The sequence below is a fragment of the Botryllus schlosseri genome, chromosome 15 (genome assembly GCF_051294905.1).
Source record: "Botryllus schlosseri isolate E-star chromosome 15, Bs_hap1, whole genome shotgun sequence".
NCBI classification, from domain to species: domain Eukaryota; kingdom Metazoa; phylum Chordata; class Ascidiacea; order Stolidobranchia; family Styelidae; genus Botryllus; species Botryllus schlosseri.
In genome coordinates, this window is record NC_137250.1 from 17,650,870 (window position 1) to 17,722,958 (window position 72,089).

Genomic DNA, 72,089 nt, shown 5'->3' on the forward strand with positions numbered 1-72,089 from the left:
CGCTATGGCCATTTGCCATTGATTAAAGACAAGTGCGGATGTGCGCTATACGCCAACGGTGAACTACTCTGTATAATTGTCCATTCCTTTCACGGATTTGCGAAAGACTTGACGATTTAAAATTATTTATTCATGCGGTCAGCTACAGTTTCACGTGATCCGTGTACTGAATTCATTTAGAATAATCGATGACCCAATTTTCTCGCAACACGACACAAACATTAGGCTATGTCATAAAATCCTGGGATATTAATTTTGCAATGAACTATTGAGTTTCTGTAAACTAGCTCGGGCTATTAGGTACCATGACTCGCAGATTGCCTGGTATCTTATATTCATGACTGCCTTATGCGCCTACTGTTAGCCATATCAATGTGTGTGTCACAGCATCAATGTAAACACCACATTGGTTCAGTTTTTTGGCCTTCGCCCTACTACGGTATCTTGTTTTCGAGATTTTTCACCCTTACATGTTTTAGAATTATATTTTTAGGTGTGAAAACAAATTATCTATAATATAAACACTAAACAGCTCGATTCCTACGTAGAGACTAAGAATATAACGTTGATCCGTTATATTCGCAGGGAGGATGCTGGAGGGTTTTTACCCCTCCATTAAACCACAATCACTGGTATAAGTTGTTAGTCTTACACCCTGCCATTTTGGTTTCTGGGGGCATGACGCGATTTAATTAACGTAATTACAGTATATTTGCACACTATGGATATTATCGTCGGTAGCTCCGTAGTTAGAGTCCGTCATTCAGCCATAAAAAATTAGAACATGAACCCAAACACTAGTATGTTTTGATGTACGTACGCATGGCCGGCGTATTCAACATAGTACGGTTCTTTCGTCGGATTGAAAACCAGAAAACATAACTCGATAATATAGCAAAATCTAACATATTCCATATTTTTGTTTGTAGTAAAAATATCGCACATCTGGATGACGAGCTGTGTATTCTATTCTCGATAGAAAATTGTATATTCACGATAAGTAGCAGTGTCTCTTGGATGGTAACGCGCGTAAGCTTTTAAACTGGGTCTTTGATGCTCCGACTCCGCTGTTAGGAGAAATAGCATTACATTGCGTACAAAATGCTTAATATTGTTGTGTCTGGGTCGGGAAGTGAGGATAATTTCGCTGCAATGTGGTAAATGCTCTAATTGTCACTGTAAAGCTATAGATTTCGCTTTGTCTTGGTATTTAACTATTTTAGGCAAATCCAACTGATGCGGGTTTGAGGTTAACCAATTGCTGAAAATATTTCACTACTGCGCAGGGTTTTTCCACCAGCACCTTGTCGGCTGTGGTAGGGCCGTTTATTCACAAATTACAAATATGTATAATGCAAGGCCGGTTCATAACCATGGCGTCGTAAAACTGAAACTATAAATATAGTGTCAAAGCAATATTTACTGCATATATAACTATTAATTAGACGGCGACGTGCTTGCAATAGGATACCTCTTCGATTAATTGTTCATGAGTATTCGCGTGAATTATCGATTGGTATCGAATGAGTTGGTCTGACTATAGCTGCACGAACCAAGCAAAAAATCCGAGCGAAAATTGGATGGGAGACTTAACGCTCCAAACTTTACCCAGGCACTTTGAGCAAGCGTGTTGGACATAAAATAATGAATAGCAATCACTTTGATGCTATAATGTAGTTATCTATGTTTACGCTGCCTTGTATGCCTGCAGTAAGCACCATAATTTTGCAGCTTCCTGGCTGATTGAAGTGGATACGACGGTGTATCTCTTCCTTTGGCTTCGCCATCGAGCGTTGTATCAAAATCCAAGCCTGCGACTTCCGGTGAACACGCTAATCAAGATAGTGAGCTGGTTCGCCGTGACTCTTATTGCCCTACTCTGCGTGTCGATGAATGGTAGGTATTCGTAGAATTTTAGTCACAATGTATCATATGTCGGGATTAATGATCGCACGATCAATCGCGTTGACTCAATATGGATTATTAAAAAGGTTGGCACCAACTAACAGCCCAAAGATCTAACGGTACTGCAAAATGGTCTCGCTTCAGCTCGAAATTACTTGGCGATCTCTGTCTGCAATCAAATATCACACCAGCTAACTAATTGGACATATGCTTGAATATTACTGATATATGTGCCTGTGCGTCCATCACAATATGGCTGGTATATACATGCTTGCTCTTATCCAAGAAATATTCCCAAACCCATAGTAAAATATCGGTGTCGACCTTAACTCTCAAACTGTGATGGATGTTTGTTTGTTTTGGGGTATTCATGGTGTTTGTCGACAACTATGGTCATTTACACCAGGCCGATATTCTTCTTATTTTCCGTAACTGCCGACTTATAGCACGGCCCACCTCTAGACTTTTTGTAAGACACCGCTGACGCGGATGAGGTGGCGAGGAGGAGCCTAGGTAAACCTCCAACACTTAGGTGTCGGAATTCGGTAGTAGACCTCAATCGGACTCGAACCCGCACCCATTGGTGTTGCAGCCGCGGATTATACCACTGCGCTATCTCGCCACCCACTGTGATGGATGATTTGCATGCATGTGCACTATGCCAGTGGTTCTCAACCTTTTTGTGTTCGCGAACCCCCTTTGGGTCGTAACGGACCCCCCTCAAAGTTTTAGGTAAAATTTAGCTGAATTACCGTGCGAATATTACCTAGTAAAATTTCCTTTCTTGATGATAACATATAACTATTTGTCTAGAAATTGGGAATACTTTTAGTACTACAGAGCGCATTCTGTGTAGCTGCATTTCTGGAAACACGAGGCCGTGTCTTGCAAATCCGCGCCGTCGATCAACTATGAACCAATGCCGATAATCCATTTCCACGAAGCTGGTGGCGGTGAATGTAATAATAACGCATAACGCTTCCGCGCCCAAACCTTTGGGCATGATCGCAACATAACTGGCACCAATATAAGGTCGAGCGGTCGAGCCTAGTCATTTTTATCTAGCACAGGGGTTCTCGAAGGGTGGGCCACAAGAGTATTTGAGGTGGGCCACAGAGCAATTTGGAAAATTTTAGAAATATGTAAGTTTAGTAATATTTGTTGTGTTAATCGCTAAAAAATAAATTCATATTAGTTGATTATACGTAGGCTACATAAAGCTTTTCATCCGAATCTGATGAGACGTAGTGGTACGTATGGAGTCAGCATTTCAAGTCGAAAATGGGAGGCAGAAACGGCGGCTTTTCCCATTAGCTATGACTATACCTATGGCTAACAGCAACTAAAATAATTTCGCGTAATACCTGGAAGGTAATGCTGAAGTAACCAAGTAGCCTATTCCGGCAGGGTCATAATGTCGTATGCTGTTGAAAGGAGTGTGCAATAACCTCTGAATGAAGTGTAATTGATGTATAGATTTACTGTACTTCGGCGGGTCGTATTATTGTAAGTTAAAAATGGCCATAATTGCAAATTATTAGCAACTTCTGGTGGAGGTATACTGCACCAGCGCAACGAATAGTAATGGATTGAGGATTCAGCGGAGCGCATTAATATTTGGAGTCTGTTTAAAATGTCATGCCTGGAAATCAATGTACATAACGTAAGAGACACATGAATTGAGAGTATCGCTGGATTGAATATTCCGACATCGCAACTTCAGTTGGTTCAGTTCGTGACACACGATGTACATTGTACATTGTACAGCATGCATGATAAGAAAATCTTTCTTCACTCCTCTGCAGTAGGCTACCCCATTCACCAATGAATTGTTTGAAGCTGGCCCAGAATGTTTATATACTATTCCCCTCAATAGTGGAACTAAAATCCCAATCACACAGTGTATGCGGGAATTCGATCATTGTGTTTCGCGAAGCGAATGGAGCAGCGGACGATCATAAAATACTGAGAATTTGTAGCATATGATCTACCAGAGCCGTAACTGCCGCACCCAAACCCCTAATTGGGGGAGCTAGAAGGGGCCCAAGATTATTTCGTTGGTCGTTTGTTGGAAGATATTCATTCAACTTGAATATTTTCGTCGCGCTTCGCGCGACTACATACCTCGACCTGTTTAGAATTTAATTTCATCAGTAAATAAGGGAAAAAATGCGCGTATTTTAGAGAAATAGGCATATCGTCGCCGTCGATTACCACGCATTGAGCAGTATTATGACTTTAAGATTAGAGGTGGGCCACAGCACATTTTCAAACCGGAAAATGGGCCATGGCCAAGGAAGGGATGAGAACCCCTGATCTAGCAGCTCATCTTGAAGTTATTCTGGAATACCGGTTCTGCTAATTACAGGAGAGAATGGATTTTGCAAACATTTTTTCCCCAAAAACCCACCAAAACATCTCTAAGCATCATTATGTTTGTATAGGCTATGTTGGCAATTTGGCAATTAAGATGAGTTTGGACAGTAGAATATTTCATCTCAGACGACCATTTTGTTTATTTGAGTCCTGAAGTTTTAGCGGTTATGAAGCGAAAGTGCTTCGTGATTTCTCTTATAATTAAAAAAATAAAATTAGGTTATCAATCATTTGGCATATTTAGAGGTTACGCGGAGCAATGTACCCTCTAATTTTTAACGAGTCTGCACGCACTCACCCACTCACTGCGCGGTCCTTTGCACAACAGTGCGTAACGACTAAAAAAATATAATCACTTCGGATTTTTTGTGCGCAATTTGGATTTTCTGTGCGCAGAGACACTGACGGCACTGCGCAATTGCCCACGTGCGCAGCTTAGAGGGAACATTGATGCGGACCCCCTGAAAATGCTTCGCGGACCCCCGGTTGAGAACCACTGCACTATGCAGTATTCACATTTATATCTCATTTCGAATTGAAAGCACCGTATTATTGGCATTCGCTACTGACGAGAGTCTGTCGAATAGCTTGGACTGAATACATTACCAGTGAGAGGTTGTTGTATGCTACATTGGGTCGTTTATATAACAATGATTCAGAAATTTCGTTGGTATGAGCGACTAGATATATATCGTATTGAATAACATGCACCATGCGTATAGGCAAAAGTCATAACAGTCCAAGATCACCAATTCACCAGTTTCCTCACGCAGAGACCTTAATCATTGGGGCACGGTACATCTTATAACTAGGACTGGACGCAATGTTGTGAGTAATTTTGTCTGAATAGAGTATCAATTCGAATTAGGGCGATTTTTTTACCTACAAAAATAAGATTTTGACCTGAAAAATCAAAGTTTTTACATTTTTTTACCTTGCAAACTTAATTTTGACACAATTTTGCCCTCATGTATGTAAATTAGGTGTTTTCACACATAATGCTAGAATTCTACTACTTTTCTTAATTTCTGACTGAAAGTAGTTTGGCCTGAAAAACCTTTTGTCTTGAAAACTTTATTTTAATGAAATCTGGACCTATGAAGAATACCAGTAGTTATACATCACGTATTATGGTAGAAATAATTAAAATTTGTTGTAATACAATGGACAGATAGCTTCCTACCTTTTCGGTTAGAAAGTGTCTGTTTTTATTCAATAGCTTGCCAAGAATGGAGAAAGAACGGTCAAGAGCAGCAGTTCGCTGACAACACTGAAGTTGTGCGTACACTGCTGGTGACACACCGTGTTGCTTCATTCTGACAATGTTGTCTACATCACAATACTCAGTGCCCATGCAGGCTTGCTTCAGTTAAGTTATTGCGGTTCGTTGAGGATAACGCCATGTCAACCTAGTTGATTCATTTGACTGCTTATGATTCACAGTGGCCTATAAAGTAGGTTCCAAGATGTTAAATGTCCAATGATAAATTCACCGACAGTGCAAACATCTACGATATAAACGAAATGCAGGTTGCGGAAAAATTTTGAATTTGTAAACAATTTTGACCATTTTTTGACCCAAAATTTTGACTTTTTTGACTTGTCAAAAAAATTGCCCTAATCATTATGATTTGTAGTAAGAATATATGTCTTTTTGAGTACTGGAATTCTGAACTCTTTCTGTGGCACTTTAATTGTTATGAATGGATTAATAACTTGTTTTCCTTTACCTCCCGTGTACAGTCATCATTCTGGGGTGGCGGCGCTACATCTACAGCCCGACCAAGGCCAAATGCAGCTCCGTGAACAAACTGGCCGGCGAAATAAACGGGAAGCTGTTCGTAGCGGGGAGCACCACACTCCACATCATACTAGTGGGCCTGTACGTCTACCCTCTCATACGTCACGTGGTCAACACGAGACTATCCCAGCAGAAGCAGCAGACAAGTGCACAAGGCGGTGGCCCGGACGGCAAGCCGCCGCAGTCGAGCAAAGGGCAGAGCGGTCTCATGCGAGTAATCGTGAAGTGCGTTGTCCTGTCTTTACTATGTGTGCTAACTGACGGGTTAACGATTCTTCTCACCTCTTACGTCATCGACGCAACGAAAGCGCGCCATTTCAGCTACAACATCAACGTGATATTTAATACCGTAGCTATCGTTTTGAGTCTCAAGGATTGGCGGGATATGCTGTGTCCGTGCCGGGCCGTCTTCGTCAAAGGCGAACAACGAGATGGATCTCCTATCGCCAGCACCGAAACCAGCAACTTCAAGATGGTAAATCGATGTGACGTAGTGACGTAGTAAATGGATTTGTGACTAAAACCTAAGGAATCGTATATGTTGCTAACCCCTGTGTACCAATGTGCGAAACATCAAAATCACTGTGTATACGAGGCTGGCGTTGTTGGCCAATCCATCATGAGACTGCGCGCTGGAGTCTCGGCTGTAGCACGCAGTGTTGTAGGTTTATCTGGGCTCCTCATTCGGTGCATCGCCATTCTTATATATAACTATAGTGTATGAACAAAAGGGCCAGAGAACAATCCGGGAAGGGCGCACACGATGAAAGAGACAGCGAGGAAGCGCCTACTGGAAGAAAGAGATCAATCGTGAAGAATACCAGTAAAGCTTTTATATGTCTGCGGTTCATATTATGTAGCAGACGTTATGTTGATAGACCGCTCATAGTCGTCCCGATACCTTATCTTCTCATTCTATTGCATTGCGTCTTGCATATCGGATTGTACATTGTGTTGTATTACTGTATGGTGATTCAACCCGCACGCAATTTTCCATTCGGAAAAATGCATTTAATAGCATACCGACCAAATATTATTAACATGCCGATCAATATTTTTTTATAGATTTGATTCCTATCGCCGATTTCGTACTTCATTTCTACGCATGTTTTACTTGCCACATTATATTATTGTTGTGATATTGCTCGATTGCGAACGTTATAACCATTCTTGATATTTGCACACCGATACGTGTCCTGCAGAGGCTCTTATTGCGTCAGTCATTACATTTTATTCCTTACAACGGCTTTATTGAATTATAGTGCATGAGGTTTAACACCAATCATAGTGGAAATTTGGAAGGAGCATGCAAGTTTACAAGAATGAAGTGACGCGCACGAAAATCGATCGAACAAATATACGTTGCAACATATCGGAATAAATATTTTATTGGCATAACTACATAGAAAAATTTGCATTACCTCCGTGACAAATGCTTCTACCACCACACTGCTATGGTATGCTATAATTTTATCGATAGCTATATGTTGTATCAGGGTACATTAGACTGCCATTCAGTAAGCCCACCAAAACCGAAAGTTTCGTCAAGTTTGAAATGCGTCTTTCAGAGGTTTATATTATCCCGATAAATCTCCGAAACGCAAAAGATCAGCAAACGACTGTTCCAAATGCAATCCCGATTACACGACATATCTCCTCGTCACGTGACTATGGAAGTATGTTGTATTTTATCCGTGTCTTCAATTCATACCGGACATAGAGAGAGCGACAAGGAGGATCATAGTAAGGAGTATCGGTCTGGTGTAAAATGACCGAAAACCGAAACACTTTGAATACTACAAACAGCATCGATAACGGGGTATCTTTTCAGAATCATTTGCTTGGCATCGGTTGACTTGCAAAACGCATAGCAAAGTCATTGGGTGTCACTCATGTCACAGCCTCGTTTTCGTTGTGAATTGCAGTGTGCTATTGCGCATTGAGATATCCTGTATTTGAGCGGGACATGTCCCGACCCAACCATTATTCGCGAGGGGTATAAATTTGGGTTGCGGCCACACCACATTGTTTAATGTACGTGATATTTGCCGAATTTATCGTAAAAACAATGGAAGAAAATCTTCTCTGTTGGGTATGAGTCAATAAATGATTAGTTCATATAGGCAATATTTCCCGATCCTAAAAATTCTCCCGTCCCTGTGTTACGCAGGATATTTGGATGTCGTAAGTAAGATTTGTCTGATATGTGCTTAGTGTTTACTCGATCTTGCGCTGACGATAGGCAGACTTGCGCAGGCGAAACCACCAACATCGCCGACATGTCTGCGAACCAGCTTTCATCGATTGCTGCGGCATCGCGTAAAATGGGGCCGAAAGAACAAAACTTGTAGTTACAGAAATCCTGATTTAAGGCACAATAACTTTTAATTGTTGTTCAATGCGTATTTCGGAATATCATTGCTTAGCTCCTATTTCGATGATTCGGGAATCCGTGAGCTTGACAATTTCCTGCAGGAAGTTCATGACTAGATTAAGGTTCGGAATCCTTAATCTAATGTATAGCCTATGCTATTTTATGCACAGCGCAGAATACAATATGGTCGTACGCTGAAAATGCTACGAAGGAGATATTTTAGGGACATGAACCACACTCAATCAATTACGTTGTTTTGAAATCTTTCAACTTTCATACCTTAGCTTACTGCAATTATTGTCTGTATCTCATCTCTATCCCATACAGGACAGTACATGGGATGCTGACATTAGGTGTGCATTTTTTTCGGTCTGCGGGGTCGCGTGACGATAATAAAACTAAGAATTCGGGAACTACTGAAGTACATCATGACTATATCATTAACAAAAAACAACATCGTGTAATGTATTCGCACGACGGCATGTAACGCATCCAACGGAATTAATGCCAAGTCCATTTCGGACTGGATATCACATGACATATGTGGTGAATATGTATGACATCACACCACCAAAATAAAGAATCAAGAAAGGAATGGTCGATTCCATGGCTTAATTAAGCTGAGTACTCCGAATTGGGTTACCAGTAAGCCTTAACCTCGCAATGTATACATGACTAGACTATTGATAGAGCTTGATTGAAAGTTAAAGTTCCTGTCATTTTTGACGTATTGGGCCTGATGCATGCGTCTATGTTCGTGAGATTGTTCGCACTTGAAAAAACATCATCGGCATTCGCATTTTCGGAATATTTATAAATTTCAAACATTGTAAGGTGGTTAAAATGGTAATGCAATACACGTAGATTGTAGAGAGTTTATTGAATACCACCTATTGGTGCCGATAGCTAGTCACAATACACACTTAGGGTGGAGCCCAATTCTTCTCCTCAACTAAGTACTGCTTAAATGCGAATCTCCACTCAACTAAAAATCGATTGGTACACGGCTGTAGCACGCAGTGTTGTAGGTTTATCTGGGCTCCTCATTCGGTGCATCGCCATTCTTATATATAACTATAGTGTATGAACAAAAGGGCCAGAGAACAATCCGGGAAGGGCGCACACGATGAAAGAGACAGCGAGGAAGCGCCTACTGGAAGAAAGAGATCAATCGTGAAGAATACCAGTAAAGCTTTTATATGTCTGCGGTTCATATTATGTAGCAGACGTTATGTTGATAGACCGCTCATAGTCGTCCCGATACCTTATCTTCTCATTCTATTGCATTGCGTCTTGCATATCGGATTGTACATTGTGTTGTATTACTGTATGGTGATTCAACCCGCACGCAATTTTCCATTCGGAAAAATGCATTTAATAGCATACCGACCAAATATTATTAACATGCCGATCAATATTTTTTTATAGATTTGATTCCTATCGCCGATTTCGTACTTCATTTCTACGCATGTTTTACTTGCCACATTATATTATTGTTGTGATATTGCTCGATTGCGAACGTTATAACCATTCTTGATATTTGCACACCGATACGTGTCCTGCAGAGGCTCTTATTGCGTCAGTCATTACATTTTATTCCTTACAACGGCTTTATTGAATTATAGTGCATGAGGTTTAACACCAATCATAGTGGAAATTTGGAAGGAGCATGCAAGTTTACAAGAATGAAGTGACGCGCACGAAAATCGATCGAACAAATATACGTTGCAACATATCGGAATAAATATTTTATTGGCATAACTACATAGAAAAATTTGCATTACCTCCGTGACAAATGCTTCTACCACCACACTGCTATGGTATGCTATAATTTTATCGATAGCTATATGTTGTATCAGGGTACATTAGACTGCCATTCAGTAAGCCCACCAAAACCGAAAGTTTCGTCAAGTTTGAAATGCGTCTTTCAGAGGTTTATATTATCCCGATAAATCTCCGAAACGCAAAAGATCAGCAAACGACTGTTCCAAATGCAATCCCGATTACACGACATATCTCCTCGTCACGTGACTATGGAAGTATGTTGTATTTTATCCGTGTCTTCAATTCATACCGGACATAGAGAGAGCGACAAGGAGGATCATAGTAAGGAGTATCGGTCTGGTGTAAAATGACCGAAAACCGAAACACTTTGAATACTACAAACAGCATCGATAACGGGGTATCTTTGATATATATGCGCTCTTTCGCAACCACGTTCAAACGGAGGTGCGGGTGCTTCTAAAGCAGGGGTTCTCAACCCTGGGGGGCGCGGGAGGCTCTCAGAGGGGGCGCAAGAAAATTTTGTCAATGTCTGTATAAATTGTGACTAAACATGTGTTTCACAGCCATTCTGAAGATACGATTACTGCAGATTAAACTTAATTCGTATTCTAGAAAGCTTGACAAACTCAAACTCCAGCTGTCGCGCTCAACGGAGTATAGGCTGACTTCAACTTCATTTGAGCAAATTTTTGATATTCTTTGAAGATTTAGAGAAATTCCTACGTGCAAGTCATTCATTACTTTATAGCTTTGACAGTAGCCTAAATCTCTGTACGCTTGGTAGCTGTTGTTGATAGCTGGCGAACTTCACTGCCTAAGACAGACTTAGATGCAATATAGGTTGCCCGGTTTCGCCCTCAATTTGACTATAAATCAACACAATTTAATTCATTTCCAAAACTAATCAAATTTAGCATGGCAGGACAGAACGACGCCGTGCTATCTGTAGTCACTACCGGCATCAGGATTAGTCTCAGTGCAACCTACCTTGAAATTAATTGATGTCCTTTTCAATGTTTTTTTGTTATTTTCAAACAAGTTTGGGGAAGTTTGTCAGCAATGTAAAAGACTAAACAACTGAAATGCGGATTCAAAATTGGCGTAAGATATACCTTATGTATACTATTACATCAGGAGTGGGCAGACCGTACGGCCGCATGCGGCCGTAGAAGGGAATTTGTGCGGCCGTCGACGCCTAATTTAATTAGTATGTGTTGGCAGCCGTAGACATGCAAATTGCAATTACGAATTCACTCCCGAATTTTCGAGAGATTTTATTTAATCTTGAAATTTTCTTCGTGCTCCGCGCAATTCAACAAGACTTCATTTTTCGATTTTAATGCAGTAGCGCCCTTCTCAATTGGAGCAGGAATGGGAATCCTCAAGAAATAACCATTCATTCGCGGCTCTGAAAAATTTTCGCGCCCTGCGCGACAATATTCACGCCAAGCAACTATTCATAACATTGCCACTCGCGATTTCGGTGTGTACAATAGGCCGTTGTGAAAAGTAGAATAGTCCGGAGTTCACCGGGAATCAGTGGCGGCTCGTGACAATATCGGGTGGTGGGGCAAGGGCCGCAAGCGACTTGTTATCAATATGACGTCACAGTGGCGTTTTTCAACGTTCTAAAGTAACTTAATGATGGTCACATGCATTTTCCGTAAACAATGATTTTTAACGTAGGTGCCGCGAGAGGTTTGCCGGTGGCGTGACTTGAAGTGCGGTAGCTAACAAATGTTTTATTCATTGTTTTTTATTCAAATGATTATTTTACAAAATGTACGCGAACTAAGAATCGTTCCCATGCCACGAATCAATCATCAGGGTATCCTTAGTAGCATGCGTTATGATTTCGTGGTAGAGATTACGCTAGCGCCGAGTAAGACTATACCAAAACATACACAGACCAACTACCTACAAAGAGCATTCGCATGACACCTTTTGTGGTGTTTTAATCGTTCCATGCTCAGCAATTCTGTAAAGTGCTGCAGCGCCTCCGACCCGATTTGTATATGGTAGGATTCTCGTCGCGAAAGCGAGTCAAATCGATTTTCCCTCGTTTTTCTAAGCCCGTCCGAAAGTGTTTGGTACACGATCCTGATGCGTTACGACCAGGGGATAGGCAACCAAAGCGGTGGCACCCATAAACGTAAAACATTATAAAAAGTCAGCTGTTATCCATGGAAGATTAATTACGAGTCTGCCTGCCATCATTCAAGCAGGAATCCAAGCATTGTGTTAAATTGAAATGCGAGCACATATCGCATTAAACAATTTCATGAATAAATTATTTCATCTTGATGAATTTTTCACTTTTTTTCCATAGCCATAACAAAATATATCGGTAAATTAACTGTCAGTGTGCCTCGAGTAATAAGGATGAAAACCACTCACTTTTACTTAGCCATAGACATGGTTGAGTTACCTGGGCTCACTTGATTGAAATTATTCGGAAAGAACATGATGTGTACAGTCGTCCGCCCACCAGCATTAATTTATATCTTGTATAAGTATTGTGCGCGACGTGATTTCTTATTAGCAAAATGTTCAATAACGAGTTTATTGAAATCTGGAATTCCCAGAACCACGTCGTTGTGAACGAGAGAACAGCCAACGCATTAAGCCTATCTTGGCCCATCCTGTTTCTGAGAAAGGTCTTGATACGTTTCAATGTGCTGAAACTGCGCTCGGATTCCGCGGATGAAATCGGGGTGGTCAAAATGATATTCAGAAAGCTAGTTACTGTAGCAAAGTTGATCGAAAGCGAATTTTCAACTAGGAATTTTGAAAGTTCACTAGTGGTTTTAACTTCCGAAAAGGATGTATTAGAATACAAACCAGTGTTGGGATGACTCGAGTCATGACTTGACTCGAGCCAGACTCGAGTCACTTTTTCGTATGACTTGACTTGACTCGAGTCACTTTGCAAAAATGACTTGACTTGACTTGACTCGGCGCTTCAGAAATGTGGATTGACTCGTGACTCGGAGCAAAATTTACGAGTCAATTTCAAGTCATCAAGTAAACGGTTTCGATTAAATCACCCTGTGTTAAGTATGTTCGGATTGTTCGCGATACGCCGGCGTGACTTCTGAGAGCAAACAATCATTCACTGACTGTACGTTTCACTGATCCTCCATTGTTACATCACAAATAAATTGACCTCAAACGAGACGATCACAGCTTACGTCGTCGTTGTAGATTAATCTAATAGCGACATATCTTTGTTTCAAAGACGACTCAGTGCTTAGATTGCGCTTTACGCAGGGCTCACCTTTACCAATCCCCTTGATTAGTTTAAATCGAACGAACATACTCCATGCGTATATAATCACACTGATGTGTTATAGATGGACGTAGTGAATTGTACCATATCGATTTGTTTCAACTTTTCGAGGCTTGTATTCTATCTTCTATTTAGGCTGATAATACCAGACTGTAAAATGTTGCTATGCAATTACTCACGTATTTTATTGGCAGTTCTACGTGTGCGTGACCGATACAGCGCCTTTATGCAAGTATATTTAACTTCATATTCGTTATTTGATTCAAGACAAATGGCCAATTAATCTGTCTTTCACCCAGTTAGCAAAACGTTATGACTCTGCATCATCAATCCTACTTCGAAAATTCAATTTGACTTGAATTGTGACTTGACTCGTGACTTGACTTGACTTGACTCGACTTGACTCGAGTCACCTCCAAAAAACGAGTGACTTGACTTGACTCGAGTCACCTTGAAAAATCGATTGACTTGACTTGACTCGAGTCAAAATGTGCAATGACTCGAGATGACTCGTGACTCGAAGGTAGTGACTTGATCCCAACACTGATACAAACAAGTCAACCCGCTCTCCAACCGAGCAATGTCGATCATCGGGTAATAACGAGGCACGCTGCGCAGTAGTCCAGAAGGAAAATGAATTTTGTAGGCAGGGAAATTTCTCGGATTTAACAGGGCGAAAGTAACCAACTGGTCACTATTCAGACGATGTTGGATTTGGGACATCAGTATATCGCAACATTCGTAAGCCGCAACAAGCAGGTTTTGCACACTTATCCCACGACGTAAAAGCGTTGTGTCACCAGCGAAGTGTACATTCTCCCGGATATGCGAAATTGCCTCACAAAAATGTGCAATACACAATTGCGCAGTAGTACCATCGGCCATACGCGACTGAAAAGTGCTGTACAGTGTATCGACGTGCATGAAGATGTCACAAAAAACTTCAAAAAGAACAAAAATTCTTCGTCTTCCAGGAGTCGTTTAAGCCCCGCGCCGCTTCACGTATGGAAGTATCATCCCAGACAGGAGAGCTCTCAATCACTGAGAAGCATTCCAGAAGCTCCACCCTACTATCTGACACTCGTTGCACAACTCTGGATTGGAAGTTCCACCGTGTTGATACGCATCTAGGTAACCGGTGCTTGCATATGTCGCGCAATAGATCAGATCGCTTTGGCGAAACAGAGAAAAAGGAGGAGAACCCTGAAAGATTTGCAAAGAATATCTTGACAGAAGATATTCCTAAGCACATTTTTTTCACTACAAGATTGAGCTGATGCGCGTAGCAATGCAAAAAATGCGCATGCGGGTAAACTTCTTTCATTAAAACTTGTACGCTATGTCGCGACCCGCTCATGACAGCTGCGCCGTCGTAGGTTTGCGCAATAAGTTTCGACTCAACTGAATAGGGCTGTAATGTTTTTTTTTAATACGTAAGAAATTCCGACAGCAGTGCGATCGTCAACAGCCACAAAGCTGTGGAATCGTTCGACTGGCATACCAAATTTCGTGAACCGAAAAATCACGACTAGTTGTGACAAACACGTAATGTCAGTTGTTTCGTCAGACTGAATAGATAGAAATTCAGCGTCAATTGGAGGTAAGATTGGGATAACATCTCTACAAATGCGTGATCAAGCTTGATGAAGCCTTGGTTGGAAACTTGAATTTTTTTTGCAACAAGCCTCGGTAATGGTCAGAAATTAAAAAAAACTTTGACCGTGGTGTGGCAAATGGTTCGGCACAGGTTTCAGAAGAGTTTATCTGCTGTTCGTCCATTTTTGAAATATTAAGATTTAGTTTAGCCCACTGGTTCTCTAACTTTTTAGACACGTAACCTTTATGACAGTGAATATTTCGCGCCCCCCTTATCGTCATAGCACACAATGAAACCATAAAGTTAGCAATCCTTACATATAGTTTGATGGTATGCAAGGTTATGACTGTTGATGAGAGAATTCTCCAATACGAAATTCAGACGATACACCGAGCAATAACCATAAAACGGAGGTGAGGCGCGGAAAAGATTTCAGTTCGCTGGAGCGTCGCGCCCCGTTCAGATGCTTTCACCCCGCCCAAGGGGGCACGCCCCCAGTTTGAGAACGATTGATTTAGCCTATATTGTACTTCACAAAGTTTTATGTTGCTACTGAAGTATGGAAACAGTTTAGCGTGATTGAATTATCTAGTTATAACGCAGCACGCATAGAACACCGATGTAAATAGGCTAATTATTTCATGTGGTGACTGTTTACTAAGGCCTTAAGGCCCCTCGTCGTCATCCTGGTTCGTACCGGATTTTCACTGGTGCGACGAATAAATGAAAGTAATTGAGATTGTAATTGAGCAAAATTTTGATCAAATTACAATTACAATTACACAAAATAGAAATGCTTCAATTAGAATTACAATTACAATTACATGAAAAAATGTAATTAAATACATTCAGTCCATTTACAAATTACAATTGATCCAACTCTGGTGCTGTATATCATGACTCTTGTGCATCATACCGCCGCTACGCTATCGTTATGAAGAATAACGGCCCGCAGTGAAAATGATCAATGTGGTCGAGACTCAATCAATATCAGTCAAAACAAACATGTAAAACTATGTGTGTTTTACCCAGTAATACAGTATACAGAATTTGTTGAGTCGTGCGGCATCGAACTACTGAACGGTGTACTTCTGACGGGATAACTATGCCATCAGTGCCATTATTGTTACATATATTTTCCACAAAACAGTCTGTAGCAAAATGTAAATTTTAACAATCAATTGAGAATCACGAAAATCCATTATTATACCCATCCTTAGTTACTTATAAGCGATTAAGCTTTTTTTCTTCAATTTTTTTTATTTTATTTTATTTTGTGAAATTTTTCAAATGTAACAGCTTTTTTTTTCTGAGTTTCCCACAGCAGTTGAACTTCAACATTTTAACAGATGTTATAAGAGACCTTGACTGACATATTGGTGAAGAAATTGTTTGGTAACAATATAGTTCACAGATTTTTGATGTATTTCATAAAATGCCCTTACTACGTCTGGATGCTGAACAGTTGGAGATTGAAATCGTAACACTATGAAATGACCTCCACCTCAAAGTCAACCAGGCTGCAGCAAACTTTTTGTGCCTTACTGACACAGAAAAGTATAGAGGTGTAAGCGCAATTGCGCATGCGCAAGCGCTATGCCGGCTATAAGGGTGTTTAGTTCAACTTATCGTTGTGAATCAGCCATTTCGGCCATCAACTCCATCAAAAACAGACACAGAACACGTCTCACTAATCCACATCTGGAAAATTCACTCAGAGTTGCAGTGTCCAGTTACATACCAACGTACAGCGCACTAGTTGACAGCATGCAATGCCTGGCTTCCCACTGACTGATATTGAAACAGATAACATGATGTCACGTCTGAAGAATGACAAGATTTACGATAAAATTTGTGTTGAGTGTTGCTGTACAAATTATACAAACATGGTGCGAAGTAATTCATGATTTCTTAAACATCTTAGTGACTAGCTAGTTGAAATGAGATATGTTGAATAAAAACATTCTCTTAAAAGCCTTACCGCAATTTGATTCCTGCCCAATGCTATGAATATCAAAGCGGAAATTCAGTATGATACGGGTAAACGACGGGAGTAAACGGTAGCCCGTCGCTTCAATCAGTACCCACGAAGTAGCTCTTAGTTGCAAAGAGATTGGTGACCCCTGGCTGTAGCTCATCCAAATAACTAGAAACTAGCATGCCAAAACTGGCATGGGGTGATCATAATTCATCTTCGTAATTGATTACAGCGATTACTAAATTTTCAAGGAATCGCAATCGATTGTGTCACATATCCAATCATTTCTTTGTAAAGCCAAGATTAGTCCATACTTTCAAGTTTTATAAGGACTATGACATAAATTGAACATCAAGGAATAGTGCGCTGTATCAAGTTATTGGCAGTAGTCGAAGTCGACACTACATACATTACTGTATCACAAGCTATACTAGTCATTGCGACGTATTGCGACCAGTTATGCACATTGAACGTGCACATATAGTCGCCCATAGGTGCTAGATATTCACTGTAGTGGTATGATTCAGAGGCCACCGCCATGCTGCATGTCTGGTCACCAACTCACACTGATAAATCCCCACTCTGCTTTGATTTAAACATTTTTAAATTATGCAATGCATATCGACATTTTAATATTAATTATTGAAATTGATGTTTGGATTATGGTTAGGTTTGGTAGGTAAAGGCAGTTTGAATGTTGCAGCTAGGCGAGTGCATGTATACCGGGAAAATGTACCTTTACCGATTAAAGATTATACCTTCTATACCTGTTTAGTAAAATTTACCAAGTTTCATATGAAATCATTGGTGCTCAGTAGTTGCTGCTGTAGATCCTGGCGTTACTCGGAACAGCGGCTCGTAATATCTGTGTTATGTAGATTGCAGGTAGGCCAAACGTGTATTAAAAACTATAAGCAATATTCATTATGGCAGAATATCAACTTCACTTTTTCTTATTCTCACATGGCCCTACTTGAAGCCAGCGCCGATCGTTATTTCACAATGCTTACTCAAAATACGAATCTGCCGGCATCTATATTAGCTTGTATACCGTATGTTAGTATGGGCTGAGGTTAGAATGTAAATTGTTTGGGGTGAAAAGTCTTCAGTGATAATGTTAGGCAATTAATATATTATGACGCAACAGGCATATGACGTTTATAGTTTCAACAACATGTTCTCTCGCGACTCGCGAGGCGGTTTCATCGCAGCATTTGCGTTGTCTTCGAATATGCACTCAAGGCAAAGTTCAGGAAAGCTAAGGAAATTTTATGTAATTCCTTTCTGTGTAATCGTAATCGTAGTCAACAACTATGAGATTTCGCTGTTATTGGTATCGTAGTACGCAATCACAATCGATGACATTTATACAGTACTCGCACCACGTATGCCTGTTCAAAACTATTTCAAGAGAAAGTAGAACATGGATGTTATCCAACAGTGATTCCCAGTCGCGGCTTTAGATCCGCATGTGGCGCCAAGCTAGCCTTCTTTTGACTCTCATTGACCCCTGGAAAACTATGTGTCGGAGGTTTATCTGGGCTCCTCATCGCCGATCCCGCTGTAAATACAGCGCCTTGTAAAGCCCAGTGGAAGAGAGAGCCGAACTCTTGAAAGATGGCAGCTACAGATCACGATGAAGGAGCAAAAAAGAAACCTGACGTTAATGAAATTCATGTACTGGGCGCAAATGACTATAATAGCGATAAGCGCCAATGATGTGCCAATAAAACAAACAAAAACAAACCCCTGGAAAAGTGCACCCTCAGTTCATAGTTTTCTGGAAAAATCGACCAAAATAGTTTTTCACAGAGGCGAAAACGCCAATGTGAAACCTTCGCATTTAAGTAACAAGGACATGAATATAATTCAAATATCTGCGATCGTACTGTTGTATTACTTCTGAATAAAATGGGCGCAGGCCTCCAGAGAAACCCGAATGCTGATACCAAATAAATAAAATTTCAACGTCCGGGTTTACAGTTAAATCATTTGTATTCTTCGCAATGCATACGTCGGGCTAACGCAATATGACAACTTATATCGTCGTTAGAGCGCCTTTCAATTGGCATGTGTGAATAAACGTGTTGCTAGAACAGAGCCCCTATGATCCGTAATATAACGCATGAGATATAATGTATAAGCTTGACAATTAAGCATTCCAGTCAAAAAACAAAGGCGTGGATTTGGAGGTAACATTTTCGTATCATTTGTCTGTTCCGGCCCGCAAGCGATCAAAAGCTTAGAATCCTGCCCGCGACTCAGGTTGAGTTTGCGCCCTTGATGTTGAGGATATCAAATTTCAGCTACGCTCTGTGGTATTACAGCTTACACTGTCAGTCCCAAATGCTGATTACTTTCGGAAGTGACTTGCCAGACAGCAAAATACAAGCGGACAACTGCTTCACTCGAGAACCAGGCACGGAAGCAGGATATTATGGTGTTGTAGTACAATTGGTAGGTGCAGGTTGTACAGGGTTATAAGGTATTAACCGTACAAATGTCTAATCGTGTAACTGTATACATGCGCTGTAAAATGGACTTCTTTCTTGACAAGTTGAATCTCATAGCCGAGACAGAGGTCCTGTACTACGGCACGTTGCACGAAAATCATCAGAGCGATGACTTTTGTAGCGTTGACTGCTGAGTGCTGATAGAGCGTGGTTCATGATCGTATTAAGATGACTAAGGACTCGCAAAATTTATTGGCGTTACCGGACTAGGCGCAGTGTTTATAAGTCAAGCGAACGCTATACGTATTCAAGTAGCCTACAAATCAAAGATGAAATATGTGTACAATATCTACGCGATTAGCTCAGACATTATTTTGCGACTTCGCAAAGCACAGTATGCAATCATAGGTGGTCAAAGTAGTCAAGAAAGCTACTCAAGTAGAAGTAGAAGTAGCGAAGAAAAATTCTACTAGAGTTCGAGTAGAAGTACTTCTTCCATAAGCAACATAAAACTACTTGGAGTAGAAGTAGAATTGAATGACTTTGAAAGTACTCAAGTAAGTAGTTGTAAAAACTGTCCTAATTCGTTCACATGGATTGTAAAAAGGTGCAAATTGAGCTATGCGAAAGGTGACGAGCTTGATTCATATTGATGCATACCAGCAGGTATCCAATTTTCGATAGCATAAGAGTTCATCTACACTACATCATGATAGTATTGATATGGAAATGCGATACTAATCCTCTGTTTTCTCAAACACCACGTTTTAGAAAATAGCATGGTATAGCGCACTCCCCCATATTATAAGGCCCGTAGTTTAGTCGAAGAGCAATACGGAGAAGTTGTATAGGATACGGTGTAAACACTTTGCGCGGTTAGTAAACGTTAATAAAAAAATATGGTGGACCGTAAAAATGCCATATTGTGTAGCTTTATTTCCGGAAATTAAAGGTATTACTACACCTGCTTTTATATACTGCAACATGTATATTATCCAGACAAAATAACTGATATTAATCATAACTCAACATATATGATACTGGGAATTAAAAGTCAAATATAAATACTACTTCTAAAAGTGGAATTTGTATTTCATGCCTTTAGTCCAGAAAGTTTCAAAGGTGGTATGCTAAAACAGCTCTAAAACTAAAAAAAAGTCAGAGTCCACTTTTCCAGATTAGGACACGCCATGGACATGCCAGATTACGATATGACAAGTAAATGCTAGATTGCGAGACATCAGTTTCATACGTTATGACGAGCCATATATACTGTAATAAATTATTTCATATGGGCAAAGGGCGACAATGTGGTGTAAACGGAACCACGCCAACCCGCGACCTAAATTATATTCACCGATACTTTCGTGAAATGATACTTGTCACTCCGTATCCACTGCGCGCGAAGTGCGACGAAAATTCTTGGCTTTACTCAACTTTTATGAAAATTAAATGTTGATACTCCGTGAAAACAGCCCCGAAATTTCTCAGGCTATCGTCCTGATTGGAAGATTGAACTACTTCTACTTGACAAACTGAAAATAGCGAAAAGTAAGTAAGTAGATCACAAAACATTACGACGTAGAAGTAGAAGTAGCGAAAATCAGATCTACTTAAGTAGGTACCAGAAGTAGAGGAAAAATACTTGAGTACTTCGAAAAAGTTGAAATACTTCGTTACTGACCACCTCTGTATGCAATCCTTATTTAACTTGGTCAGTAAAACTATGCTGCAACTTTGAAATAGGCAAGTATATCTCCACTAAGACGTCGAAGTGGCTGATGATAAGCCTACTGCAGTCACCGACAGTTGTAATTGTATATTCCCCTGCCTTACAAATATTTCCAGAATCTTCTATACTTATGTGCCCAAAATTTTCTAAGAATGCAGTCACTTTAAAGGAAATCCGTGCACGCTAGACGAGGATTCTCCATCACGCAGAAATGTTTACTGTATATATGCCCGCCCAGCCTTAGTCTAATGTTGGAGGTTTCCGTTCTTCTGTAAAGATAACGTATGTCCCCCTTGTTCAGTTGCTGTGTAGACAATAAAGTCAACGGCATGCATTGTTCGTTGGAGGCGAGTCCGCTGTTCCAACTGGTATTGCATTTTCGTTTTACAAAACCATATGCTCGAGTATCGCAGGATATTGTTGCAAAATATATTCCTGAAGACAGCTCATATGTCAATTATAAGGAGAGAATGTAAAAGAAATCTGAGTGATTGTTGGCAATGTTAGGTTACTTATTGGCACCATCTGGTGTACAATCCAACAGCCATAAAACCACCGTTCGTAATGGTCGCATTGTCTATTCGCCGACTTCGCGTTTTGTGCTCCATCGAATTTAACCCTCCTGAGATTCAGTATGCATAAACACTTGAACAGTATACACTGAATGGGGACCGCCTGCAGAGATTGTGTCTATAACATATAGCGGGTAGACAGATGAATATTGAATATGTAAAATAAGGTCACATGAGGATCCAGTTTGTTGGGATTTCTATTTATTCTGCACACCATAGCGTTGCGATAGGGAATTGGAACGACCCAGAAAGTACGTATTTGTCCCACAGAAATACGGAGTAGACAGTTTGTTTTTCGCGCTGAATTTGTGATTCATTAATTGCAGATTGCAATTTCAAGGTTCAATTCTATTTCAGTTTAAGATGTCTAACGCTTGGACTATTATAGCCACGACTGATACATTGAATAGCACATCGGCGTCGATCCGTCGAGATTTCTTCAACCCTGCAACTCCTGACGACATAGCGTTGGACGCTTTGCATGTGCTAGCAGCGCTGTTGTCTCTGTATCTGCTTATAAGTTTATCGCACTATGAGTGTACCCTAGGTCGTGACACCGGCGGCGACAAACAAGTGCGAAAACGTCCGAAATCCCGCATCGGAAAGGGATTACGCGTCCTTTGCATTCTCAGCGCTGTCTTCTGTTTACTGAGATGCATCAATGATATTGTGTATTACAAAGGCCAAGCCTCCAGTCACATTCCCTGTGTTATCCTGAAAAATATCGGAGGTGAGCTGAGTTGGTTTGGAAACAGATTTGTGTTGGGAGCTCTCTGATCTTGCTACATTGCTAATCTTACGGTCAAGTGCGTCTAATACATTTTACGAACTTATAGCCAAGGTTCGCTGTAGGCTACATGCAGGCCTGACGCCGTGTGAAACTGCCGGAGTAAGTGATCAATCAGAGCACGCTTGCTCTTATTCGCCGTTTCTCCCGGATTGTATGTGCAATAGTGCATTTACAAGTTTGGATCTGAGTAGAATATGTAATATTCTGCATCTCGCACTTTTAATTCAGTGGGTCTGTGGCTTCTCCAGTTCCTGATAATTTTTCACGCTTACTTTATTCGGGTGAGTTGGTTTGGGGTAGATCTGTATCTTATTGTTAAGCGAAATCATTATACTCGCAGAGCAATATTTAATATGGCACGATATGAGTATATGAGGCAGTTACGTGATGGCATAGCACCGCCAGCGATTCTGCGTTTATATCAAGTATGCATATTGCGAAGTTGACTATTGTGCAAGGCTATTCACTGACGAAGCCTGTCTAAAGTCTTCCTATCTTACCTTGGACAGCTGGGCCTATGGCTGAGTAGGGCCTACTTTCCAAACAACGCACTGGTTTCCGACTTCGGGCAGTGTTGTTTTATCGTAAGAAAAGTGCTTCTGTTCTATAGATAGTTATGATATAACATACTGACCCGATTGTGCGATAAACCAAGGCTCTTTTGTAGACTTCCATTATGGGGAGGCGAATATGTCACGTAAAGGTTCGTGACCATCTTACTGTGATAGATGCCTTTTCAAGCGGAATTATCTTTAAATATGCATGAACTAATGCAATTCTAGTCGAACAAGTTTGATGTGACGCCATTATGCTATTTCTTATCAGACTAACATTGACAGCATTATACGACACTTCTAACAATATTTTCTGTCTTCCATCTTATTATTCTATTCCGATGTGTGTGAAAGCACTTTCACAGTATAATCATTGCAGTTTAAATCCACTAATGCTGTATAAGGCAAAGGATGTATACATCAGTTGCTTGGAATTCATAAAATAACCAATGCGTCACACCTGCAGCCGTGTATATTGTAGATTCTATTTTCAGCAAGTATGTTTTGAAATTGTAGAAGTGGCCCGAACGCGTTTTCCTGTCATGGTCCAAATTATCAGTCGATAATTTCTTACGAAATGCTGTTACCGTCTATTTTCCAAAGTTGTTGAATAGCTAATTTATGGTACAGAATTTAAAAATCTTGCGTAGTCATCAGACATATCTAGACATCTTTCCGGACATCGGAATAACAGTAACGTATCCATCTTATTGTAATTCGTATATCATGTTTTTAGGGAATAACGGTTGTGTGACGATGCATGGTTTTTATACAATCACTTTCTGATTCATTCAACAACATAACTAAATCGGAACCTATACACTGATACATATTGATAGCCTTCAGCATGACGATGTCAACGTTCAGCTATGAAGTCGTACAGAGGTAGCCTACAACGCATAATACAATTGCCGATTTATCTATGTCTCTTCAGTGAAAATTTTTAAATATGCATGAGATGATGATAGCGTACTTTATTTGAGATGAACAGCAAAATAAATTTTAAATTACTTCATCAAGACACTGATCAATCCCACGTCTCAAATCTTGTGACGAAATCCGAAGTTGATGACAGCTACTGTACAGAACTGAACAGTTACTTTCGAAACCTTGATGCTCGTTTCGTGGATTCGGAATTTCTAAAGTTACTCGGTGTCTGCTATTCAGCAATGAAACGAATATACACGAAAATGAAACACATGGAATGTGTGAATGGCCGAGAGCCGGAACCAGCTAGATGGATTTGTGTTTACGCATTTTTACGTGTTATTTTTGGTGGTATGGAGATGACATTGGCGTTTCAACGTCTATGGCCATTGCGCATCATATCACGTCAGATTATATATAGCTTTATCTTTTATTGCTTATCTATAGCCTATCTATTGCCTATCTATGCCGTAAGACACCGCCTATAATGCTGTTGGCAGTCGATGAAACATGGGAGTCGATCTGGCTCGGACACTAACCCACGCCCAATGCCCATCGCTGTCGCAGTGGTAGAACCAGTGATATATATACTAGCTATAGAGCAGTGGTTCTTAACCTTTACTAACCCGCGGAACACACTCTCATCTTCAAGGCTTCGCGGAACCCATAATTTATGCCAAGTCATAAACCACCATATTACACATCTAATACATGTACTATAGATTACTGGTGCACACAAGGAACTGTGCATCAACAGAGTCTTAAAATAGCAAAACCATTACAATATAATTTTCACACAAAGCGAAAACATTATAATTAATGTTTACTGCAGATTGGTATGACTGCTGATCCCTTTCAGATACCAGTTCAGAAACGCGAGGCTTAGCCTTGGAGAGTGCTATCGTGTTGTTAGGTCGAAACAAAAAGGCGTGATACCGATTGCATCACAAATAGCATTCCGCATGGTGTTGCATTTGAAGCAAATGGTATTTTAGAAGACTTTGTTTAAAACACGTTTTAAACAGTGTTTTAAAAATTGCCGTTAAAAATATTTTTTGTAAACGTTGCATAGTTTTGCCATAATTGTGTAAATGCGTTCGAAACAACATTTATGAGTATGAGCGTATACGAAGTATTTGTACCCAGTATAGTCGACTCGGCATATAGGGTGGACGGAAGCCTTTTTAGTCTGAGGAGCCACAATTATCCTATATTTTCAATTGTCAATGACAATCCATTGTGACGTCACAAATAGGGATTCGTGACGTCATGGCTAAAACAACAACAAAAAACAATAAAAAACATGTTCTAAACAAGGGACATGTTCTAAGGGGATTTTTATTTATATGCAACCCTAATTCCGCTAAATGGTAATCGCATGTTATCATGTACATTGTACAATGCTAATAATTAATCTTTGCCTGAAACGTTTTCACTCATTTTCAGCTTCTTGGTTGTCTGATGTTAGTGCGACCGTGTATTTGTTCTTGTGGCTTCGACACCGGGTCCTATATCAGAACCGTGCGTTGAAATTGCAAAGGAATATACTCATTACCTTCGCAAGTTGGCTGACTCTAATTCTAATCATCGCCCTCGTTATAGCTCAAAACGGTAAGTTGATGGACTTTCCATAGACATTTCTCCGCCCCTGGCTCAATCCAATGCTCGCATAACATCATAAATAAATATTTTGAACAGCTTTACAGGCGGTCACACCATTTCAATCTAATATCACCCGTTCAATCAAACGCTTGACTCCTTAGCCTGCGTAAACACCCTGCTGCTGCGCGATAGTGACATCGGACCTTCTAGTCCAGTGGTTCCCAACCGGGGAGGAATTCCTTCCTTGGGGGGAATTTTGCAATTTTTAGGGAGGAATTCCACCTCAGAATTGTAACGGAGTTCCAAAATTGTTCATGTCCGAACTGTCATGTAGTCAATCAGTTATATCTGAACGTATGCTCCTTACGGCTGTTTATCGCTGGAAGTATGTTCAAATGCTATTTGAAATCTCTTTTTCACGTACAAATTCCCCCTTTTTTTAAAACTAGTTCAGATGTGCTGCAGTTCGCTAGAGAATTTTGTAGGCCAGCTACGGCCTCTCAATCTAATATATCCTAAACGAGCAAATGTCGTGCCACTATCACAAAAAGATCTCTAGTGAAGGTTTTTGCCCTATATTTTCAAGTCAACATTTCCGACAGTGACAAAATATTCCAACGTCATCGATCCAGGTCCAAGAGATCGCTAGCCATGCTAAATTTTTATTGAACAGCTACCCGATCGAAAAAAGACAAATTAAACTTGGTGCAATGTTGCCGAAACGGAAGGGTTGTCCTAAATTTCAATGAGCTCCAGCAGCAAATCTGATCACATGTTATAGATCAGGGCTGTAACCAAGTCACGAGGCTCAGAGTCACAAGTCAATCTCACTTTCATAGTTTTGACTTGAGTCAAGTCGAGTCATTTTCGATTCACCACTTAGTCAAGTCCGAGTACAAGTCACCGAGCAGAGGGTCGAGTTCGAGTCACGATATTATGACTCGAGTCCGAGTCCAAGTCATTGTGTTGACTGCTCAGTTTCCAGTTGGACTCTTGTTAAACCCACTTTTTATAACTCTGTTTGGTGATATTGAAAGATTTGGATTTATAATATGCTAATTTTCCTCACTTTGAGCATTTTCTTGTCGCATTTTCAAGTACCAGGACCAATATACGAAATTCCAATAGGTTGGTCACTTTACTGCTCTCCGAAATTACAATGAAATGTCGATCTTGGCCGTCGTATAGTTTCGAGTCATATGGCTTGGTTTGAGTAATGCACAATGACTCGAGCCCAAGTCGAGTCAATACATAGATTGTCTCGAGTCGAGTCGTTTCAGTATTTTGAGAAAGTGACTCGAGTCTGGCCAACCCTGCTATATATGAAAGTACCAATATTATTGGCCAAATGCATACGCAAACTTGAGAAAATATTGACCAGGAAATATATGCATACTGATTTTTCACAGTAGTTATATAAGCAGGGTTGCCATCGACATGGATCCAAAAATAAGGACAGGCGAAAAATTAGATTAGCATGAAAAGGCGTTTTTGTACATGTACATACTTTGTATTTATACGAGCCGTGGCATATCACATTCCATACTTTTCACCAGAAACAATCTGCTCCAGCAACACCTTGTTATTAAAATTGCTTCATGGATCTCACGACAGCTTAGGTCTAGGTTTACTCAGGGCCGATACAGCACTTCATCAGCCCCCCCCCCACCCTTAGCGTGATAAACCAAGCTTCTTCACCTCGTTAGAGGCGTAAACCAAGGCGGAAAAGGCCGTACACCAAGCTTAGACCAACTCATTTTTGAGCGTATGGATCAAAAACTCCAGTAACAATGCTTCTGGTCTTGGTCCTGGCCGAATAAAACTTACTTGCAATGTTGGAATCGGGGAATATTGCTTTGGACAATTGCGATGTGCAATCGTCGGTGGGAATGATTGCTGGTGTTTGACAGTATGGAATGCCTAGGTACCCTCTGCAGCAGCTGCCTTGTAGTCTGTGGTCGTTGGTGCTGATCGACTTGTGGAGAAATTATTATTGATCGACTGGCTCAAATTAATCATCATGGCACACTTTTTGTGTTTTGAGGCATCAATGTGAGATGAAATAGCGGTCTTTCCTATGGCCTTCAGGTTAATGTCACAATTGCAGATATTGCTATGTGCGAAACACTCGCCCTTCAAGCTTCATTAGATACCTTTGAATTCTCTCTCATAATCGTCACGATAAACGTTTTTACGCCTGTTCATTTAAACCAGTGGTTCTTAACCTTATCCCCAGCGCCCCCGGGGGGCGATTTGGATTTTGACGGGGGCGGAAATGCCCAAGGGCGATATGGGGGGCGCTGGGCTCATGGGGGCGGTATGGGGACGCTGAAGAAAAATGGCCTCGCAGTAGATGGTGAAGTAAGGAAATACGATTATACAGTAGAACAATAGCTCCATATATTCCAACCGGTACAAGCGAAGTTATTTGAGTTTTTCATCAATAATTCTGGGATTACTCCCCGTCCAGGCTATTTTTGCATATACACATGTTTCATCTGCAATAACTTCGCTTCTACTGTTTAGGCGCTAGCAGAAATGCAGGAATGGTTATGCGTCGTTCTTTTAGGTAGCTAAATAATTTCATGGGGTTGACAATAAAATTTGAAATTTATTTTTTTATAATTTATTGAAAAATTTAAATAAGCTCTGCGGGCGCTTCTACTTGTTGAAATTGAGCCAAATTTGTTGTACAGCGTGTTTTAGGCAACCTAACAATTTAATCAGTGAATCCCTGGAATCCTAAAAAAATTTACATCAAAGATGCTTTGAAGCTTTTTGGCCAAAATCTTTAACTAAATATACTTGAGAGCTACAATATTTGAGAGCTACAAATTTAATCGTTAGAATATTTCTTCATCATATCATAAATGATGATAATGCTTAGTGTTCTGACCAACATTCATGTTCAAGTTAAGACCTTGGTTCAGTACCAAATTTTAGTGTGGGAAAAGATTTCTACCACATTCTAAGTTGATTTAGTAGTCACACAAAGCAATTAAACAAATCCCAATACAGCTAACTTCACCGTATTTCCAATCGCAGAGGTGAATTCGGGATGTGTACATCGAGCTCGAACCAAATAGTGTTAGCCCGTAGGCCTTATACCCGATGGGTATTATAACAACCATGATTTGATCCAGAATATAGCTCATACAATTATTATATGTGGTGGTGGGGTGTGTACGTCACGAGAGTTCGTTTCATTTATGATGACATAAAATCTCGACGAAAAAGCATAATTTTAGAATATTATGCAACACATATATACCAGAGGAAAACGATCGAAGTTCTGTAGCGGCTAAAAATAAGACAAAATAAGGACGCAAGTCGAAAATAAGGACGTTTCTTAGAAATATGGACAGGTGAGTTTTCTAAGACGTGACCCTTCAAAATAAGGACAAATCTTAGAAATAAGGACGGTATGGCAACCCTGTATATAAGCGATTGGTGCACGGTAAGCCGAAAACACAAGTGGAAGTGGTGGGGTCTGTTGAGTCAAGCCTTCCAGAATTTGTTTGTTTGGGACCAATACCATTGTTTTTGGAGGTTCAAAAAATGTTGTTATAGCCCTGCTCGAAACAAACACCGTCTTATTCTTCAGTCACCAGGTGCTTGCGCGGTAAAAATGACCTTTTTTATTCATTGGGCAGATTTATCCTAAGAGGGGGAATTTTGGCTCAAATTTCAGCCAAGGGGGCACGAGATGAAAAAGGAAGTCCTCATCCAAATTGTTGGCAAGGTGACCGAAGATATTGATTGAATGGGATTATTATATCATTTGATTGCCCCAGTTGATACATTTCACGGCGTTTAAAACATCAATATGTAGGTCTACTTCACCATTGTGGCATTATGTGGCCCGAGTCGTCGCCAGGTATCGTGTACAATAATATAGACTATCACTTCACTGAAATGTAGGGTTGGAATTAGCGATTTGACGTCACGTGACGCCATGAGGTTCACGTTTGCGTTCACACAGAACCTTTGAAAAAGGTTCGCGTTCTCACGAACCTAGACCTTTCAGAGGTTCTCACCAGCCCAAGTACAAACTCTCAAAATTTCGATGCGTTATTTGATACCACTGTTTGAAAAAGTTATTCCATTTCACAGCCGCCTTAATTGGATGGAGAACCTACGAGTACGACGCAGGAGGAGCTAAATGTATACTAGTAGGCAAGAAGGCAGCTACCATCAACAAATACCTTTTTCTGGCCGGGAGTCAAACACTCCACATCGCGCTGTTACTCCTGTTTATCTATCCGCTTCTGAGACACGCGGCGAGGATGCGACAAGGTCCACGCGAACCTTTGCGAAAGTCATGTTCGCTCAATTCCGACGGCTCGTTGCAAAACAAAACCGTTAGAGATAAGAAAGGCCTACTGCGCATGGTGTTCAAATGTATGATGCTGTCCTTTCTGTGTGTAGCTACTGACACAGTCGCTCTTCTAGCGTCAATATACATGGTTACAGCGTCCAAGGCGCGCCATCTCATCTACAACGTTAACGTTCTGACGAACACCGTTGCTATCATTATGAGTTTTGTGGAGTGGAGAGACATGTTGATTCCATTTCGAAATTGCGGCTGCAGTCGGAAGAAACAGCCGTCGGAAGCGCACGATCATTGGATCGTTAGATACACTGATGGGGAAACGGAAAACTGACGGTGCACTGATTTCTGACATTGTGCATTCTATTGTATTGTATTGATAACATATGACAGTGGTGCTTATAGCCTTATGAGGCTTTGTGCTTCACGACAATCGCACTATGGTAATTTCAACAGTTCAATGCATTTTTCTCGGTGACTTTTCTTGCTCTCTTCCTCTTCCATGAATCAACTCTTTCTTCAATATGCAATCATTCAGCGGATCTTTGCTGCTGACTGCTGCTCGGCTCACTGTACTTTCTGGGATTTTAGAGTCACCGCAATCGCAGTGAGGTCGGCGGTGAGGAGCCCAGATAAACCTCCGACAAATAGAAGCATGGTAGAGCCGAGACTCTAACCAACAACCATTGGTGTCGTGACGGTTTCGCTTAGCACACTGTGCCACTCGCTTCCCCCCACATTGTATATGGTCGTCAGCAGTGGTGGCCCTAGGATTGGGGGGGCCATGGGCGAAACTTCCAGGGGGGCCCCCATATATCCATAAACGCAGCTTCTGGGGGGCTCCGCCCCCCAGACCCCCTCGCCTCTCCATACAACTATTATATATTGCATGTCTGCAGTTTCTGTGATACTATACGGAATGTCGATGCTGTGTGTAACTATTTACTATTAAAGGCAACTGTGTCATTCAAGTTCAAGATGAGATTTTCATGCGTGAAAGTAATCACAAATATAGTGGCAATGGAAACTAAAAAAGAAAAAGTTCATACTTTTTCAAGGAAACGATGGCAGGATTCCAATGACTCGAATCGAGATATTTTGGTGACTTGACTTGGCTCAGATCAAAATATATAAGCAGAATGAGGACCAAGAGCTAATCGATTACGAAGGTGACCAAACAATGAAGTTTATAGAACACATCCATAGAATTGAAACTTCCAAAGAATGAACTACTATGACCGGACAATTGAATTGATGCATTTAGTTCTTCAAAAAAGTAGAAATCAAAATGATGATAGCAAATATGACACCAAAAGTAAAAAGAACAACTAAATGGAAACTATCATACGGGTACAAAATGATATTGGCTTGGTGTAAACTTACCGAAGCAGTCGAGACATCATGATTCATGATTACTCAAAACAACAACAAACAACAATGACTTCCCTTCTTTGACAAGATGACTCAACCAAGAGGAGTTTATGGTCATCAAGAATTATTACTGGATCATTCAAGAAGGACTATATTTGTACAGTGAAAGAAAAATGATTTATTCCTAACAGCTAACACAGCAAAAGTACCTGAAGAAAAGAACAAATACCGGTATATTACAAATCAACACTTGTACCAGAAGTTACCCAACCAAGACAGCTGCATGTTTATGGTAAATTTTACAATGAATCCTTGCAATGGTGCCGGTTATAAAACAGCTTAACCAGACAACCTCGTCTAAACGCCTAAAGATAGACTAGAAGAAGCTCTTGAACCTGACAATAAAATGAGGTAAGGGGTCAAAACTAGGCTCATAATAATTTTCAAAATCAAGTCATACACAGCGTCAAATTCAAATATTGTTGGCGCAACACTGTCCACACGAAAATTTCGAAGGCTAGTTTTAAGAGGAACTAAACATTATCCAAATCGCCTACTTCTGCCTACAACATACATTGCTGTCACAACTTAAAAATTATATAGTCAATAAAAACTCATTTTTCAGCATTCTTATAATAGCTTCCATATGATGACTAGTCATGAAAATTTTCAAGTTGACAGAAATGAGAGGGATACTGCAATGATTTTCATTAGAAATGACTTTAAACTTGAGTGCAGTACACAAAAAAGCTAAATTGTAACCTGAATGATATATTAGATCAACTTATATACAAGATAGCTCATGTACAGACCTACCAAAGTTCTATCAATTTTACGATTGAATGAGCCGGAAAAGCTTGTTTTTTATCATGCGCTGGCTTGAAAAGCTGGATATTGAATTTAAAAACTTGAAATTGTGATGTAGGCTACTCGGATATATTTCAAAATCACTTAATCCAAATTTCTGTCAAATCTAAAAATTGAAATAAACCATTTAATTGTTTTAGGGCTACTGACATGGATTTAGCCTATTACTGAAAATGAACGAGATGCACCAGTCACTGAAAATGTACATTTCCTGTATGCTCTGTAGTAGTTTCTTGTGAATGTTATTGTAATTTTATAGCACCGAGAAAAAGGTGTTGAATGTTATTCAAAAATATACTGGAAGTGATAATCATTCACGACAAAATTTTATGTTAGCGGATGCGATCGCGTCTCTCACACAAATCACCAATTTGATGATCGACAACCGTTTACGGTACCAATTTTTACATGGGTACATATATTTTCACGGTTATTCGCAAAACGATAACTATAAATTTCATAAATGTAGCAGGGGGGACCCTCATTAAATATATGTAAGCTCTTATAACGCGTGCAGAAATTTAATGATCGACAACTGTTTACAGTACCATATTCTACATGGGTAGGCCTGCATGTATTTTCAGTTATTCGCAAAATGATAACCAAAAATTGCGTAAATGTAGGGGCCCCTCTCATAAATCGAAGTAATCTCGTACAACGCGTGCAGGATTTAATGATCAACAACTGTTTACGGTACCATATTCTACATGTGTACATATATTTCACGGTCATTCGCAAAATGACAACCAAAAATTGCGTAAATGTAGCAGGGGCCCCTCATAAATCGAAGTGAGCTCGCACGCTGAACGCGTGCCGAATTTTAATGATCGACAACTGTTTACAGTACCGTATTCCACATGAGTTGGCCTGCGCGTATTTTCAGTTATTTTCAAAATGATAACCAGAAATCGCGTAAATGTAGAAGCCCCCCCCTTATAAAATCAAAGTAAGCTCTTTTATCGCGCACAGAAATTTGATGATCGAAAACTGTTCACGGTACTACATGGGTAGGCCTACATGTGTTGCCACGGTTATTCGTAAAATGATAACTATAAATTGAGTAAATGAGGGGTCTCCCATAAAATAAAAGTAAGCTCTTTTAACCGGTGCAGAAATTTAATGATCGACCACTGTTTACGGCTGACCTACCATATTCTACATGGGTAGGCCTGCATGTATTTTCACGGTTATTCGCAAAATGATAACCAAAAATCGCATAAATGTAGGAGGGCCTTCCCTCATAAAATCAAAGTAAGCTCTTTTAATGCGCGCAGAAATTTGATGATCGACAACTGTTTACGAGACCATATTCTACATGGGTGCATGGATTTTCATGGTTATTCGAAAAATGATAACTTAAAAAATGAGAATTATGATTCACGCCTTTTTATGGTACTGTACCGTATTCTTCACGGATACAAGGATTTCCACGGTTATTTAGAAAATGGTAATAGTTGGAAAAAAGCGCATAAACCGGAGAAATAGTTGGTAAAAAGCGCGTAAACCGGAGAAATAGTTGGAAAAAAGCGCGTAAACCGAGGAGGGGGGCCCTCCTCAAACAGGGGGGCCCTGGGCGACCGCCCACCTCGCCCACCCCAAAAGCCACCACTGGTCGTCAGGCATTTTTCACAATATTTCGGTTTTTATTTAGCATCTCACTAATTTCAAAGCAAGAATGAGATGTTGCAAAGTTAACATGGAAATCTAAATGACTGTAATTTAGCTAGCCGGTCACAAGGTAGCCCACGGGTAGATTAACATCACCCAAAGATATATGATTCACCACATATCAAAAGTTATGTCCAGCTGTCCTTGTTACTGATGTGGTATGTTTCAAACCATGAGTTTCTCCACACCCAGTTATATGATTTAATATGGCACGAGAGTTTCGGTTCTTTTAGAGCTGCGTCTCAATGTGATGTTTCAGGAAAGGATAGCGGTGGCAGTGTCACGGCCATATTATGTCTTTGAATATCTGATGCTGCGTAGGCTACTATTACGTTTTGATTGTAATGGTGTGACGCAGTTATATAAATCGACATATCTATCTCATTTCAATTAAAATTTGAAAGAAATCCCCATGAATAGCAGAATTGTATCACCTACAAGAAGTCGATGATCGCGACTCGCAAGCTCGGGACCTCTGCATTTTACCATCGTGAACCTTTCCAGTCAAACTTGTTCAGCCGTCTGCGGATGTCAAATTATTATAGTACAATCAGTAATGCATATATGCAAAGTGCAAATCACGTAAAACTAGTTAAGTACACTTTCACGGATGATCTCAACTGCTCAGACTTGTATATTGAAACATAGCTTCGTACTATCCTACTCCCTCCATTGACTCCAACGTGAAGTCGCAACAACAGAAGCTTACAGTCACGTCAATGTAACAACGTCGACATTGTTTTAGAAAGGTAATGTTGGCTGTACATTGTTGATATTAGTATTTTAACACGGTAATCGGCCACTGCGGCCTTTCACGTCAGGTCTAAAGAGTCTGTATTCCGTTGTGATGATAAATCTCTGTTGGTGAGGAGAACAAATTCCGTCACTAGTAGAATTCGTGGATATAATAGCATGTTTGTAAGCTGAAACGGTATGCACCGCCGCAGTACCATTCATCAAAATTTGTTCATAATTAGAACGATGGTTGTAAGTATTTGCTATATCGTGAAACGATATTACGTTGCAATGCAATTTCTTTTGTATGAACGCGTATTGAACAATTCGATCACTGTCTACCCGGAGTTGTAATATTCCGATGAGACGCAGAGCTTTACGGCGATGAAAAGATGTTCAAAGATTACCTGATACGACGTGCAGTATTTAAAATTTCAATCGCACTAAAAGCACCCATTCAGAGAATCGTGTAAAATTCCTGATTTGTGGGGAGATGTGGTACCGATGGATCAAAAATTGCAAAATGATCTCTGGCCCTCAAATCTTCAGCCGAGAATAGCAGATCTTTTGCTGTCTCAACACTTCGTTACAAGCTCTACCTATCGCGGACATATACATGAATATCCGCCTTTTCAAAAAATATTTATTAACGTTTAAAATTTGTTGCTCGATCAGTCGCCTCCCGGTGGGTCCAAAGGCACACGACCATGGGACCACCTATGAGACATACGCTCAAAAACTCAGATTTGTTAACTTGTTTTGTTGTGTACTATAAGCTAAGCTACAGCAAGCCAATGAAGAATGTTTCGTCGCGACCTTCAAGAATAAAATAGATTATATCAACTCAAATGTTAGCATAAAATCATGTTTTAATTTACGCCCAAACTAACAAAATTAATGCAACATACGTATTACCCGCAAATCAACATTTTGACTTTCAAATACCTCGTATTAGCGATAAAGCACCACAGGTAACTGTAATATACAGCCTCTATATATGTTGGCGTGTTTCTGTTGTTAAGTGATTAGTTGGTCCATCTATTTTGCTTGTTTTGGCTATGGTACCATAGGTCACCCACGCCATAAATATTGTAATTGACTTGAAAATAGTCCACTCGAGGATGGTATTGATTCAAAAAGTATGTGCCATTATATACCCTGATACAAGCCCTATATACTTCACATCCAAAATTATGACAGATTTGTTAGTCTATAAATTAATATATTAATATTATAAAGGTGATATAGGAAAATGCAAATGTCGATCCAAATTTACTTTACACCCCGTAAAACGTAAATCATTCGTCACAGACCCCATCACTCCCGCAGGTCGATTTTTTTGCATATGAGGAAAGATTCTGACAGCACGTAATTGTAGACAAATTCACGGAGTGTAATCATGGAGTCATCATGGAGAATTTTTCAAGTATATTCGGTCCCAGTGATCCATCGGTACCACATCTCCCCCTATGGCGTCAATAGAATAATTTAGGGTCCTGTCATCGTGCCAAAGTACGCTTGAATATCATATTAATCGATGTACCCGCGCTGTCAAATACCTGAGCGATTACCAGAAGAATGGTAAGCTAATTATTTCATTTTCGTAAAGTACGAATTCAAGACGAATACTCCATACTTGAGGAAGCGTTGCAAGTAAGAGTGAGACAAATGAGTATGAGTATATTATGAATGCGAAGGATTCAGTTCAGAGTTGTACAAAATGAGTAAGAACCACATAGGCCCCGTTTCGTGAGCAGATATCAGCTCCGGCGGATGTCTGGCCGCAGATATAGTGTGCGGATCAGATATCCATTCTAAAACACGTATGTAATTACATAGGGGGGGGGGGTGCTTCTCGGCGAAGTGGGGTCTTTTTCACCATGCCTGTTTATTCATGGAAGTATATGTCCCTACTGAACATTGGACAATATAATAAAGTCTAACAATGATTGTACCGTGTGAGGACTTTCCAGGCTAAACAAAAGTGGAATATTTTATATATATGCGCGGATTGAACAAGAAGAACCCTGGAGCGATCGCATGATGTAACAAAATGCCCAAGCGTCTCTGGTTGATTGCATGTGTTTAGGGTTGCCTTTCAAACAAACTGGTTGTTTTAAAACAGTGTTTTGAACAAGGGCCTTTAAAAAAACAAAATTGTGTTTTTCTAAGTGGTAAAATTATGTCATAATTGTCTAAATACTTTCCGAAAGCATGTTATATGAGCCTTCGGACAATTACCATCCGATATCGCCGATGTATACGATATGGGACGGTCGAAACCCTCAAAATAGTGGGTTCAACAGCTATACTACGTAGATATTTTATCAAAGGAACTATATTTACCCTATCTTTTCAGTTGCCAATGTCAATTCACAATGACGTCACATTTGAATATACGTGACATCATGGCGTTGAAAAAACAAAAACATGTTTTATGAATTCTAAGTCTGTTCAGATGAGCGTTTAGTCTATAATGCCCCGTCTGCATTCGAATGAGAATGGACGATTCTCTACGGGAAAGCGACGGAATGGTCGTGTGATCACTGATGTTTGGACAAATTCGGCGATATTATGAGTTAAAGTCCATTTGATTACGGGGATTAACCCATTGAGTTTTGCAGACTTTATGAATTAGGGTTTTTGCTTCGTTTGTAGATACATCCTGCTTTCCCATGCTGTCTGGTAGATCGTTCGCTTCGTCTCACGCGAGCTGATCAGCTGTCTCGTTGTGACCAACATTCTTGTGCCAGGGATCCATACCATCGCAACTGCTTTCGTATTGATGAGGGCGTTGTTGCGTTCTTGTATAGGCCAATATACGACCATGCTATTCGTTGTGTTACACATGCTGATCGCTGTCAGGGCGCTTTGCTATCTGAAAAAAAAACGTGGCATTATAGAATTTGGCAAGCATATTACCGTAAACCAATCCAACGATGTTTTTATTGTAATAAGCTATCTCAAACACGTATGGGTCCGGTTACTGCGTAGATATCAAGTGCATAATATGCCTCGGAACATTTCCTAAGCAGTTATAATTTCCGAGACATATGTGATGTAACCCCATTTAGATTTCGCCCGTATCAGATCTGAAACATAGCAGGGCCTATTTAATCGCTGGATAACAGCTCCGGAGCATGTTTGACTTCAAAAACTGCTCAATTACCAGTTCCGGACCATTCCGCCTTTCTTTCATAATGTTAATGTTGGCTGTATATACGTTGTTGTTGTTAGTATTCAGTAGGGCAAGTTTTTGCAACTTTTGCAACTCTTTTGTACAGCTTCCGGCTGCTTCCTCCACTCGGAAGTTATGTAATATGGTGTTTTAAGCTGTATGAAGTATTCTTATGTGACAACTTTTTGTAACTTTTCTCCATTTTTTTCACTTTTTGCAGCTTTTTCGACTACTCATGGGATCTTTTCGCAACTTTTTTTGATTTTTCATGACACGTTTTGCAAGTTTCTTCGATTTTTCATGCAACCAACTTTTACTAGAAATATTTGGCGCTATTTGTAAATAGATCACTTGATATTTCAATGTCGTGTAAATTGGAGGTCCTTTCTGATTTGACAAACATTCAAGCGATACCGCCGAAAATAATATTTTCACTGGGTACATTTTTTCAGGCTATTGATTTTATTGAAGTCGCCATCACCGAGTTTTGCACAGTGTCTTGGATACAGATCGATTCCAGTATCTCATACCCTGATAATTTCAAGGAACTTGTCCAAAAATGCAAATGTTTAGTGCAACTTTTGTGAAAAATAAATGCAAATTTTTACTGCAACTTCTGTGAAAAGGAAATGAAACTTTTCACGGATTTGACTACAGCAAAAGCTTGCCTTAGTATTCAGTGTCGGTTTATTAATATTTTCATCATTTCAAAACACCACGAATTGCGATACAATGAAAAGACAGGAAGGAGTCGAAACGACTTGGGGTAGTCTTTAAGATCAAACACCCACCTTGGCCTAAGCGAAGTTGAGAAGAGCCATTCACATTGCACACTAAATGAAATAAGTGAAGCGGAGGATATAAAGGGCAAACGACAACATGACGTTTAGCCAAAGGCGAGATCGATGTAAGGTCGTGTTCCGGTAATCCTGAAAGCTGACTAGCATTCATTTAGAAGAAATTGCTTCTATTTCGACTTGAATGCGGACATGCTCGACGACTGCCGGATAGCCGGCGAGATCCTGTTCCAAAATTGGGTCCCGCATACCAGATAGAGCAATGCGTTTTCTTGTATTCCGTCCTGATCATATTATAGTTGTTCTGCGTTTACGCGCGTGTGCCGTACTTGTGCGCTTTTGACTCCGAGGTGAAGTAGTCGATGAAATTTGAGGGACATTGACCGCAATGGAACTGATACATAAACTTGGCAATTTCTAGCTTCCTCATATCTTCTATGTTTAGAACACCAAATCGTTTGAGTCGCGATTTATCAGTTGCACATCCCGGCCCCTGTGTGGCTTTGGCAATGAAGCAGATGATCCGATGCGGTAGTTGTTGCAGTGGGTCAATCGTATTCTTGCAGGCAGCACCCCAACGAAGAACTCCGTATTGTAACGTTGATAGGAATAGAGTGTTGAAGGGTATCAGCAGAACCCTAATTGACTGAGGGTAACTAAGGCGGCGAGACAGACCACACCTTCGATAGCTGTGGTTTGAGTGATAGTATGTGACTCTTCCAAGACATGTCCGAATCCCATGAAACACCTTGGCATTTTTAGCGTTGGAAATTGGTTGGCCAGCGATGTCAACGGTTAGGTTATCGCAGGAGTTCACGACCAATAATTGGGATTTAATGAAAATGTCATAAAGTATTCACATGTTTTATTTTCAAATTCTACTTTAGCCTTGCATGCTCGTTGCTCCTGCTTGTGTACTTGAGCATAATTTTACTCAGCAAGATACGACCTATCTTTACATCCGCAAGTATGAGTCACGGATATGGATCGAGGATTTCATTGACCGACGCCCATTGTCCATATCTCGTTTCGTACTGCTTCACATCGAGAGCAGGTAAAATGGTCCACAATAACTCTAACTATATGGGATCCTTTACAGCTCGAAAATGCCGATTCGGGTATATTCGCGCAACTGAATTGTATGCAACTTACTAAGTCATTTTACGCTACATCAGAAACATTATCTATGTCAGACACGAGGTATGTTCAAGAGGTTTCAAAATAACTACAACATCCTTTATAGCTTGAAAAATGCTGAATCGGCCACTCGCTGAGCTGAACTAAAGCATCCATCCTAGACTGCGTAACTTAGGAAGTTACATTGCGCTATATCAGCATTCGCAATTTTGTCAGCGGGAAGATAATTTAAAATATATATATCAATGTGCACAATTACACATAAATGCATTGTCACATTTATTGGAATATCGGACATGCTCTCCAGCACTTGCCAACGCAATCGTTCACGAGGCACGCAAGAATCAGGAAGTCTAGGTTAACTCTAAAGCAGTACAGCAGGATTCCCCGGCCTGGGATCGATTGCCTTTTGTGTGAGATCACAGACACGACAACTAAATACAAATGACTATTACGAGAATACCAATTAAACGGATGCTATAGGCGGCCCATTTATGAACAATTTTGGTTGATTTTTTAAAATAGATAAAACTATTTCGAGGAATGCGAAACCGGCAAACAAGGTATCAGTCGAAGCGTGATTTAAAAGCACCATCTGAGAATGGTCTCTAAAAACTTATTAAGACGAGAAAGCCATGAAGCGGAACATCTAATATACAACTAACAGAAGAACCAGATCTAAGGTGTTTTCTGGCAACAACAGTTTTTCGACAAAATGCAACACCCGCCATATCACTGCTGCCGTCTTGTGCATGTGCATTGTGCATTGTGCAATTGTGCATGAATCGAATAATTGAGAATTTGATTTAACAGCGTGCTAACATAATTGCTATTACTGCACGCACAGTGGCAAGCTTCCCATATAGTTCGAGAGTAGGTCTGGGCGGAGAAGTTTAACCCATTTATTTAGTATTCATCACCCCAAATTTAGAGGTAGGTCGCGGAACATATTGAAATAGAAATTTGTGTCGCAGCAATAAGAAGGTTGGTAATCCTTACAGTAGAGTGAATCATGTTTATGCTTATCTTTTATGAGCTACTGTAGCATTTTATGTGGAGTGTTATGCTACATTCGTGACTGAAAGCTCGACAAGCCAACCGAATATGGAAAATGCTACCCCAAGCGCAAGTGACCATTCTTCGTCGCAGACAAATACGACAATGCCTATCGCGACTTTCTACGACCATTACAACCCCGGAACACCTTTCGACCACGCCATGGACGCATTGCTGATAACCGCGGTAGTTCTGTCATTCTACCTCTTCGTGAGTTTGCTGTGCTACGAATGGTCCTTCCGGCGTTCCGACAAGGGCGCGTCTCGAAAATCAAGAATAGGAGAATGGTTGAGAATTCTGTGTATTCTCAGTGCGTTGTTCTGTTTACTGCGGTCTGTCAATGACATAGCGTACTACAAAGCGCAGAAGATGAGCAGTGTTCCGTGTACTTTCTTGAAGAATTTGGGAGGTGAGTGTCGGGATGTTGTATTATTCATGTTCTTAAACGAAAAATCTCGTACGTTGTGGAAAATTGGCATGGCGCGTGTCGTCGACACATCGCCGTTACCGTCCCTTAAATTCGTTTTCATTGTCTCAGTAGATGTATCGGTACATCTCGCTACTATTTCCGTCCCTTTTACAAATTCATTAACCTTGCCTCGTTTAACTAACAAAACTTACAAGTCTTTGGTCCTGGTTCATTGTGAAAGCCTCATGCACCCTCGCTTTGAATTCGCATTGTGCAGTTGCGAAGTGTCGATATATTAGAGGCTAACAATATATTCTCTCTTAGGTGTTTTTCCCGAGGATGCAAAAAATGCCCAAATATTTTTCGAGTTAGTTACGTGTACTTTCAACAAGACCTTCATGAGAGATGTATTTATTTCTCAAATATTACTTTAGCAATAAAACATGCTGAGCGGCTGGTCGAAATAAGTTTTTTCAATAATTTAGCCTACGAGCTATACCATTTTGATTGTGATTTTAAACATTGTTCGACGTTCTTTGTCACATCTAGAACTTTCTAGATGCGTGGCCTGGCGCAAGTTCAAACTTAACAAACCTATTTGTTGGATCAATTTCGATTATCTTGTCGTTAGTATATAATTTCAATGATATTTCCTGTTAACAAATTCCATAAGGATGATTTCCTAAAGAACCGTTATTGCAGCATTTGCATAGCACACAATACAGTATAGTCGTAAGCAAGAAATATACTATGAAGAAGAACTTTCAGTCGCATCAATCACACCGAATCAATTACTTGGTTTTGATGTCATTCGAGTTTCATTCAATTATAAAATATGGATACTTGCAATACCGTAGGAAAATCCTCAAAAATAGTAAATTTTTGCACTTCATCGTCGGTTTACTAAGAAAAAGGTCAACTTTCCGCCCCAGCTCCCGAAATAGCCGCCGGAGCGTTACTTTAGTGCTGATTCACTGTATCTCAATTGAATTTTGCCCTCAAAATTCTCAAAATAGATGACTTTTGGGCGTCCACCAATTACACTCTCAAATAAGTCAAAAAAGAGGACAAAGGGAGGACGTATGGTGACTGGTGAGTTTATCCGACTACAGCTGCTTGGGAAAAGCACGCAATCACGTTGATATTTGTATGGGACACATTGGGCTTAACAGTCAACACTGTACCCACCACACTTTGCGCACGTGTCTTATAGCATGCATAAAAGAATGACTGCTTGAACAAATGAACACCTTATATTCGAAGTATATCTAGAATCCGCAATGACTTTTTTAATTATTCGTATTGATACCAGCACCTATCTAGGTAGATATGCTTTGTGATGTCTCGTAAGCCTACAGTATGTTCTATAATTTGCAGCTTGCTGGCTGATTGGAATGGATATGGCGGTGTATCTATTCCTGTGGCTTCGTCATCGAGCATTGTATCAAAATTCAAGCCTGCGACTTCCGGTTAATACGTTCATAAAGATAGTGAGCTGGTTCGCTGTGGTTCTTATTGCCCTGCTCTGCGTGTCGATGATTGGTAGGTGTTCGGAGAATTTAAGTCACAATGTACGATATGCCGGGAATAATGATCGCACGACCGTCCTCGTTGACTCAATATGGGTTATGAGAATGGTTGGCACCAACTAACACTGCAAATATCGACCGGTGTTAGACGATAGTTAGAAATTACTCCGCGACCAAATTACTAACTGAATTATTTGATGGTTTAATAGGACTCACCATGTGCCGAAAGCAGGAGTTCTTAAAGTATGGGTCGCGAACCGTACATTGGTCGCGGTGGGTAGAACGATCTTTAAATATGTATGCAATATTTCCGTATTTTTTGCAACAAAAAACAAACATTTTCGCCCCTCGCGCGGTATCCTGTGATTAGTTTGTTCTCGTTCAAACTCACTTTGTTGGCTGCTATATCCAGTAGACCGGGCACGCAAAAAAGTGGTTGCCACTATATGGCCTGATCAGATAATGTGCCGATCTTTGCATTGCACAAAATGGTTTGATGTTATGATGAGATTTGTTTCATATTGGATTCTCTGGAAAACTGTAGCTTGCGCGGGTAATACTCCGGCATGTTAGAGGGAGGGACCGGGTGAGGGACCGGGACCATAAATGCCGCACGCCCTATCTTTAATGCGTATCATTTACAAATATGAATTTATAACTGTACTCGCAATTGTGAAACAGCGATATATTTCCAGTATTGCTCAACATTGTCTGAGTCGGTCGGCGATGCTTCGATCGTGGGGGGGGGGGGGGGGTTGTGCAACATGTGAATGCGGTACTATTAGACACATGTATTTCGATACCGATCATTTCCCCACCAGATCAATTGAAGGCATGGAATTTTGACATACGGCTTGGCAAAGTATGGTGGATGACACTGGAATATATCGTATTGCATAACATCACCAATCCGTCATTCACCCCATATACAAACCTTAATAACTGGACAGCGATATCTTTCAACTAGGGCTGAGTTGATTCTATAGTACTCTATATACTCTATACTACGAGTATTAAACGTAATGATTGTTGTCGTTGATAGAGACTGTTGTGTTTGAGTATATACTGGAATTATCACCGATAATTATAGTTTCGATATTGTCCCATCGGGGAAGCCTTGAAACCACGGCTAGCCGTATTAGACCATACGAAACATGTACTACAAAGCAGTACATACATCAGCGTGACTAACATTTCTGGGAAGTCGTGAGTGTCCTTGTCAGGACGTGCAATGAAATACGGTAGGTATCGTCGAAAAAATATCAAATGATCATTAATGTAATGCAGAACTGATTTATTTGTTTTATGGTCGCATAAATGGTACTGATACTCGGGGACGTTCCACATTGATGCTACTGTGACAGAATATTGAGTAATGCTCAATCCTGATTCTCGATTCTATATTACCGCAAACAATACGTCCATATTGACAAATTTACTCCGTTCGAAGCTTTTCGACTGACTGTCATCCGGGGCGAGCGTCAGTAAATGCGGTTTATCATATTCGTGTTGACTGACGTTCGCTCCTGATGAGAGTTAGTCGAAAAGCTTCGAATGGATTAATTTTGGCAATATGAACGTATTGTTTACTGCAATATTGAAGTTCTGTACTTCTAAAAGCCTATATTTAATTCTTGATTCCGAATCGAATCACTCGAATACTAGAATTTGCCCAGACAATTCCTGATATCTGCATTGTGGCGCCTCTAAATGTGGTTATCCGCGTTCATCATCGCTAATTCACCTTAACAATATATCTTGAAATGAGTATTCTTTTTGACAATTTAATTGTTAAGAATTTAACAATATCTTGTTTTATCTCATCCCTGGTGTGCAGTAATCATTCTGGGATGGCGACGCTACAAGTACGACCCAATCAAGGCCAAATGCTGCTCAGTGAACAAGCTGGCGGGCGAAGTAAATGGGAAGCTGTTCGTAGCGGGAAGCACCACACTTCACATCATACTAGTGGGCCTGTACGTCTACCCTCTCATACGACATGTGATCAAGACAAAACTACCTCAACAGAAGCAAGAAGCAAGCAAGCAAGGCGGTAATCCTCCGTCGTCCAGCAAAAGACAGGGCGGTCTCATAGAAGTGGTCGTGAAATGCGTTGTCATGTCCGTCCTGTGCGTGCTAACTGATGCGTTTTCGATTCATCTCCTTTCTTACGTCGTCGACGCAACGAAAGCGCGCCATTTTTGCTACAACATCAACGCTATATTTAACACCGTAGCGATCGTGTTGAGTCTCAAGGATTGGCCGGATATGTTATGTCCGTGCAGGGCCGTTTCCGCCAAAGATGCAAACCAAGATGAGGTTCGTATCGCCAGTGTACCGAAATCAGCAACTACAAGTATGTAAGTAGAGGTGATAGATATACTTACGCGGCGTCTTATCAAAAAAGGCCCCGAGAAAATCCCGGCGAATGACGCGTACCAGTATCAGAATACCAGTGACGCTGTTACGTCTGGGGTAGATACTATATACCAGGTTTTGGATTGATGTACAACATATTCTCGTCTCGATATCTTCGTCTATCTCCTTATTGCACAAAATTGTGTTGTGTGTATTGCATTGTACATTGCGTTGCATTATTGTATCGTAAGTTAACCCGCACGTAGTTTTCCAGCCGAAACAATGATGACATGCCCAACCATTTCTACCAGGAAACATTATGAACAGGCCGAAAATGTTATTTATAGATTTGATTCTGATGTGAGCACGAAAAAAGTAGAGCATACTAGTATAAGCCTCCAATCTGCTTGCTATTAATCATTTCCCATCGCTGCTTTCTTACCTTATTTCCACGCTTCTTATTCTTGCCGCATATTATGGTTGTGATATTGCTCGATTGCGAACTTTGATTTGATATGACTGATAATATAGGGCGGGCATGATTTATTTATATAGCCAGGGCCGTAACAGCACTTCGTCAGGTCCCCCCAAAACGTTGGTCTTGGGCCCCCACATGATGATGAACCGAACCTCTGGGGGGCTTCGCCCCCAGACCTCCGTCACGCTATCTGCTGTTTACCGTGATACCGTGATGCTTTGACTGTGCCAGCTTTTCTCGCCTAGACGCGTTAAGCGCGAAAAATTTCAATAATTCATGATTGAATCGACCAATATCATCGGGAATTGCATATATATTGCTATCAATTTTTATCCTCTCACTGCTCACGTAATCAGATTTACAGGTTAGGTGTGTTTGAAAAGGTATGACCCCTCAATAATAATTAAACACCTTCGGGCGTATACCCGTTGGCAGGAACAAAACACCACTTCGTCAGGTCCCAAAAAAAACTTGGGTCTTGGGCTACCATAGGGTGATAAACCTAAACCCAATCACGTTGTTCGCTTTTGCCACGAAATTAGCCGTACCGTGCAGTGAGGCAGCGCGAAGCGCGAAAATTTTCGATAAATCATTATAAAATCGGTCAAAAAGATAAGGTAATTGCATATCTATTGCTATCAATTTCACGTCCTCTCTGCTCACGTAATCAGATTTACCGGTAGAGTTGAGTGAGGTGTCTTGGAAACTGTAGCGCCCTTTGGTATGACTCCGTAACTTGATGTTATTTAGTGACCTCCTGTCTGCTATATCAAAATATATAGAATCGCCCAAACGTAGGCTACTAAAGTAAAAGATGCACACGATTTCAAATTGGTATTTCTTCACTGGCATATAATTTTTCTCTGCGAGATGGTATTTGTCTTGTGAGGTTCAGATTGCCAAGACAGGAATATTCGACACCAGTCATTTAGGCGCCTAATTAAACCTATTCGTATTTTGTATATATAACGAAGTTTTCGGTCAACATAAGGGCGGTCGTTTTCGGCCAAGGTTTTCTCGCTGCCGATCGTCCTGGCCCACTTCTTGGAGTCACATGTTACATGCCTAAAACTTTGTATGTCTTGGTAAATCGTGGCGCGGTAATGGCCAATGCCGACATGCCCATTTCTATAAATCTTGCGTATTTTTTCTTGGGGGAAGACTACTCAAAATTCAAGACATTTGGCAACTTGAAATCGCGCGTAGCGCGAAAAAACTACTCTATAATTTATGCTAATTAACGAAATAATTTTGGGCCCACTCCGAGCTCGCCCCCCCCCCAATTGGGGGTTTTGGGGTGCGGCAGTTACGGTCCTGTGTATAGCTATACGTATTTTCTGTAGATGTGTACGTTTATTGTGGCATTCATTGTATCTCGTTCAATACAACGTCTTAGCACCGTTTAACACCACTCATATGGAAATTTGGAGGCGATTCCAAAGGTGTGCCTGTGATTCTGCTTCACGCCAGAGCAGGTTCTTATTGAAAAATTATTGCTTTGTCGTCCAACTGTCAGGTACAGGTTTTACTGGGCTATAAGACGTCAACTGTAATATGTTGCATCGCAGATATAAATACTAGAAGTAGATTGATGTCTTGACAAATTGAATCTCATGGCTGAGACAGAACGGACTGTTCACTGGGCCTACCATATTTGCAGCACCACAAAAGAGGGGGTCTTTTGCCGGCAAGTAAAACGAAAGTAGAAACCGTGTTGGTTTCAACGAAATAACAGATCCTCAATTACTATAGCCTCAGGATAATTAGAGAATCTGGAGCAGGACTTATTTGCAATCTCATACTTAACGATTTCTGCGTATCTCAATGGTACGAACACCGACATTAAATTGACTTTGACACGCAGTATCAACGAATTGTTTCAAACATCGACTTTCACTGGACCATGCTTTCTTTCTCCCCTAAACAATCGCCGGTTCTCACTGGAATGCCGACGGAACAATGTAGGCCGAACCCCCATTTGTATAGAATGTGACTCCACGAAAGGAATCGTCCCAAAGATGTTAACAGCCGACCGAACGATCGAGCATTCTATTATAAGATGTATGCATCATGCAAGTATACATCATGCAGTCAATACGCACAGCCAGAGCGCAATTAGCTCAATCCGTGTATAGAAGATACCAGATTCTATTATTTTCCGAGCCGCTACTACACAAATTCTCTACGGTCAACTCTACACGGTTCAATTACTGATTGACGTGGCTGTATTGTCCAATGGGGCCATGTAGTTTCAACAATGAACAGACATGGTGCACATACAATGTAGATAACAAGTCCAGAGTGTGCCTCGGCACATTTCCTAATCAGATGTAATTTCAAGGACATGACTGACCCCATTTAGATTGCGCCGATATCTGATCTGCGACAGATATGGGAGCATTTAGTCGGTAGATAACAGCCCCGGAGCATGTTTGGTTACCAAAAGTGTGGCGATATCAGTTACGGATCATTCCGACATACTTTGCTAATGTTAATGTTGACTATGTATGTTTAGTATTTTGAATAGTACATTCATATTGAAATGAACGAATATTTTCGGCGGACACTCGTCAGGGGAAATCGTCAGCAACTAGTAGAGAATTCAAAAGATCATGGTATATCAACATCAACAATCGTATCACAAAATATGACGTCACCATTTGCTACCGCTTACCCCTGACAAGTGTCAGCTGAAAATATTCGGGTTCATTTCAATATGAATATAATATTCAATTGTATATTGAACTTCTGTACGCCAAGAAGCTGTTTTTATTTTCTTGTCAATGTCATAATATAGTTTTCACATGTTTCGTGTTCTAATTCTTCTTAAGCCTTGTGTGCTCCTGCTCCTGCTTGTATACTTCAGCAGAATTTTACCCAGCAATACGACCTATCTTTACATCTGCGTGTATGGATCAGTTATATGGATCAGTTATATGGATCACGAATTTCCTTGACCACTGCTCATTGTTCATATCTCGTTTCGAAACACTGCTTCACGTGGGAGCAGTTAAAATGGTCCGAAATAACTCTACAACTATACGTAATCCCTTACAGCTCGAAAATGCCAAATCAGCTACTTTCGTGACTGAATTGTATGTAAGCTATACTTTACGCTACACCAAAACTTCATTTATGTCAGACGGGAGGTATGTTTAAGGAGTTTCAAAATATCTACAAATATTTTAAAGCTTGCAAAACGGCAAATCGACCAATCGCGAAGCTGAACTAACACACTCATTGTGCGTACCAGTCGGGAAGATGGTTTGAATGTGCACATCAATTTGCATAATTTCTCATACAGTCACATTTAAAGGGATATCTGCTCCTTCCTCTAGCACTTGCCAACGCAAACGATCACAAGGCATATAGAAAAATCAGGCAGTCAGGAAGTCTAAAGCAGTACAGCAGTGTTTCCATCCTGGGATCGTTTACCTGTTCTCTGCGGTCACAGTTACCACAATCGAATACAAATGACATTACGAGAATACCAACTAAACGGATGGTATACAAGGCCCACTTCATAGCATTTTAGCTCCCTTTTCAAACTAGAGAAAAATACTTTTGATGATTGCGAAGTCGGAAAACAAGGTATCAGTCAAAGCTTGATTTCAAAACACCACGTTATGTGCGACTGGTGTATAGAAACTACACTTAAGATTGGGCGAGAAAGCACTGAAGCGAAATAACTAAAATACAATTAATAGTAGAGCCCGATCTAAGGTGTGCTCTGGCAACAACAGCGCCAAGCATAAACGAGCTTTACGCCGAGCCCGAAACTTAACACCAGCCATCTCACTGATGGTGCCTTGTACACGTGGATGAATGTATGAGTATTTGATTCAACAACGTGCTGCAATAATTGTTATTACTGCACACCCAGTCGCGAGCTTCTCACGGGCCGCGAGTACGTTTCGGTGAAGATGTTTACCTTTCTTCAGTATTAATCACATAGGCGCCGAGTTACGGGGTGGCGGCCACCCGACACAAAATGCTTAAACGTCCGCCGTCTGTGCTGTGAATTAGCGAGTCTGTGATTATCACGTAAGTGCCAACTATTTACTGCTAACCGATACGCGCGCGAATAATTTAATACGAAGCTTAAACTAGTGCTTAAAACGCCCCAATAAATTGTAATCCGTGATTCGTAATCATACAATCGTAGCTACCTCGTTTACGACGTCGATTTCGACACGCGTACTCTGAGAAACAACAGCTCTCTCTCTCTTCCGGACCGGCGAATTCAAGTACTTCTTCTCTCACTTAAATTGTCTTTGCGCGCATATTCGTTTACAAAATAATTCTTGACTTTGTTTCGTAAAAGTCTTTTTAACTGGACCGCGAAATAGGAAAGTGTGTTAGTGTATGCCTTCCAATTAAAAGTCATTTCTGCGCAAAGTGCGCATATTCAATTGCAAACAATTGTCGCGATGTCAGACTCGGAACCCCATTGTGCTATACGCAAGTTGAGGAATTACTGATTAGATACATGCTTTCTCGTTTGCTATCATATCTAGGCTACTAATTCTTGTCTGCTATATACACTAGGGCTCTTCAAAAATGACTTTTTTTCTCAAATCGTACTGGCTACTTGATAAAATTGTTAGGTTACCTAATTTAAGCCTACACACAAAATTTGGTTCGATTCCAGCCAGTAACCGCTTTGCTATAGGAGAAAAAAATTTCTATTTATTATGTAAAAATAAATAATGAAAAATTTGAAAATTTTCTGTTCACCTCATGAAAGTGTTAGATTGTCCATAGAAACGATCCTCACCAAATTTGGTTAGATTCCAACCAGTGGGAGCGGAGTTATTGCCGTCGAAAAATTTTGATTTGAATAAAATAGTATTTACGGTGAGCACAGCCATAATAAATAAACAAAGAATCGGTCACCGTAAATACTATTTTATTCAAATCCAAATTTTTCGACTGCAGTATTTGGCTGTATTAAGGTAAGCATCGGCTCTCTGGACGCTGGCCGGTGCGAAACCCTAGTGGTCCAACCATAATACTTCCAATCACTCTCACACACAGGAAGAGTATGGCCATCAGGCCTTCATATTCCAAACCCGGGGATGCGGTCAGATTGGTGGCTCTCTCCCCAGGCACAAGTACGGTGGCAGCGGGACAAGTGGCCGCAGACGCCCCCAGCCAAAGCCTGCTTGTGCCAACTGTTTGAACCCTTAACCAGACAAAAAAGGAAGTAAAACGGAAGCAACCACTGAGATGGGTGCTTTTGTGTCCTACGACACAAAAGGGCCCTATTACGACGCTTGTGACTTTGTGCTGTGTGCAATATCACAGTCTGTCACAAACGTTTCACCACGGGGGAGGTTTACTGTGGTTCCTCCAGACCCCTAAAAAAAATGAGCATCGTTTCTATAGACAGCCTAACACTTTCATAAGGTGAACAGAAAATTTTCAAATTTTTTATTATTTATTTTTATATAATAAATAGAAACTTTCTTCTGCTGTAGCAAAACAGCTACTGGCTGGAATTGAACCAAATTTTGTGTGTAGGCTTAAATTAGGTAACCTAACAATTTTATCAAGTAGCCAGTACGATTTGAGAAAAAAAGCCATTTTTGAAGAGCCCGAATATACACTCGTGTTCCCTCGAAGACACTTATCAGTGTTTGATTTGATATTCTTACTGCGCATTGTGCAATGCACGGCGTTGAATTATGTTGTCACATGTTGATGCAACAAGAGATCCTCGGTGGCGGAAATTCTGAATTTATTCGATTAGTTTGAGCGGGAACCTTCCATGTTCCAACCAACTTCGTTGGACGGACTCTACCGGGCGCAAACATGTCGCGAATCGAATTCCAAAGTATCGGGATTTGTATTTCTATTGACAAGGTTGCGGCATGCGCCCATATTGCTCTTGCTGCAATAACACCTGGATAATTAAAATCGCACCATTTCACGATCAAATTCGACTGGCTGATCGGGTCTTACGTATGCCGTAGGACCCTGGCTAAACCAGCGCGTTGTCGGTATTAAAACCCTAGGTGCGTAGCCAGTGAGTTTCTCATATAAAACTAGAAACCCAATACTTTTGAAATGCCAATTCACTAATTCGTATTATCGATGCTGCGTACTGCAAATTAGCGAGAATAATTTGTATGCGAAATGGCTTATCGATATCTCATGCGCAGTGTGCACTATCGACGGTGGTTTGATTTAGCGCGTCCGCATTCAGGCCTACTACCGTCCGCAGAAACACTTTCGTCAAACAGTAACAATCTCTGAGTGTAATATTGTTTGTGTTTACACTGTTTATGTATCTTTTTGATTAAAACTTATACTCGGGTCTGAACAAATTGTGCTCGTTGCCATTGCCACATCTGGGTATTTAGGTATGACTAGCGCACCCTGTAATTGTAATTATTGCAGGTGTGCGTCATGCTTGCAATTTCGTTATCAGCGCAATCTTGCCGGTCGATTGTACAGTCTGATAAAATTGATCACTACTATGTATTTGCAAAGTGAACTGATGCTGATTTCAGCAAACTAACGATCCTTATTAGATATACAGATTCGTCCTCATCGTTAGAAACGTAGATATCATCGCGCGCTCTGAGAAACACCATCTCCTATTGCGTATTGACGGCCAAATATGCGTTCACTTTCCACAAATTAAAGTACATTATTTGCATCGATGAGGGCCGTAAGCCGCGTTTAAACTGTTTAGTGAACCATTTTTTGTGATAAATATTCTCGGAGCCCAAGTTGCACAGTGTTTTATTGCGTGTGCCTGCTAGTTGGAATTTATTCCAGTGCCCATAATATTAATCCAATTATGCTTTGCGAACGTAAATCGGGAAATGAAGAAATGCAGTCAAAATAGATATTTTAATCAGCAACCAATTGTCGCGACGTGAGCTACTCAATACCAGACATGGGGTGATTACTTCATGAATGTAATCGATTGCGATTACGATTACTTCTGAATCACGCGATTACGATTACGATTACGATTACAGCAAAATCAGGAAGTAGTCGATTACGATTACGATTACATTGGAAAAGTAATCACGATTACTCACGATTACATTTGTTTTGCTTCTTAAATGATATATTGGTAGACAATACAAGGATTGCGATGAAAAGGCCTAATGAGATATCAACTCTCTTCATACATCATGCGTCATTTGCTTATTACGTCATAATATACCAATTGCCCAACTTTATAGTGGATGATTTATTGCACCCAACGATTTGCATTATTGCCAGGTCTTTACCCGCCGCATCCCAAATTCCTTAATAGGGTGGGGAGCGTGCTCGAAGGGGACTCAAAAGTGTTTCGTAAACCAACATAAATTATGGAGTATTTTCGAGAATTTAATTAATTTTTGAAAATGTTCTTCGAGCTTTGCGATTCAAATGTCTCTAGTACAGGGGTCACCAACGCGGACCAAATGAGTCGCCCGCGGTCGCTGTAGCAAATATCCAAATAAGAGATTTGAAAGTTGAAGCTGGTTTCATATGAGCAGCAGTTGAACATGGGTCGGCCGACCCCAAGGAACATACGATCGCAGTCACTCGGGGCATTGCTTGTCTTCGCCCACGCGGCGGCTCAACGGGAATCTATAGTTAATATTCCCGAGTCTCGACGCGGAGATTGGCGCTTCGGCGCGCACTGCAGCAACGGAACTGAACCCGGAGGAGCTGGTGTGAGTCCCGGCGAGTGAGCTTTTTTGTTCTTGGTTAGGGGTGGAAACCCGGCCCAGTGCTCTGATTGTCTTACTCTAAGTGAAGAAATCCAACTGAACCCGGATAAACGGCGGGACTAAGTGGTAACCCATCGGTCGTCGCAATAATCAGTAGGCCTACACACTACACTATAAGTAGCTTTTCGTTTCAAAACGGTTGGTGACCCCTGCTCCAGTAGATAGCTGGGTTTGAAATGCATACCTCTTCCCCTCAAGAAAAACATGCATGGGCTATTTTATGGGAACAATCATTTCGGAGCCGGTCATTATCGCGCCACGATCACACAACACACCAAAAGACATGCAGTTTCGGACAACACGAAAATCCACGGGATGCGATACCAAAGAAATACCTTGGCCGAAACTTATGGTATTCGTCCATTGTCAATAGCCGTGCTGGGTGGGCGTGACTTATAACTCCTGTCCTTCCAATCTGGGCCCAAAATGCAAATGTCACCCGGCGCATCCACAAAGGAATATAGCCATGACAAATTGTGTATGCGTCTCACAAAAGGTATTCTTTTAGTCTGCTACGTTTGGGCGAGTACAATATCTATTGAATATACAACAGACTGGAGGTCGAGAATTAACAACATACAATAGTGTAAATATAATACCATACCAGATGCTATGATTATGAATTACGTGCCCCAGCTCTACAGGTAAATCTGACGCTCGGGGCTGAGAGAGGTTATAAAATGCCATTACGAATATTATTGATGAATTCAGTTTTGAAAATTGACCAACGGTTGGACAGGGGAACGAATTTTAGCTGAATTGCAGATTTTAGCTACAACCCACGCTAACATGTCAAGCTATATAAGCGGATGGTTATGTCGGCAGGTCCAAATGCTAAGTAACGAACTGTGAAATAACGATTGACGCCCGTTTCAAGTAGTTATATGAGAATAAGACATAGTGAACATAAAAATTCTGCCTTCAACTTAATACATATACAGCGAGCTGCCATTACGAGAAACGGCTAAGCACGGCTCGGTTATGATATCTATCAGCAGCTGTTTATTTGTAATGCTTCGTTGTGGAAACTGCAATGTTTTATTCGACGAGTACAAAATTCCGAATCTTCGTCAGGTGCACGTGCGTACGTAGGCCTCCTGCTCGCCAGCAGCAACGGTAAACTGCGTTTAACTAAGCACAACCAAACATCAATACATAAGTTACTATTTGAAACTATAGGCAGAGTGGAGATCAATATCGTGCTGCGAGGTAGGGGCAGGGCCGTAACAGCACTTCGTCAGCCCCCCCCCAAACTTTGGTCTTGGGCCCCCCATAGCGTTATAGGCCGAACTTCTGGGGGGCTTCGCCCCCCAGACCCCCCTCCGGCGATACCCTGTTTACTGCTATTTATCATATTGTTGGGAGTTTGTTTAGTGAATCAGCTTTTGTTGCCTAAGCGCGCGAAGCGCGGAAAAATTATAGAATTCATGATTGAATCGGTCAGTATGATCGGGAATTGCATATATATTGTTATCAATTTTTATCTTCTCTCTGCTCACGTAATCAGATTTGCCGGTAGAGCTGAGTGAGGTGTGTTTCAAAAGGTAGGACTACTCAATAATAATTAAACATCTTCGGGCATATACCCATTGGCAGGAACGAAACAGTACCTCGTCAGGCCCCCAAAAACGTGGGCTTGGGCTCCCACAGGGTGTAAAACGACCCCCCCCCCATCACGTTGTTCGCGTTTGTCACGAAACCATCTGTACAGCATTGTGAGGCAGCGCGAGGCGCGAAAATTTTCGATAATTTATGATAAAATCGGTCAATCAGATTGGCGATTGCATTTATATTATGCTATCAATTTATTGTCCTCTCTACTCACGTAATGAGATTCACCGGTAGAACCGAGTGAAGTGTCTTGAAAACGGGAGGGCCCGTAAATAATAATTAAACATCTTCGGCGGGCGGACCCGTTGATATGACTTCGTTACATGATGTTATTTCGTAACTTCCAGTCTGCTATAACAAAAAATATTGAATCGCCCAAACGTGAGCTTCTAAACCAGGGGTTCTCAACCCGCGGCATCTTTCATCATAAACGCAAGTACTACTGACACAGTATTGTTACAAATTAATTTAAATACTTAGCACTATTATCGCACCGTCTCTGTTTCGTTTGATTACTCATTCTTGAATGCAGTGGTATTGCTAGCATAAGGTTGCATTTTGTTTTATGACGTTAGGGGGCTCGAAATGTTTCCTTATAAAAAAGGGGCGTGTCTAAAAGAGCTTGAGAACCACTGCTTTAAATGGGGCGTTTCTTGATATATGCTTGACTTCAGATTGTTATTGTTTTGAATCGGTATTCGGCTGGACTCGGATTCAAGAGAATCCCGCTATTTAGTGGGCCTAAACTTTTAAAGAGTGTTTGACTCACTGCGAACGGTTGTTGAGATTGCCGACTACGTTACAGACGCATCGTTCAAAATTGCTTGGAATATGGCTAAACCAAGAAATCTGCTATAGAAGGTGTGATTTCAATAAAACCTTAACATTATGTGCGAATATTTGCTGTTTCCGGAACTTAGCAGCAAGGACAACATCACCTGACAAATTTCTAAGATACAGTCGCATATGATTCAATCGTGACCAGACGAGTAACATCAATGCCAGTCGATCTCGAAACACGTTGCCGTGTAGACTACTTTAACCCAGCCTCGGACGAATCCACCAACTTTGCGTAATATATGCAGAGGAAATGCTGGCTGGGCTAACGTGGGGAGGGGACCAGCTAAAAATATCAACTTGACAAAGCTGGATTCTGTAACTATTGGTGCAGAGCCCCTGGCATGGAAGGAAATGATAAGGGGTGATTGGTTCGCTCAGAAATTGCCCCGAACGCCAGACTTCTTCTCGTATCACTCAGAGCTTAATGCGATAATGGCCTCTGTAACGCAAAAGTTGCCGTAATTTATACTTGCTCGCTCACGCATTGAAACAGAGAGGTCGGTTCTCTGGTGGTAGCGTTTGAAGTTGCATATACCGACTTGGCAACGAATGCAAAGCACGCTCCATGAAAATATTTACTTGCGCCGCTAGAAGATAGGCCTACATATTCTCACAACAAGCAGCAGCTGCAAACTTACGAACGCTGTCCATTAATACTTTATAATGCATAAAAATGTACTAAATGCCCGTATACGACTGGTAAATAGGCTACAGTAGCTTGAATTTAATAGTAGCCCACAAATACATAGTAATATTGTTCTGCGGCCCGCGGCGTCTTTTGCTGTTAAAATGCGGCCCGTCATACAAGGGAAGTTGAGAACCCCTGTTCTAAACTAAGAGACGCACACGATTTCAAATTGGTATTTCTTCACTGGCATAAAATTTTTCCCAGCGGGATGGTATTTGTCTTATGAGGTTTAGATTGTAAAGACAGCAACATTCGGCGCCAGTCATTTAGGCGCCTATGGAGAATTAAACCTTTATGTATTTTGTATATATAACGAAGTCTTCGGTCAGCATAAGGGCATAGACCTTTTCGGCCAAGGTTTTCTCGCTGCCGGTCGTTCTGGCACACTTCTTGGAGTCGCATGTTATATGGCCCAATACTTGATTGTATGTCTTGGTGGGTCGTGGCGCGGTAATGGCCCAATACCCAATAATAAAGACAAAAGGTTACTGGAATTCGCGCGCAGCGCGAAAAAATTTTGAAAAATTTGCATAAATTAAAAAAAAAATACTCTATTATTTATGCTTATTCACGAAATAATTTTGGGCCCCCTTCGAGCTCGCCCCCCCCCCAATTGGGGGGGTTTGGGGTGCGGCAGTTACGGTGCTGGGTAGGGGCTTCTCTAGTGTATTGATAACTTGATATACACCACGGGGGTTGTTCTTACAATCACACTACTAATGTCCATCGCTTGTCTGTTTACTATGTGTGGATACTTCTTACGCAATGACGAGCGGTGCTAATACTTCTGACGTAATAATGAGTCAGTGGCGTTTGAAAACAGACGTTTGTGCAACCGCTAACCTGGTATATTATCTCATTCTTGTTCACGAATATTCAGTTTATGTCATAGACCTTGTACAAACAAAAAGTAATCGTTCTTTCACAAAAAAATCGATTAAATATGGGAAGTAGTCGATTACGATTACGATTACTTCGGATTTTTTTCGAATGTAATCGATTGCGATTACGATTACTTCAAAATGCTGTAATCGTCGTAATCGATTACGATTACTAATCGCGATTACCCCATGTCTGCTCAATACCAAGTAAAATCCCATTGCGTTGGCGGTAAGGGATAATTACTGATTGGCTGCGCGCGTTTGTAATCATCATTCTTGCCTGTCATTCGTGTCTCAGAATTGTCTCGCCATGTCACTGCTCAGTCCAGCGCCGAATGCCGAGCTTTCGGCAATCAATGACCTAATTTCGCAATCATCTCAGCGGGAGATCGCGTCGCGTTACATTGTGCGATGCGATATGCATGCACAGACGAATCTCGTTAACACTAGAACTACCGGAACTTCGAACTACCTAGAACTACCATGTGGCTTTTTTGAAGCATGTTGAATTTTCTTCGATTAAATGCATTTACCGGAGCTAAAAATCAGCACAGATCTCAACCAGCGGCATCAGAAACCATTGTTTATTGCGCTCACAGCTACTTGCAATATTTTACATACACCTTAGTGCAACACTTATAAAACAAATCGCCGTTTTTTGGTGTAACATATAAGTGTTGCTCTGGTGCGCATTTGGTATTTGAGCACGTTCTTTAAAAATTTAGAGTAGGTTCCAGATCCGCTTTAGCCACATCATCATTGTTGGTTATTGCTGATATATCATAAAGCTTATCAGATAAGATTTGCATAATGCAATTTCGCAACTAATCCTCGATTTGCATATTTTTATAGTATCGGCATTTTGGCAAGTAGAAGATCATTCACATTCTAAGAAAACATGCACGGACCATCGTCGACTTGTTGGAACCCTCATAGAATACTGCCTTGCAACCTGACCAATAATATCCCCCTGATTTTGTTTCGTTATAGCATTTAACCGTCACTGGTTTCTTGTTTGTGTTGTTTCTGAAGGAAACAGTTACCTCCGGTTGGAGTGAACTCAATATATATGTGTACAACTTCGATCTCTACACTGGCATCTCGCCGTTACGCTAATCAACAAGATGATAGATTTGAAAAGTGTGGCTACATGAAGCTGCCTGTGTTCCTTCTGGTTCTGGGTAGCTTCAAGCAACTTTTGACAATAGTGTGGAGGTGGACTGGGACTTCGTTTGTTTCTCCAAGCGTATACAGCCACATTCACGTAACATTGTTTCGAGATGGATTACATCAGATTCTTCAAATTACTATGCTTGGCAAATGTATAGATTATTGAAGAGGTGCCCTGTCCTATCCTTGCCCAAATATGAGACGCCCTTGTACAGATACTTGGTAGCAGCAGCGTCCACCATCTGACATTTTACCCCAATTGTTTGCTGGCATTTCGACCATGGAATGAACGAAAACAATATTATCTCCATCGAGTCCACATCTTTTTTTCACTCCTTATGTCAATAGAAAGCTCATGACTTCCATAAACCTGTTCTTCGAGAGGGCCTGACTGAACATAATGCACCCATGCCCTCAGTCCTCATATGCATTCAATTCACTAGATTCAGCTCACTCTCCCCCCAAAGATCCATCTCGTATACCGGAGCAAAGGCCCTTTGCGCTTGTACAACCTTAGTATATTAGTATGGACAATACAGATGTCGGCTTGGTCTATTGCAGGGGTCACCAACACGCGGCCCGCAGGCCGCATGCGGCCGACGAGGTCATATTTTGCGGCCCGCGACTTGATTTGAGATTTCGGAAGAAAGCTAAGAAAACATTTTGCAAATACTGAAATTGACCTGCAATGGCCGAAATACTGCCAAGACCATGACGCTTAGAAAACGGCTTAGGGCAGTGGTTCTGAAACTGTGGGACGCGACCCCTTGTGGGGGCGTGAAAGCATCTGAAGGGGGCGCGGAGCTGCAGTCAACTGAAAAATTTTTCGCGCTCCGCGCGATCTACCTCGAGTTCATACTTATAGTTATTGCTCTGTGTACAGTCCCGAATTCATATTATAGAATTATCTCATCAACATTCATAACCATCCATGCCATTAAACTATCCGTTCGGATTGCTAGCTTAATGGGTGCATTTTGTGATGTGACAATAAGGGGGAACGACAATTTTCAGTATCATAAAGCGGGACATCTCTAAAAAGGTTTGAGAACCACTGGCTTAGGGCTTCTTCACAAGATCAAGCTTTACGTGGAGATGGTCTTTCATCTAGTAACGTATCTCGCTATAGCCTCGAAAAGTGTTTCAAGGTATCGTGCACAGCTCAGAGTTCAAAATAAAATGAAATTGTTGACGGTGATATTCTGTTCTATTTTTATTCATTCATAAAATGTTACTTCTTTTGTGATCACTATGCCCATCGCCTATGTTAGGTAGCACAGCGTTGTACTGACGTAGAGTTTTGAAACGTGGTTATACCTACGTTATATAGATATAGAATTCATGCGGCCCGCGGCCGCTACGAAATTTGAAAAGTGGCCCGCGACCCGTTTTGAGTCGGCGACCCTTGGTCTAATGGTACATTTCAAATGTCATGTCCTGTAACACGCTGAGCTTCAGAAATATAATATTACAGAGTTTTGTTGGCTCGGAACGAGGAAGATCCAGGGCCTTCTTTTACAGGGGATGTTGTTGCTAACACAGTTAGACCAAGTCGATATTAACAAAGTTATATTGTTACAAACGGCTTTTCTGCGTTTATCAGATACATAACCACTTTCAAGAATATGAAACCGCGATGCCCGAAGGTAGAAAAACCGTAATGCGTCAAAAAAGCCACTCGGTAGTTCTAGGTAGTTCTGTGTATAACTTTTTTATTTGTACTAGATGAGTGATGAAAATCACAGGTGAGGTGGCCTACATAAAATAAATAGAAGTCAAGAAGTTTCAGCCGAACAGCGTAAGATTTGACTGAATGCCAGCTCTTCAAAAATGAAAATGCGTCAAAAAAGCCACTTGATCGTTCTAGTGTTAATTGGCCCTCGTAACACTGATAGTACGACTTGTTGAATTGCAACTGAATATTAGCGTCAGAATGGTCATTTCATAAGGACGGGGTCTTGCGTTTTAAAAGGAGGTGGTTCCGACACCCCCCTGAATACGCGCCTGCCGCCACCCCATGCAAAATAAAAGTCGGCGCCTATGATTAATCATCCCAAATTTAGAGGTGGTTCGTGGAAAATTTTTCAAATCGAAATTTGTGTCGCAGCCATAAGAAGATTGGTAACCCATGCAGTAGAGTAAATCATGTTTGTGCCACTCTTTTTCCAGTTACTATATCAATTTAGGTGGAATTTTATGCTACATTGGTAACTAAAAGCTTAACAAGTCAACCTAATATGGAAAATACTGCCGCACACTCGAGTGAGCACTCTGCGCCGCAGACAAACATGTCAATGCCTAACGCGACACACTACGACCATTTCAACCCCGGAACACCTTTTGATCGCGCTATGGACGCATTGCTGATAACCGAAGTAGTGCTGTCATTCTACATCTTCGTGAGTTTGTTGTACTACGAATGGTCCTTCCGGCGTTCCGACAAGGGCACGTCTCGAAAATCAAAAATTGGGGAATGGTTGAGAATTCTGTGCATTCTGAGTGCGTTGTTCTGTTTGCTACGGACAGCCAGTGACACAGCGTATTACAAAGCTCAGAAGATGAGGAATATTCCTTGTACGTTATTGAAGAATATGGGAGGTGAGTGACGGGATGTGGTATTATCCATGTTCTTCCAGAAAAAATCTCGTACGTTGTACAAAAGTGGCAAGGCGCGTGTCGTCGGCACATCGTCGTTACCGTTCCTTAAATTCGTTGGCGCTGTCTCAGTTGATGCTTATCGGTACATCTCGTTACTATTTCCGTTCCGTTCCTATAACAAATTTATTGGCCTTGTCGAAATCTCCTCTTTTGTCGAGTCAGTGGCTTACAATTTCTACCAAACTTTTATTGGGAGACGTTGCATTTATTTCCACGTTCAGTGGCATCGATCACACCGAATCAATTACCTCGTTCTAAAATTATTCGAGTTTCTTACAACTGTGAATTATAATCGGTATTAAATTAGTTTGTCCGACTATAACTGCTCGGGACAAACAAGCAATCGTTGCGATAACTGTATCGGACACTTAGGGCTCAACACTGTAGGTATAGGTGTAGGCCTATAACCCCACACTTTGAGCACATGTCTGGTAGCCTACATAAAATGATGACTGCGTGAGCACTTCATACTTGAAGTATATCTAGAATCCGTAACGACATTTCGCATATTCGTCATTTTGATACCAAAACCTATCTAGGTAGTATATAGATACGTATTGTGATGAATCGTATGCCCACGGTATGTACTCTAATTTGCAGCTTGCTGGCTGATTGGGATGGATATGGCGGTTTATCTATTCCTGTGGCTTCGCCATCGAGCACTGTATCAAAATCCAAGCCTGCGGCTTCCGGTTAACACGTTTATAAAGATAGTGAGCTGGTTCGCTGTGGCTTTTATTGTCCTGTTCGGCGTGACGATGATTGGTAGGTGTTCCGAGTATTTTAGTCACAACGTATCATATGTCGGGATTATTGATCGCACTACCGTCCTCGTTGACTCAATACTGGCCATGAGAAAGGCTGACACAAACTAACACCGTAAATATCGGTCGTTATTCGACGATGATCACTCTGCGGTATGAAACTACTCAGCGATCTTGTGTTGTTTACAATTCGATAGCACCAAATAGTAATTGATCGTTACATATGGCTCATCGTGTGCGCATAGAAGGGGTCTCAAAGCATGGGCCGCAGCCCAAATATAGGCTACGGTGGTTATCAATTTAGGTCGCGACTGCACCCGAACGATCGTTTGCTATGTATGCAGTATTTCCTGAATTTCTTGAAATAAAAAAATGTTCTCCCTTTGCGCGATCTCCTGTGGTTTGTTTGTACTCGTTCAAACTCACTGTGTTGGCTGCTATATCCGATAGACAAGACATGCAGAAAAGTGGTTGAGACAATATGGCTTGATCATATATTGTGACGATCTTTGTATTGCACAAATTGATTTGATGTTTTGATGAGATTTGTTTGACATTAGCTTGTCTTGAAAACTGTAGCTTGCGCGCGTAATACCCGGCAGGTTAGAGGGAGGTTAACAGCGGGCCCGTAAACGCCGCACCCCATATTTTCTGAATACGTTTAAATCACAAAAATGAATTTATAACGGTATTCGGAACTGTGAAATATCGGTATATTTCTAGTATTGCTCAACATTGTTTGAGACGGTCGGGGATGCTTCAATCTAGGAGTTTTGCAACATGTTGAAGCGGGACTATTATAGACACATGCATTTCGAGGCCGAACATTTCCGCGTCAAGACAGTTGAAGCCACGAAGTTTTGACGTGCGGCTTGTCAAAGTGTCGTGCCGAACTCATTAGCGGCAATGAAACCTTGGTCTCTAAAATGACCTTCGCTGGTTGGCCAAACCTTCGATATCGATATGTCCAATTGTCCAGTCATGGAAATGGTCGGAGCCGAATAATCCCGATTGTTCGTCAATTTGAAATTGCGTGCATCAGACATGTTTCTTATAACTAATTTTCGTACAACTGGTTGCATTTAACTTTTCTATTTCACACGCGCCTGTGAAACATAGGTACTAATATTAAAAATACATAATTTCGATGTGCGACGCTGGCATCACGAGAGTAGTTATGTAGATCGGTCGTGAGCGGCTATGGGGTTCTTATGGGTGCGGCGGTGATTCGCCTGGAAACTCGTGGTGGTGACTCGCCTTTTCAGACCCCCCCTCTCGGCGGTGATTCGCCATGTGTTCTTATGGGTGCGGTCGTGACTCGCCTTTTTTGCTATAGGCTGCGGTCGTGATTCGCCGTGAAAACTCGTGGTCGTGACTCGCCTTTTTTGCTATAGGCTGCGGTGGTGATTCGCCTGTCGTGTATTCTTACGGGATCTCTGGTGATTCTCTATGTGTTCTTATGGGTGCGGTCGTGATTCGCACTTTCAGACATCTCTCGCGCGATGTTGAATAGTCACCAACAATAACCGCGCAAACGGAAACGTGGCTTGCAAGAGGATTAAGCAGTGCGACCTATATTTCGAATGACCTGTGCGCTGAATTATTTCTCGTCCAGCCGCTACTATCGAATATTACACTATTCCGTTCAGTGCGAAATAGTTTGATCGTAAATTATAATATAGGATGTCGCAGTTTAGTCGTGTCAGATGACCGATCGTGTTCTCTTTTCTCGCTATTGATTGCTACCTGAATAATACTTTCGGCTTATTCGCTGTTTCGCACCTACAGAATATTCTGCTGTTCACAGTCACAACTTCACCGCGATAGCGCAATTTTCACACCTCGATCAGTAGAACAACACTGCACTAACCCAGTTGTCGAAACACATAGGTCATACATATTACGTGAAATATTGTATTGTGGTATACAAATATGCAAACTATTCTTTCAATTCGACAAGTCTAGTTAACGAATCGATTTTCAAGCTGCCGACACAGTTTTTAACACGGGTGAGTTGATATTTCTTCCTGGGTACGAGCGAGGCTTTGTTCCATTGGTCCAAAACCACCTCACCAGTATCATCCTTCAATGTAAAACTGTATAATTTCAACTCCTTTCCGGTACCAGAATTGACCGTCTTCTCCTCTCGAGAAACACAAGTAGCGGCGATCGAGACGTATTCATCTTTATTTCTGTATACCGATTCACGGGTCAATATTGGGTATTCTTCGGTCGTATGTCTCGATTTTCCATGTAGAGTTACTGACGAAGCCCGTCCCAGTAATACAGCAGGTTTTCCAGTAAACTTGTCAATTTGGACCCAACCGGATTTGACCATGAGTTTTTTTCGTTTGGTGAATGCTTTCTCAATGTTCCCGAACAAATCACGATTGAAACACGTGAAAGATATCTCTTCGTTATTGCCATCGATGAATATACCTTTGAGATATTGGCTAACGCCACCTCTTTTGGGTGATGAGACGAATTTAACGCCGACGTGAAAATTTGAAGTTGCTCCGACTTGCATAGTGTTGACGCTGTTCGATGTCATATCGTTTGATAAAGTGGGAGTCATCAACAAATCCGTCGATATTTATAGAATTAGGTGCGTGGTATTGAGTGAGTTAACAGTCTTTGTATAATCCTGATGACCCGCGTGAATAGACTTGGATTGAAATAAACTTTACAGGAGTTCTGTAAGAAAGGACGCCGTTAACAAGTGACAAACGACACGAATGAATTTTCTTCTTACCCAGTCAATTATCAATGTACTGTAGTGAGTATTCAAGATGTCTGTTGCTAAATCTCTGTACGCCGCTAGGGTACGTATGTCACTTTTCATCGCCGCAATGCTTATGACACTAAAAACCCCATTCCAGTCGATGCCGTATGATCGAATCGAGTTAACCAATACGGTAAAATCGCACTTTCGAACACGGCTCACGTTTTGTCCATGTACATAGAAATCTAGTACTCCGTGGATGAATTTTTCCGTTTCGCTCAATGTGGGGGTTGTCAAGTTATGATAGTAGAGAAGGTAATTCTCAATAATCGCGCTAGTTGCCATAACGAGTATATGTAACTATCAACTGAAAAAGTAAACCATGAGAATGACACCACAATGTGTTAAAATGGTGAAATACACCGCTCAGATTTCGAAAAAACAGATGTTGGCGGGTGCGTTTGACATGTGTGACACAATAAAATCGCCCGTTTCGCTAAACAGGAAATTCACTAAAGCGCAGTGCGCTGTGCGATTTTGAAAAATCAGATATCTGTAGCGACGTTTTGATCTGTGACACACTAAATACGTCCGGTTCTGAAAGTCGGAAACGCGATCGGTTCTGAGGATTACGCGGTGTGCGTGCGGCCTATATTCCGAATGACCTGCGCGCCGAATTATTTTCCATCCAACCGCGTGCTACTATCGAATTAAATCTATAAATAGCCAACACCCACGAGTCGATTGTTATACTTCGCTGTCGCAGACATAAACGTTGGTTGGAGCAGTTAGATTAATTATTATACAATGGCCGAGGTTCAGATAGATAATCTTGACAAATTTGGTTATGAACCAAATGCATTCGAATCGCAATTTGAAGAGAACGCGGATATTTTTGATGCGATTAATCCTGGTGATCTGATGACGCCGGATTTAAGAGTTGAATCCGCAGAACGCGACCTTACGGCAACGATCGAAATGCAGTCAAACTATACAGATATAGCGCGCCAGGCGTGGCTGAAGTCGGGTCAACTAGCTAGAGAAAGCGCGATTAACGACCTCGCGAACTTGGTGACGATACCGTGTGTACCGACCGACGAGACAGCCGTTAGCAACGAATTACCGAATCCCGAGAAACCGTCGACTTCTGGGATGACGATACCGCGCCCCGCGGGGTCGCTATCGGTGACTGATACTCCTAAATCTGTATCAACCGGCAAGCCAACTCGAAAAAGAACCATATCGACAACGGCGGGCATACCACCGGCTAAACAGTTTCGTAATGGGAAATCGAAAAATTTGAATCGTACCGAACCCAGACAGAAGGTTGGTAAGAAACCCGTGAAATCTAAAAGCGCGAGTGACGATGATTTTCGCGACGACGCGAAGGGAAAAAAGAAGCAGGAAGAAAAGTTATGTCAATACACAGTTGACAAGATGGTCACCTACCTCCAGACTATTGACGTTGTTAAGCCGCATTTAGGTTCAATACTATGTTATGTTGATTCGTTGACGGAGAAAAAAAATTTGACTGTCACAAAGCTCATGACTGACATCAAACGATTGCTTACTGTCAAGGGTCAGCGTTGGAGTCTTGATGAGATTCAGCCTGAATTAAATACCGCAACCGATGAGTACTTGCATCGACTTCTAGAAATTAGAACGAAATTGAAGTATAATTTGTGCTGAATGATTTTCATTGTTGTGAGTGTCTATTCTCAATTTCTGTTTCCCGTTTCAGATTTTACATTAGAGCCATAAATAAACAATAGCTTCTAAAAGCGCAACCACTAACGGTGCTGGCGCTCTGTAGTCTCGAATCAGTGGTTCACAGTCTTTCTCTCCGGGTGTCGAGCAGCGAACAGCGTGGCTGACTGGCTGGGTATATTCGATCGCTGATTGCTGGATAAGGAGTTAATTAGTAAGTTATTCGGTACGATTACTTTGATTCATGAATGTAATATGCTATTCGTTTATCCTACAGACACAACAAGCGTGGAATTAAAGAATTGAAACGGTGAGTTATTACTGTTCCGAACTAGTGCACATGATGTAATGATTTTGTTGTTGAACAGACAGCAAGCTCAAGGTTTAAGTTGAACGCGCGAGTCTACTGGTAAGTTATCTGCTATAACACTATGTTAGCGAACATAGCATGATGTGTTGTTTGTTTTATTAAGCATAAAGAATCCAGGAAGACACCGGCGAAGAAACTAGATTGTAAGTAAGACTAGTTTAATGGTCCCAAAGTGTTGAATTTGACCATCACGTGTTATCAATTTTACAGATGAGTCGACGCAGACGAAATCGTGTTCGCGAAGAACCGAATGCTGCACCAGAGATCGGTGACGAACACCAAGAAGTTGTAAATCAGAACTGGCAAGCGATAAAATCGTATGTAGTGAACAAGACTAACCATGTGTATAATATTCGAGTCATCGGTCGGGAGCCAGCGGATGTTTTCCGCGATATACAAGCTATATTTTTCTCAGAGTCGACTCGTTTCAAAATCAATTTCGCGTATGCATTTATTTTGTACCACGTCGAGACTCTAAGATTTCGCTATTTTCATGCATCGGCGAATGTTGATAGTGTATTAGAAACACCAGCGGCAATTTCAACACTAGCTAAATTCGATGAATTTGTTGAATCTATTCACTTGGAAACCGCACTAGATGTGTTACGAGACTCTCGACCAAACACAAAGTCACTGCCGGTCTGTGTGACTAATGTACAGTTTTATGTATATCCTACCGACGGTGTGTTGATTGGCTGTGCTGGTATTAAACTACCGACATGGCTTGCAAAATCGAAATGTATCTTGACATTTACCCATCGAAAAAATAGACATCGGTACAATGACAATCTATGCGCTTTTCGCTGCATCGCCCACTCAATTGGAAAAGATACAAAGGCAATGGCTCAACAATTCACTTCGGTATATGGTGTCAGTGTAGAATCTGGTGTAACCCTTGATATGCTGGACGATATCGAGGCCTTGTTTAATGTGGCCATAGTTGTGTACACAAAAACTGAGGGTAAAGCTGTCGCACTCCGTCGTAGTACGTTTGAAGCGAAACCTGTGTACTTACATTTAGAAAGCAACCATTTCTGTCTCATTACTGATATATTCCGTTATGCGGAGAGCTATCAATGTGATGTTTGCGAAAGATTTTTTTATGAACAGTATGAATTGACCAGACACAAATGTGTAACGGGTCCTGTTGAAGTGTTTCCCGGTGGCATGTATACACCTCCTCTGAACATATTTGAAAAACTCGATCTAGAAGGGGTGTTCGTTCCCCACCAGCTTCGTTATTTCAAATACCGTATCGCGTTCAGTATAGAGAGCTTGTATGATACCTCTAAAACTTTGCGAGAGCACCAGAACATTCCCATCTCTGTTAGCATATCGTCTAATGTGGAAGGTTACTCGGAGTCCCATGTAATTATCTCGAGCGGTGATACAAACGATTTGTGCGCACAAATGATTGACCATTTTCACGATATTCAAAGTGAATCATTCAGACTATCACTCACGGAATATCGACCCTACTTGGACATGCTCAAATCAAAAATTACCGAAATGAAAGCGCTCGATCCTTCAAAACACCTAATACCCCTCGAACGTTTGCAATTGGAGTTTATGAGTTATTTACGTCAAATTCCTGTGTTATCATTCAATGGCGGTCGGTATGACTTGAACTGGCTCAAAGCATACTTGTTTGGTTTTCTAGTTGATGAAAATCTGGGTGTACTGAAACGCGGTAACAAATTTCTCTCAATGACGACCAACAGACTCAAATTTTTGGATATTGTAAATTACTTGGCACCCGGATTCTCGTACGATGCTTATTTGGAAGTCGTCGAATGTAGCACCGCTAAAGCTCACTTCCCGCACCAGTTTCTGACTAGTTTGGAAAAGTTGGATAACTCGAGTCTACCAAGCCACGACGAGTTTTACGACCCGCTAAAAGGTTGCAATATATCCACAGCCGAATATGAAAACTGTTTGAAGATTTGGAACGACAACAAAATGACGTCTTTACGTGATTATCTCAAATGGTACAACGCAATCGATACTCATTACTTCATTGAGAAGTTATTGAGGGGTTGGAAAAACAATTTCAATCTTTCAAAAGTCAATTCAGTGTGGATATATTCAAAGAAGCTGTCTCCCTACCCGGGGTTGTATCGAGGCATCTTTTCAATAGCATCCCACGTGATTTCACCTTGTTCAATGATAAACACCAAGACCTGGTTTCGCTATTCAGAGACAATTTAGTGGGTGGACCGTCAGTCATTTTTCATCGATATCAAAAACAGGGTGAAACTCGAATCAAAGAATTTTTTTATAAGGAAAATGCACAGATTGCGCAACATATAACAAGTTTGACCAGCGACTCACTCTATCTGTATGCTTTAAGTCGACCAAGTCCAACCGGATTTGCGGTACGTTGGCAACCAATCGATGCCGAGTGTACTAAATTCAAACCTGTCAAGACCGCGCCGAAATGCTCAGAGACTGTAACCCAGTGGATGAATTGGTATTCCCATATTCATAAGGTGCATGTTCACCACGCTTTTAACGGACCTGAAATTCACGTGGGCACGCGCAATTATCGACCTGATGGGTTTTATCGTAATTCAGCCGGTCAAGGGATAATCTTATCGTTCCTTAGATGTGATTTTAACGCCCACGATTGCAGATTCGGATGTGATGACCCAGTACGTCGAGAGCGAGCTAAACGCATTCGTGATTATTATGAAAGTCTCAATTATCAGGTTGTATGTAAATGGGAATGTGAGTGGAATATTGAGAAGAAGCGAAATCCTCATATTGTGCGATATCTCGATGGTATTCAACCACAACTGACTCATGCCAAGTCTGTCACCCCACAGAAATTGATGGAGCTGGTGATGAATGGTACTTTCTTTGGTTGTTTGCTGGTTGATATTTGTACAGGACCACTCTTGAAAAAGCGATTCGTTGAACTGCGCCCGATATTCAAAAATACCACAGTGTCTCGCGATACCGTGAAAAGTCACATGAATCAGCTTGCTGTAGATCGGAAATCACCCAGTAAACCCACGCGCATGTTGGTTGCTTCATACTGCGGTAAGAAAATCTTGCTAACCTCCGACTTGATCAAATGGTATGTAGATCACGGGTTGGTGGTATCAAAAATTCATGGGGCTGTCGAGTTCGCCAAAAAGACCTGTTTTGACAACTTTGTGAAAAATGTCTCAGACTGTCGACGGGCTGGGGATCGCGATCCTAACATGGAGATTATTGGGCTAACGCAAAAACTCGCTGCGAATTCTTGTTATGATCGCGAGTTAATGAATCCGCGTAAACTCGAACAAACCACGTTCTGTGATAAAAGTGAATTGAACGCAAATGTGAAGGATCGTTTTTTCGTCAAGTGTGAACAATTAAACACAGATCTATTTGAAATAACGAAGCACCCTCAAAAGATCGAGCAAGATAACTGCATTCAAGTATCTTTCTGGTTGTATAATAATGTCAAATTACGGATGTTGTCGTTTTTTTATGACTGTTTATGTAAATATTTTCGCGCCGACTGCTTCATGCTACTTTCGGTGGATATCAACTCGTTTTTCATCGCGCATTCAGCACCACTCGATGACATTCTCATCTCCGAGAACAGGAACGAATTTTATCGCGATTATGAGAATTGGTTTCCACGGTATTTTTGTGATGAGCATCGAAACGAATTCCTGACTGATCCCATTTCTTTTGACCACTCGAGACAATGCTGTAAAGATACGTATGCTCATTATCTTCATAAACCTGGTTTGATGGAAGTGAGATACGACGCCGATGCATCTTTCCGTGGTCTCAACTATTTTCACAGCGACCCAAGAAAAAATTAAGCATGGCATTGAATGTTAGTGTGGTGTACTTGTATATGAATGTTATTGTGGTGTACTTGTATTTATTTGTATATACTGTGTGTTTGATGTGATTTATTTGTATTGTGTGTTCATGTATCATTTGTTTTCCAGATCGATAACACTATTACCTATCTAAAGTCTGTCATGTCGTTAGATTTTAATGGTTTACATGTAGAGATGGTTACCTTGGAGTGGGAATTACCACAGTTCATGATTCTTGGTTCTACCAAACAACCCCCAACGTCGATGATACCCGATTGATGAAAAAGCAGATCACCAAAACTTGTGCTCCGCGGTGAGGTCTATAGTTTGTTATAGAAATACTATATTTTAAAGCGCTATGAATCCTCTCGTATTATGAATCCTCTTATGTGATTTATTATTTTACAGATTGGGATCAGCTGCTTGACAACTGGAATAAAGCGTTCGTAACACTACAACTTCCACTGACGACGAGGGCCAGATGAAGATTTCATAACCCGTGGAAAATTGTCAAATCGAACTCTACTGGGTTTATATATTCCACTAGAACAAGATGACTACAACAGTGGATATTCCCAATCTTGATGATATATAAACACATGTGCTTTATCTAGTTTTCAATAAACAACAAATGATGGAATTGATCCACCCATTCGCGTGTATTGTGAGTGGTCCTTCAAGAAGTGGGAAGACTACTTTTGTTGCAAAGTTGATTAGACATGCGACATCAATGATTAAACCTAGTGTGTCCAGGGTCGTATATTGTTACAATAATTATCAGGAGGTTTTCAAGACGATGCATAACGTAGAATTCCACGCTGGTCTAGATATTTTAGAAGAGTTGAAGGTTTGCTCTGAAGACACGTTGATTATAGTGGATGATTTCATGACTGAGACCGCGAAAATTGCAGACTACTTTACAAGATTTTCTCATCATTCGGCCAAATCAATATGCTATATCACGCAGAACCTGTATCACAAGGGTAAAGGAGCACGTGACTTGAGTCTTTCAAGCTCGTATATGGTGATTTTCAAGAATCCGCGCGACCAACAGCAGATCAGTTTTCTTGGTCGACAAATGTACCCAAACTCTAGATTTTTAACAGAGGCTTATCGTGACGCTGCTAGACAACCTCATAGTTATTTATTCCTTGATCTCACACAAGAAGCACCTGAAAATCGACGCGTTATGACCAATATCTTTCCTGGTGAAACCATGGTGGTTTATAGCCCGATGGTATAAATAGCCAAGTGCGGAGACGACTTTAAACTCAAAATGACCAAGGTACCAGCTCGGACACGGCGGCATATACCCACACTAGAGTTCCTACATAAAAGTAAACCCGAGATACGCAAGCAAATTATATCAGGAGCCAGCAAAGAATTGATCGAGTGTATATGTGATTGTACAAAGAACATTTTGAACGGCAACATCCCTCTTTCAAAGTATAAAAGAAAGCGACTATC

The 72,089-nt window shown here is 41.0% G+C and overlaps 4 protein-coding genes across 4 annotated transcripts in view; all 4 read left to right on the forward strand.

The window, feature by feature from the left end:
- Positions 1-7,364, forward strand: part of LOC145457328 (uncharacterized) — an 11,617-nt gene extending 4,253 nt beyond the window's left edge. Inside the window, exons 2-4 of the mRNA XM_080335521.1 lie at positions 1,732-1,896; positions 6,025-6,557; positions 6,814-7,364. Of these exons, the coding sequence (XP_080191647.1) occupies positions 1,732-1,896; positions 6,025-6,557; positions 6,814-6,849 (734 nt within the window). The 3' untranslated portion in view covers positions 6,850-7,364. The remainder of the gene's footprint in view (positions 1-1,731; positions 1,897-6,024; positions 6,558-6,813) is intronic.
- Positions 7,365-22,214: 14,850 nt separating this feature from the next.
- Positions 22,215-32,651, forward strand: LOC145457472 (uncharacterized). The gene is made up of 3 exons (XM_080335689.1): positions 22,215-22,592; positions 25,580-25,744; positions 29,849-32,651. Exons 1-3 carry the CDS (start codon positions 22,226-22,228, stop codon positions 30,397-30,399), a joined length of 1,083 nt encoding a protein of 360 aa, XP_080191815.1. The 5' UTR covers positions 22,215-22,225; the 3' UTR covers positions 30,400-32,651.
- Positions 32,652-39,365: 6,714 nt separating this feature from the next.
- Positions 39,366-47,054, forward strand: LOC145457330 (uncharacterized). The gene is made up of 3 exons (XM_080335524.1): positions 39,366-41,283; positions 42,661-42,825; positions 44,650-47,054. The coding sequence occupies exons 1-3, from the start codon at positions 40,923-40,925 to the stop codon at positions 45,174-45,176; spliced, it is 1,053 nt and encodes a 350-aa protein (XP_080191650.1). The 5' UTR covers positions 39,366-40,922; the 3' UTR covers positions 45,177-47,054.
- A 20,584-nt stretch (positions 47,055-67,638) lies between these two features.
- On the forward strand, positions 67,639-70,901 carry LOC145457614 (uncharacterized). Its single transcript, XM_080335832.1, has 4 exons — positions 67,639-68,833; positions 69,373-69,449; positions 69,507-70,223; positions 70,752-70,901. Exons 1-4 carry the CDS (start codon positions 67,639-67,641, stop codon positions 70,899-70,901), a joined length of 2,139 nt encoding a protein of 712 aa, XP_080191958.1.
- The last annotated feature ends 1,188 nt before the right edge of the window (positions 70,902-72,089 follow it).

Excerpts from the sequence above, each read along its gene's own strand:
- LOC145457330 (XM_080335524.1), top strand. The coding sequence starts at position 40,923 with ATGGAAAATGCTACCCCAAGCGCAAGTGACCATTCTTCGTCGCAGACA. Across the intron at positions 41,284-42,660 it reads TTTCTTGAAGAATTTGGGAG|CTTGCTGGCTGATTGGAATG; the intron begins GTGAGTGTCGGG and ends TATAATTTGCAG. Across the intron at positions 42,826-44,649 it reads GCTCTGCGTGTCGATGATTG|TAATCATTCTGGGATGGCGA; the intron begins GTAGGTGTTCGG and ends CCTGGTGTGCAG.
- LOC145457472 (XM_080335689.1), top strand. The coding sequence starts at position 22,226 with ATGTCTAACGCTTGGACTATTATAGCCACGACTGATACATTGAATAGC. Across the intron at positions 22,593-25,579 it reads TATCCTGAAAAATATCGGAG|CTTCTTGGTTGTCTGATGTT; the intron begins GTGAGCTGAGTT and ends ACTCATTTTCAG. Across the intron at positions 25,745-29,848 it reads CCTCGTTATAGCTCAAAACG|CCGCCTTAATTGGATGGAGA; the intron begins GTAAGTTGATGG and ends TCCATTTCACAG.
- LOC145457614 (XM_080335832.1), top strand. The coding sequence starts at position 67,639 with ATGGCTCAACAATTCACTTCGGTATATGGTGTCAGTGTAGAATCTGGT. Across the intron at positions 68,834-69,372 it reads CATTGAGAAGTTATTGAGGG|CCGGTCAAGGGATAATCTTA; the intron begins GTTGGAAAAACA and ends ATCGTAATTCAG. Across the intron at positions 69,450-69,506 it reads GATTCGGATGTGATGACCCA|GTTGTATGTAAATGGGAATG; the intron begins GTACGTCGAGAG and ends CTCAATTATCAG.